The 72,089-nt window shown below is 33.5% G+C and overlaps 1 non-coding gene across 1 annotated transcript; it reads left to right on the top strand.

The window, feature by feature from the left end:
• The first annotated feature begins 41,321 nt into the window (after positions 1-41,321).
• Positions 41,322-41,428, top strand: LOC139873769 (small nucleolar RNA R71). Its single transcript, XR_011767491.1, has one exon. It is a non-coding gene; the product is annotated as a small nucleolar RNA R71 (small nucleolar RNA).
• The last annotated feature ends 30,661 nt before the right edge of the window (positions 41,429-72,089 follow it).

Genomic DNA, 72,089 nt, shown 5'->3' with positions numbered 1-72,089 from the left:
GAAGGTTTCATCGGATCCAGAATTACATGGATCCTTTGAATATATGGTATGGTCCTTGTATTTGTCCTTGATCTCCTTCATGTGTAGCTCAATCTGTTTTTTTCAATACTCAATTTTCTATCGAGCGTTCCTAACACTCCTTTCTTTATCATCAAACTTTTGGTCGTTTAGACCATCTATCATTTTTTTTGTTTCCTCTGCATTTAATGCTATGATATCTGAATCATCGGTTATTAATCCGAGGTGGTTTCAGAAAAATTGTGTTTTTAGATGATTAAACGCTGATGGTAATATGGTGGAATATGAAAGGTTCCCTGTAACAATAAAAGAGCACGCGTATATATCAACGTTATAATAAGGTTGTTTCGTACGAAAAGTCGAAGTTGTCTTGCTGGAGCTGTGACAAAACTGGCTATCTCGAACAGCAGATGCAAAGTTATTTTCGATAATAATAAGGCTAAATGAATTAGCACAGCTATGTGTTAAACATTTACTCAGGTTCCAAGTGTTTTCAGGTGCATAACTATATACATAATTCTTTCCTTCCGTAGATAAAATGCGGTTGGTTCATCCTCTCGATTGAGGTGTTTTCCAAGAATCATGAAAGGTTTGAACGCAGATTGTAATCGTCAAGATACAAATGAGGTTTAAAATGAGATCAAGTGGCAAACTTGAAGAATTGTTTAGTTTCATATGTTATAGTCAATATTTTAATTCATTTTAATTGTCCAATGTTGATAGTCCATAATTGATAGTCCACAGTTAGCAATTCAATAATTCATATATAGTTTAATATATAATATTCGAATTAATTAATACGTATCGTGACCCGTATTTGTCTCAGACTCGATCATTACTGCATATAGAGTGTCCATGGCGATTCCAAATAATATAGATAGATGCATCGATATGATATGTCAAAACCTTGTATACGTGTCCCGATATTTAAAGTGCGTAAAATAAATAACAAAAATAAATGACGATAATTAAAGTGCGTAAAGTAAATAAAAGAAATTAAATGACGTTAAATAAAATTGCGAGAATTAAAATTGCGATAAAATAAATTGCGATAAATAAAATGTAATATGGAATTAACAGTTAGCTAGGAACAGTTAGCTTGGATTTTGTTAGCGTAGTTTCTTAACAAAATTTCATATTGTTAATTAGTCTGTTTCTAATCAATTTTTATTGTGTCCATTATTTCTTCATTATGCCACTTGTTGGATTCTGATAGGTCAAAATTCAAATATAAAATTGAATGAAAATGGTTATTTGTGGTGAACGGATTCGTATAGCTGTGGTTGTAAGTAGGATAGTAAATAACAGTTGAATCAGATTTGTAGAATGTACAATTTAACTTATTAATGCGAAATCTAAATATTCCTCGGGTATTACCTACCCGTTAAAATATTTTCATCATTAACAGTTTGTACGAAGGAATTTTTAATTACAATCTTTATGAATATATATATATATATATATATATATATATATATATATATATATATATATATATATATATATATATATATATATATATACATATATTTCTTCAGATGTAATCATGGATCTAATGAGTCAATATGATATTAAACTCATTTGATTTACCGTTAGAACAAGAATATATAATCTCTAAAACATTAGAGATTACATAATCGCCATGTCGAACGAAGATAATTGATGTAGAACGATACATAGAATGATGATTATACTCGAGGCACAGAATGAGATGTTGAGGCATGGATTGTTGATAGTACTGGTGTTGTTACTGATGGTACTGTTTGTTGTCGGTGATGTTGTTGAAGCTGGTAAGTTTTGCACCATGTTCTCCAAATTGATTACTTGAGCGCGAAGTTCGTTGACTTCTTCGATTACTCCGGGGTGATTGTCGGTCTGAACGAGCGGATGAATAAGGTTTAGAATCTGAGTTATGATATAGTCGTGGTGAGATATTCGGGAAATGAGGTGAAATTGATGTTACGAACAGGTTCGCCGGTAAGTGCTTCAGGTTCTTCGCCAAAAGGTGAATTCGATTAGTGGAGGGGATCGCCTTCTGCGCGTCTCCATTGATTAAGTCGACTACGAATTCATCAGATGAATTGGGGATGGATGATTGGTTGATTCATTCTGGTGACGTTGCTTCTGGAGTTTAGATGACTATCCATTCGGAATAACTGTCGAGATAACTATCGGAATAGCTGTCGGAATCCGAGGGACTCGAATTGGTTGAGGGATTCATCTCGTACGATCAGATGAAGGATTTTTAATAAGAAATAGATTATAGGATGTAGATTAGTACCCTACAATACATACTTTACATATGCATATATAATACTAAAATCTCATAAGTTCGGAGGAATCTACGGAATATGTCAGGCAAAGTTACAGTAACAGATACGCTAAGATATGGATTAGTAGATACGATAAGATACGAATTTTATCTATACACTATTCATGCAATCATTACAATAAGATGTGTCTAGACTAAGAATGATAAGCAGGTAATTTCCTAAGGATGATAAGCAGATGATTTCCGACTAGAAATGATAAGCAAAACTTTTGACATGCAGACACGGTCGAAGTCCAGACTCACTAATGCCTCCTAACGACTTATCAGTTAGACACACTAATGCAGACCTGGTTCGCTAAGACCTCTGCTCTGATACCAACTGTCATACCCCATCCTAATCCCTCCGGACGAAGTCCATATCGATTATAAACGATTCACAACAGTTGATTACATCGCGAGGTACTTGACCTCTATATGGTACATTTTACAAACATTGCATTCGTTTTTGAAAAGACAATCTTTCATTACATCGAAAGTTGACGGCATGCAATTCATTTCATAATATAACTAACTATAATTGACTTAATAATAATCTTGATGAACGCAACGACTCGAATGCAACATCTTTTGAAATATGTCATGAATGACTCCAAGTAATATCTCTAAGATGAGCAAATGCACAGCGGAAGATTTCTTTCGTACCTGAGAATAAACATGCTTTCAAGTGTCAACCAAAAGGTTGGTGAGTTCATTAGTTTATCATAAATATTCATTTCATAATTTTAATAGACCACAAGATTTCATATTTCCATTTCTCATAAACATACATCCCATACATAGAGATAAAAATCATTCATATGGATTGAACACCTGGTAACCGACATTCACAATATGCATATAAGAATATCCCCATCATTCCGGGATCCTCCTTCGAACATGATATAAATTTCGAAGTACTAAAGCATCCGGTACTTTGGATGGGGCTTGTTGGGCCCGATAGATCTATCTTTAGAGTTCGCGTCAATTAGGGTGTCTATTCCCTAATTCTTAGATTACCAGACTTAATAAAAAGGGGCATATTCGATTTCGATCATTCAACCATATAATGTAGTTTCAATTACTTGTGTCTATTTCGTAAAACAGTTATAAAAACAGCGCATGTATTCTCAGTCCCAAATATATATATTGCAAAAAAATTAAAAAAGGGATTAATGAAACTCACAGTACTGTATTTTGTAGTAAAATTACATATGACGACATTGAACAATGTAGGGTTGGCCTCGGATTCATGAACCTATATCATTTATATATTTATTAAAATATGTACTTGTAATCGAACGAATTTATATATTTATTAGTGATATTATTTTTATATTAATAACTTATATGTTTCATTAATAAATTAATTAAATATATTCATTATATATATATAAACATATTATTATTGTTATGTTATATGTATTAAGTATAGTTTTATTTAACTAATTGTTATTTGATAAAATAATATTAATAATAATAAATAAAATGTTGTATTATTTAAAAATAATAATATTATAGTATTGATAATAATAATATTTTGTAATTCATTAAATTGTAATTTAATTTTATTTTCAATCATTTTCATTATAATATTTGAATCTAACATCTCTGTATTTGTAATCATAATAATAATAATGTTAATAATAATAATAATAATGATAATAAAAGCTATGTTGATGATAATAAAAATGATAAAATAGTAATAGTAATAATATTAAAGATAGTTTTGATAGTAATGATCTAATTAAGAGGATAATTTTAATAATAATGATAATAATAATAATAATGATATTAGTAATGATAATAATAATAATAATAATAATAATAATAATAATAATAATAATAATAATAATAATAATGATAGTTTTAATGATAATAATAATAATAATAATAATAATAATAATTGTAATAATTATAATATAGTAATAATAATAATACTAATTATAATGATATTACTAGTATGAATAATATTAATAATATAAAAAAAATAAAAATAAACATTATATAAACTTTATACCTTAATTTTAACAAATGTAAATTAGAAAGTCCATTAACATCTAGCCAGGAGTCCAAATTGCAATCCCATTTAGGTTCAATTGGCCCAAATTCGAATCCAGTACATAACCTAATCGATGTGTGTGAAAAAGTCATTCGGTTTAGATGAATGAAGTAGCAGCAACAAAATCGATCTAGGTCCTTGGTTTCTCAATCGATCGATCAGGACTAGAAGAAGGCAGATGCAACAAATTACGAACAGGGGAGCATCAGTATTTAACAAAGGGTGTTTGGTTTTGGTGTCTGTTCGAATCAAGAAGAAGAACTCGACAGAGATTGTATCAATTATCATCACCATCGATCTAATCATGAAGTCGGTTCATCAATTGATCAGGTAGATAATTAGTTCATTTATATTCTTAACTTCCTCATCCATTTATATACTCTGTATTTTCGAGCAGTAATATTTGGTGTTTTTGAAAGGTTTATTGATAACCGATTAAAGTTAATGAATTGCTTGTGGGTTCGGTTTGTTGGATCTTCGAACGGGAGTAGTAGTCAATCAACAGGAAGAGAGTAGCTGCAGCGAAAAAATGGGTTGTGTTTGTGATTGGAATAGAGAAATAGAAGTGAGCTGCAAAAAATATGGGTTCGGAGATGGTTCGCATCCAAGACAGAGTCAAATTTCAGCAGTAGACATTCGAAATTACCTGAAGATCATGATAGTATTATGGTGGTTTTGGTAATTCGAGTAACAGAAAGATCGATAGTAGCTGCAAGTGGGTGTTTAATTGGGTGACCAGAACCGTAACAGAAAACAGGAGAACATCAGAAGTCTATCGTACATCACTCTTGTTCGAGTTGCACAACTAAAAGGTATTCGAGTTTGGGCTATTTGGTACAGAAACAATAATATTTGCAGGTGCATAAATGGTGAAGTACATATTATATAATTTAAATAGTTGCAGGTGTTTTGTGGTGGTGTTGGTTTCATCGTGTAACAGAAGTAGAAACCGAAATCAAATAACAGCTATTGAAACAATTGAGCTTGATGATGATGAGCGAAGGTGGTGGGTTAGGGTTGTTTTGTTCGTTGCACAAAACATCAGAAAACGGAAAGCAACAAAGAGGGTTGTTCGGTTGTGATGATTTGTTCAAACAAAACTGAAACAGAAGAAAGTAACCAAATTATCAAACAGCATGAGAGTTTACCTTGTCTGGTCTTTAGTTCAAAACAAAAACAAAAGTAACCATGAGGTGTTCGATGTTTGTGATATTAGGTGATGAGTTATTGGTTCTTGGTTCTAATTTGAAAGTGAAACAGGAGGAGGGTTTGATACATGTGAGCATGGCGGTGATCAAGTTTTGGTGATCGAATTATGAGGGTGACGACTTGTAGTAATTGTTTCTTGTTTTCATAGCAGAATAGATGTAACAGGAACAATGATGAGTGTTGAGGTGGTGAGGTGGTGATGGTTCCCTAACATCACCGAAGGGAGAGATAGATGAGATAGAGAGATGTGATTCTAAGTTTAAGTGATGATATCGAGCAGGAGAAAGAAGTAGAAACATGGTGGTTAGCAGTAGTACACAAGTGAAGTGTTTGATGAATGAAGATGTGTTTCATATGAATATGTATTTGTTTATACGAATATCAAGTTGCATATTTTGATAAAGTATCAAACAAATGTAATAATACTAGTGGTGATTGGTTTTTGAGAAAATGAAGTGAAACTGAACCAACAGTGAAACAGTTAGACGACTTGAAGTTTCCTTCTCTATATCGAACTCGTATAAATATTATATCCTTAAATTAGATAGGTAAAGATACATATAAAATAGATAAAGAAGGTTAGATTATGATAGATATAGATAGGTGGGTAACAGAAAGGCAAAATAAGACAAGTGGGTTATTTGATTCAAACAAAAGTTAATCACAAGTATAACAGAGAGCATGGAAAAAGAATAGAATGGATAGTGACATATACAAAATTATGCGTAATTATTTGTCCTAAGAATCTTTATTTAATTAATATTAAAAATTAATAAACATATTAATAATAATAATTAAAATACTAATTTTATTAATAATTAAAATATTAACTATAATCATAATAATGTTAATCATAATAGTAGTAATAATAATAATAATAACATTAATCATTAATAATACTAATATTGATGTTAATATTAACTATAATGAAAGTAGTAATAATAATATTAGTGTTAATACAACTTTATTATCATGTATATTATTTTGCATATTTAATTCTAATGTTTCAATTATATTTTATTATTCCAAATTATAATATATACATATGATATTTATTTACACACAAATGTTCGTGAATCATCGAGCACAGTCAAAGGGTAATTTGATTTCATGAACACAGTTCAAAGTTTTTGAGACTCAATCTTACAGACTTTTCTTATCGTGTCGAAATTATATAAAGATTAAAGTTTAAATTTGGTTGGAAATTCCCGGGTCATCACAGTATACACGTCTCAGGCTAGATCACAACTCAAAGTATATATATTTTTGGAATCAACCTCAACCCTGTATAGCTAACTCCAATATTACTGCATATAGAGTGTCTATGGTTGTTTCAAATAATATATATACATGGTTCGATATGATATGTCAAAACATTTGCATACGTGTCTATGGTATTCCAAGATTACATAATATATTAGAATACATGTATAATACAATATAAGTTAGCTAGGATATGATTTGTATAGAATTGTTAATATTTCCTGTAGCTACAAAAATCAAAAAATATCCAATCTTGTTTTACCCATAACTTCTTCATTTTAAATCCGTTTTGAGTGAATAAAATTGCTATGGTTTCATATTGAACTCTATTTTATGAATCTAAACAGAAAAAGTATAGGTTTATAGTCGGAAATATAAGTTACAAGTCATTTTTGTAAGAGGTAGTCATTTCAGTCGAAAGAACGACGTCTTGATGACCATTTTGAAAAACATACTTCCACTTTGAGTTTAACCATGATTTTTGGATATAGTTTCATGTTCATAAGAAAAATCATTTTCTCAGAAGAACAACTTTTAAATCAAAGTTTATCATAGTTTTTAATTATCAAACCCAAAACAGCCCGCGGTGTTACTACGACGGCGTATGTCCTGTTTTACGGTGTTTTTCGTGTTTCCAGGTTTTAAATCATTAAGTTAGCATATCATATAGATATAGAACATGCGTTTAGTTGATTTTAAAAGTTAAATTAGAACGATTAACTTTTGTTTGCGAACAAGTTTAGAATTAATTAAACTATGTTCTAGTGATTTCAAGTTTAAACCTTCGAATAAGATAGCTTTATATGTATGAATCGAATGATGTTATGAACATCATTACTACCTCAAGTTTTGTGGATAAACCTACTGTAAAAGAGACAAATGGATCTAGCTTCAAAGAATCTTGGATGGCTTGAAAGTTCTTGAAGTAGAATCATGACACGAAAACAAGTTCAAGTAAGATTTTCACTCGAAATAAGATTGTTATAGTTATAGAAATTGAATCAAAGTTTGAATATGAGTATTACCTTATATTAGAAGGATATCTTACTGTAAATAAGAAATATTTCTTGAGGTTGGATGATCATTCTACAAGATTGGAAGTAAGCTAGCCAACTTGGAAGTATTCTTGATTTTATGAAACTAGAACTTGTAGAATTTATGAAGAACACTTAGAACTTGAAGATAGAACTTGAGAGAGATCAATTAGATGAAGAAAATTGAAGAATGAAAGTGTTTGTAGGTGTTTTTGGTCATTAGTGTATGGATTAGATATAAAGGATATGTAATTTTATTTTCATGTAAATAAGTCATGAATGATTACTCATATTTTTTGTAATTTTATGAGATATTTCATGCTAGTTGCCAAATGATGGTTCCCACATGTGTTAGGTGACTCACATGGGCTGCTAAGAGCTGATCATTGGAGTATATATATCAATAGTACATACATCTAAAAGCTGTGTATTGTACGAGTACGAATACGGGTGCATGCGAGTAGAATTGTTGATGAAACTGAACGAGGATGTAATTGTAAGCATTTTTGTTAAGTAGAAGTATTTTGATAAGTGTCTTGAAGTCTTTCAAAAGTGTATGAATACATATTAAAACACTACATGTATATATATTTTAACTGAGTCGTTAAGTCATCGTTAGTCGTTACATGTAAGTGTTGTTTTGAAACCTTTAGGTTAACGATCTTGTTAAATGTTGTTAACCCAATGATTATAATATCAAATGAGATTTTAAATTATTATATTATCATGGTAATATGATGTATGAATATCTCTTAATATGATATATATATATACATTAAATGTCGTTACAACGATAATCGTTACATATATGTCTCGTTTCAAAATCATTAAGTTAGTAGTCTTGCTTTTACATATGTAGTTCATTGTTAATATACTTAATGATATGTTTACTTATCATAATATCATGTTAACTATATATATATCCATATATATATCATCATATAGTTTTTACAAGTTTTAACGTTCGTGAATCACCGGTCAACTTGGGTGATCAATTGTCTATATGAAACCTATTTCAATTAATCAAGTCTTAACAAGCTTGATTACTTAACATGTTGGAAACACCTAATTATGTAAATAACAATTTCATTTGATATATATATATATATATATATATATATATATATATATATATATATATATATATATATAAACATGGAAAAGTTCGGGTCACTACAGTCGAAGTCAATTTGTTAAAAGAATCATCCTTGATCGATTTTGTAGATTGATCTTCAAAAAAGTATACTTTTCTATTGTTCCAATATAAGCTATATACCCAAAAAAAATACTAATGTAGGTCGCATACTTTCAAAAATTGTATCGGTGTAAACAAAAGGTAACATGTTACCGGCTAAACAGGTTACCTTTTGTTTACATCGATACACTTTTTGAAAGTATGTGACCTACATTAGTATTTTTTGGTACATAGCCTACATCGAGACAAAAAAAAGGTATGTGAACCTTTAGTAGCTTTAACCCCTTTTAAAAAAAAAAAGAAAAAAAAAAGAAATAGAAATATTTCACCTATATCTAAAAATAACCATTTTCTGATATTTTTATAACATATAGGGAAATAAAAATAAAAATGAATCCCATGTAAATACATTTAAGTTGTTGGCCTATTTTACCTTCAATAGTTTTGGATCCACATGAAAAAATCTTTCAATGTTTGGTCATCTTCAAAAAGTGCATTATCATAGGTGCATCCCCACGAAAACAACAATCATGTAATCATGATTTATTCTTCTAAAAAAGGTACACAAGAAATTATAGCATGTCTTCCTTTTTTAAGAACGAACTGCAGACGAAGAACACAACCAAAAGGCATTAGTATATCTCTCATTCCTAATGGTGCAATTGATATTCTCATTTGTAGTAAGTTTTATACCAATAAAATAGAAGATGTTGCTTAAAAGTTTGTATATTAAATAGTGAGGACTGTTTGTTTTTATGTCTGCAAAATAATTTAATTTTATTTGCAACACTAAAAAGCATATATCTAAGTTTAAGAAAATTGCATACGGAATAAGACATTATTTTATTGTATTTCTGTATAAAAGTAAATAGTCTGCTGTAAAAACGTTTGTGAGTATAAAAGAGATAGAATGATATGTAACCAATTTCGTTGTGTTTTTTATTTAGGGTAATGTACTTTAATATGTTTCGTATGTTTTATTAATATTCTTATTGTTATGCATGAAAGAATGAATAAAACAAAAACAAAAACAGCACGGTTTTCAATTAATTGTGTGCAAGAAGCACAAAGAGCAGGGCGAGGTGGTCAAAGGCGAGCCATCGCTACTAAGTGCCAACAGAGCCCTTGAGGGGGGTTGAGGGTGAGGGTTGTATCGTTGGGAATGATCTTGAAAAATATCTTTATACCTATATGCTAAAAGCCACCAAGGTTTTTGTAGTTTCAATTGTCTTTTATTGTAATTTTCAGTTTGCGTTCACACTGTATTCGGCCTCTCACCTTTGCCTCAATTTACACTACGGCCCCTCAAGTTTACATTTTCTCAAGGGTAAAAAGTGTAAATATATATATATATATATACCTATATACTAAAAGCCACCAAAATTTTTGTAGTTTCACTTATCTTTTATTGTAGTTTTCAGTTTGCGTTCACACTGCATTCGGCCCCTCACCTTTGCCTCAAATTAAAGCCACCAAAATTTTTGTAGTTTCACTTATCTTTTATTGTAGTTTTCAGTTTGCGTTCACACTGCATTCGGCCCCTCACCTTTGCCTCAAATTACACAACGACCCATCAAGTTTACATTTTCTCAGGGGTAAAAAGTATAAATATACAATTTTATTAAAATAAAAGAAACTAATTCCACCCGAATTTTTAGCGGGCTCTATCTTCTCGCTCGGTGCGAGTTAAATTTTTCCGAGCCCACCGTTCAACTCAGAAAAATCTTACGAACACAACGGGGCTAACTATAAGCGAAACGTGCACTTCAAAAAATAAAAAAGCTCAATACCTCGGACTATATTCAATGCATATATACACCTATAATACGCTCCGTTCACTATGAATATGCAACCCAAAGGCCCCGCGGCATCGCGCGGGCTCCTTTTTCTAGTTTATACTATATGAAAATCATCACTTACTTATAGATAATTACGTGTATAGAAAATGCAAAAAGATATATAAACTCACAGACATTGAAACCTTTTTAAAAAAAACCAAAAAACACGATTCTCTATTTGACATATGTCCTCTCAATGACCCTACTGCCACCCCCTAAGGATTCCTTGACTACCTCTCTAATGGTGAACGTCATACACATATAATCCGCGTAACATTATATACCAATACCAGTTCAACATCCACTCTTTCAACAATCGAAGGTTAAGTCTCTGCCTTCTCTCCGTTCAGCTTCTTCCATAGGATTCTAGGTTCGACAAGCCTTACTCTCTTTGTAACCCCTCTTTGGAGAATCAAATCCACGACCAACAATTTATGTTGGGAGGACAAGTCGAGGCTGTCAAAATCTTACAGTCTTCATGTGTCCTAAAGTCTACGAAGTATCAGGGTATGACTATTAAAGAATGCTATCTGAGCATCATTTAATTTTATAGAATTATTATATTCACGATTTCATTTTTTTGAATTCATAATTAATAATTAATAATATTAATAATAATAAACAATAATAAAATAAACCTAAAACCTCGAAAGTAAAACAATCTTTAAAGATTTAATCAAACAAAGAAAAATACCCAACCAACCTACAATTTCAATATTAAAAAAGATGTCTTGATATGTCAAAGCATGAATTATTGAAGAACAAAAACCGGGTGTCACTACACAATCAAAAGGGATATAAGACTATAACATTCTCCTCATTTCCTCAAGTTTCTTAAGTTCTCTGTTTTTGAGATACTCCTTCCTTGAAACTTTTCGTAACGCTGCAATGGCATCATCCTGTTCCAAAAAAAACAAAAACAAGGTTCACAAAAAAAAAAAATCTTGAAAGCCTAAATATAAGTAAACGTGTTCAAAAATGATTTTCTACAAAATCTTCATTGAAAATCAAAAGCCCAATTTTCTATTTTACAACTACAAACTACATATTTTAAAAAAGAAAATATCAATAACACTTAGTACTATAGTTTTCAACTGTTTTCCTTTCTATAGATACAAACTCAGTCTGTTTTCTAAACTAGAAAATAAGAACATTTAAACAGATTTTAAGATAATTTACTAGTTTTTTAAACATATATTCATATATAACTCTGTATTACCTGTTATATCTAAATTATGTTCCCAATTTCTAGGTCGGTAGGACCTTATCGGTCCTAAAAGATCAAAACGAAGAACGCTACCAAGTTTTTTGTAGATTGATAATAAACTATGTTTCTAAACAACAACAATTATATTTATACTCACCTTCAACTTCCTAGCCATCAGATTCAAAAATTTAGAAAAACCAATGGTTCCATTATGATCAGCATCAACTTCATTGATCATAACTTGTAGTTCAGGTTCAGTAGGATCCTGATCCACAAAAACATAACTTTGCCCAACTCTTTAGTAGTGATACAGCCTACAAATTTAATATTTGACAAGCAGCTAAACATTAACACTGAGATAAACTATATATCTTTAGAAAAATAACTGAGGGTGTCAATTAAAAACTTTAAGACACCGCCGACCCATAAGTAAAAATAAACATAAAACTATGATAAAATAACTGAGGGTTGCAACTATAAACTAAAATATATTGTCGCTGAACTTAATAAGCAGTCACAAAAAGGTGCATACTGCATCGCATATAAATTTATATATAGAAACATGCACGCGGAATCTACAAATTCAGCCTACTGGAGGGATCGGATAGGGTCCACTTAACAAGAGATATGTATAAGGCGGGTCCAATTCAGCCTATTCCTAATCCTGATTATGTAACGACGTTAGGGATCCATATGTAAATACAAGTTGCATCTTTGGGAAGTTGAAAATGGTTTAGTACCTCATTAAAATTCACTAATAACTAATCAATGAACAAAAGTAAACACTTTGAATAGCTAAAATACATAAAACAACGCTCACAACGAAATATCATAACTGTGTCATCATCAAAGAATAAACATTGCGTAACAAAATGTTTGGGGCAAATAAACAAAACTTAGACAAAAAAAGAGAAATGAAGCAGCGGAGGTAATGGATGTTTCTGACCCGTTCCCTTGCTTATGATTTTCACATTTGCCCCCAATTTTAACAACCCTTTTTTCTTTACATACATATTCGGAGTATATATCTATTCTATTTCTATATCTAAATACATGCATATGTATGCAATTAGATCAGCTACTTTACAGGTAAATACGATCACCCCAACAACCATCACCAACACCACACAGGGATGAAGATTTTCGGTCCTTATTTGAAGAATAATGACCTTTTTGATTCTATATGTAATTGTTCCTTTTTTGAATCAGATATAAAAGCAAATGTAATTTATCTAGAACCACTAAACGGTTTCGTAATCCCTTGTAATTGTTGGTTTTACCTCTTCTAACGTCTTGCTAGTTTAAGGTTTTTAATTATATTGGCCGTTCGGAAAAAAAAAAAAAATGGCACAAAATAAATATGCCACATATTATATTCAGTTTAACATACTTTAGTAGTTTAGTGCCACAAATACAGTTAGCCATTAATCACCATTACAAGCAAAGGATAAAATAAAATCATATACTCCGTATATAATTATATAAACAGCATTATGCCATAAACACATCGATTAAAACTAACTATTGTGTTTCTATACGCAATAAACCCTAAATCAACAAACTATCGCAAATCTTGTGAAAATACCCGAACATGAACACACGCAATATATATAATGAAGAAGAATGTGTAAGTGTAGATCTCCGTACACAATTCAAGGAAAATGATTAGATATTTGTGATATAGAATGAAGTGAAATCACCATAACTGTACAGATATATATAAATACAGAGTGAGATAGATAAAGTAATATAGATATACCATCTCTGTCTTTGTCGATAAGGCTGAAAGCTTGTTTGAACTTTGCAATTTGTTCTTCAGTTGTTCCGCCATTGTTACGATGAAATCAGCGAGAGCGAGGAAAATGGTGATTTAGAGGGTTTTGGGGGTTAAAATGAGCAAGGGAATAGGAAATGTGCAAGGAATTTTACTTTTACACAAACATATACGGCAATGGTCAAATATATAATTTGACCAGGGCAAAAGGTTAAAAGACGGACTAAACTACCTAAAATAAATGATTTTTTATTTAGTTTTTTTTTTTAACAAAAAAACAAGTAATTGTAATCACTGATAGAGTGATAGGGATCGAACATGCTCACCCGATTAGTTTCCAGGCACACACGCCTTTTTGGGAGGAAACTCAAACCGCTTTAGACTGACTTGATTCTTAAATCATCTCGAAAAACAGTCAGAGTGGCCGAATTTCTGAAATACGGGTCGGTAAAACCTTTTATTTGAATTTGAGAATTTGAATTGAACGAATATTTAAATTTGAAACTAAATTAAATGAAATGCAAATATTTTATTTGAAATTTGAATTTGAAAGACAAACTAAATCAGATGCTTTTTTATTTATTTGAAATTTGAATTTGAGAATTTGAATTGAATGGATTTTTGAGTTTGATTGAATATTTGAATTTAATTTAATTAATTTTTTTTTATTAAAATGCAAATATTTTGTATATAAGTAATTTGTAAAAACTAAGAAGCTAGACAATACACGAACACACTCAATAAGAGCGACCTAATAAAACAACAAAACAACCTACACGCCATGACTCTAACACCAACATCACGACAAATTAACCAGAAGCAATAACACATCTTTATCGAAGAACTAAGCATTTATTTGCTTTATTTAGTAGATCAATGAAGAGGATGCAAGAAGAATCGAACAAATCGGACTAAAAACGAAGAATCTAGAGCGAAAACGGTGAAAGACAAGTTATGACCTCGAACAATAAAATCCCCGACCTACTAGCTTCCTTCTCTTTATTATTATTATTATTATTATTATTATTATTATTATTATTATTATTATTATTATTATTATTATTATTATCATCATCATCTGCAAATCTATCCAATATCATTGTTCCTACAGCACCAAAAACCCACATTAATACCTTTATAATTATTATATTACATAAAAAAGATAAAAGGATTGAAATTCACCATCTTTCTGCCTACCTTATTTGAGAAGCTTTTGATACTCATTGAAAATGTAATTACTAATTTCATTTTCTCTCTGGGTTCTTGAGTAATAACGATTATGTTCAAGATGCAGATCATGAACTATAAACCTCCATCTGATCCAAGGCAAAGGTCCTTTATGATCTTGAATTCTCCGTGATTGATAGGACCTGATCACATCATTAACATACAAAATGAAGGAGTTTGTGTAATGAAGAACTGATGCGTTCGTGTGATATACATCTTTTACCCTCTAAATTTATATTTGATTCAAACACTACAATCAAGCACACACAACTAACGAGCACTTAGAACCCGGTTATTATAGCACTTTAATGTAAGTATTCTTATCAAGTTTGTCCCAAGGGAAGCGGTGTAAGTCGGATATTTGAAACTATCAATTGTCCTAGGGTTTGTTTGATTGGAGGGTTTCGATTGATATCAACTAACATCTAAAACTTGCGCAATTAAACAAACCTAAATTCATCAATTAAACTAGTAGCAAGAAACAAGTAGTGAAGTATTAAGACTTAAAACAAATTAACTAAGACGTGTTCACTTATCTAATCCACTCTATGCTTGGCTTACCCCGTTTTGCCTATTTTGCTATCTCGTTAGTAGTTGAACTATTAAATATTTAGTATCACTACTAAACCTCAAATCAAATGATACTCCACGAATTCACATAAGCTTTATATCCTAAGATCGAGTTAAGCATGATTTGGTCGTTGAGATTGAGCTTGGGTTGAAATCACTTAAAACCCCCAACTATCGAAATCACTTAAGATAATCGGCATTACTATGTTGACTAGAGGCCAATTGAAAATCAACCTAGATCAAGAACACAATCACTTGCAATTCCTAAGCTAGTTGTCTAGATCACCTAAGGTGTTAAAGCACATATTGATTCACTTCTCAAATCACTAAGAGAGCTACACAACATATGTAATTAAAGTCAAGCCTAAAACAAACTCATAGCAATGGATCTTTAGCTAACTCAACAACACATGATCATGTAATTCATTCAAACAACAATAATCAATTGATTTGGGGCAAACACTAGCATTAGAGATTCATATATAAGCAAACACAAGAGATTTAGCCAATCATAGCTAAAATTAAACTAATAATAAGCATAGAAATGTAAATCATCATCATCTTCAAGTTATTACAAGTATCAATGCAAAATATGAAAAGTAAAGTGAAGATTACAACCCAAAATGTAAAGAAGATGAAGATCTAAGCTACACATTGATGAATCTTGAGCTAGCTTCCTTGAATCCACCCTTAAACACCAATGGATGATGAAATTAGGGTTTTGTATGTGAAATTCGGACCTTAGGCAGCTGCTCCCTAAGATGCATATGAAAAATGACCTAATCTCGTTCCTTTTATAGTGCTGAAAATCTGGGCTGAAACTGCGACAGGAGCGCCGCTTTGGGTCAAGAGCGGCGCTTTTGGCTTTAAGGAGGAGCGGCGCTTTTGGCTTTAAGGAGGAGCGACGCTTTTGATCAGGAACGCCGCTTTTACCTCTAAACAGGAACGACGCTTTTGTTGAGGAGCGACGCTTTTGGCTAAATAGGAGCGACGCATTTCACTGTAGGAACGACGCTTTTGCTCACCGGAGGAAAATGGAGCTGAAATGTGCATGAGAACGTCGCTTTTTCAGTTGGTGCGGCGCTTTTGGCTCACAGGAGTGGCGCTCTTGAATGAGGAGCGGCGCTTTTGATGCTGATTCTGCACTTTCCATTTCCTTGGCCAATTTTGCCCAAGATTTGATCAATTTTACACCAAATCAACTCCTTAGCCCTTAATTTACCATTTAGCTCATTAGTACACAAAATAGGCTCCAAGATAGTCATAAACCGAGCAAAGTGAGGTAGATATTGCGAAATAAAACATATATAAATGGAGCGATATCAAACCCCCTACATTTGAATCTTTGCTTGTGCTCAAGCAAACAATCGACGAAACAAACTTTGAAGATAGAGAACAAATAAGTGAACAATGCCAAAGCACAAGAAGGTTAAGCTCAAAATGATACCTTTCATGAATATGCACTAGATGGCTATAGTGTTCTCCAAAAACTTGCACTTGCTAAGACCAAGCACAATCATCCTCTTCTTCTACTAACACAAGCTTAGCTCAAGCTTCAAATAATATCTTCAATAGCATAACTCCAAATAAGCTTCAAATCTTCAATCCTCAAACACTAACATAAACATAATTCAAGCCTAAGTCTACCCGAACCAATCATGCCCCCGGTCAAAGTCAACTTCATCTATGAGAAGGTCATCAATACCAATCACAAAGTATCAAATCATTACAAACTCGAACTTGACCTCCTTGACCTTGACCAAATATGTAGGATTCACGGGATAGCCATAAACTCATCAAACAAATCGATCATATCAAATATAAGCCTACTCAAACAAACTCAAAGTGTACCCAAAATATGTAAAATGCACCTCGAAATGAATAAGGTGCAACATCCAGCATTTTTCCGTTAAATTATTTTAACGCCCGTCTTTTTATTTTAATAATATCCTCAGTATCTCGATTCGTATCCTCCATTAGCTAACACTCTTAAAATATTTTCGTTATTGGATTATAACATCTCTCGTACTCTCGTGTAATTCAAAATAATTCGTTTGGTTAATTCACGCACCCGCACCCGAACTAGAGGGACTAAACTTGCAAAGGGGCCAAAGATTTGACTAGGTCAACTAATCAAACCTTCAACCTCCTCCTCTCATTTTCTCTCTTTCTCTCTTTTCATACTTCCATTTTCCTCTTAAGAACTCAAACAAGATTCATCATCTAATTTCGGATTTGGAGGCTAACATCAAAACAAATTACATATTTGGAATCCTCTCTTCATCCTCTTCAACTTGATACCAATTTCATCTCATTTGGGTAACTTTCTAAAATCACTAGATTTTGTGATCTTGATGTTTTTGAATTATAAAAGTGTTAATTAGTGTCTATGGCTCGTGTATAACATGAATATATGTTTTGTTTGTTCGATTTGTTGTTTTGAGTAACTAGTTTGAACACTTGAAAATGGGTTTGCTTAATCTTTGATTTTGGAAGATTAAATGTTGTTAAATTGTTAAAGTTCATGTTTTAATTGTGTTACTAGTATCACTAGCTTCATTTTGATGTGTAGGTTGATTTGTAAAACTTCAAAAACATGATTAATGATTTTGTGATTCTTGATTAGGGTTTGATCGTTCTTGAGATGAACTTTTTGATGCTTGAATGCCATGAAATGTTAATTGTTAGTATTTAGTTGTAATGCATGTTTCATTACCTTCAAAACGGCATATCATATGTGTGAATTGGATTCCCGAAACTTAAAATGCATTTTGTGAACTTGAAACTTGAAAATGGACTTTAAATGATCACATGACGAGAAATCGGTTATTGGAAATGATGTTTTTGTTTGATGAAACATGTTTAGTTATGTTCTTTGTCAAAATAGCTTTCCAACGATATAAGGTGCGAGTTCTAAATGTTTACGGTTTGCATTTTGTGCTAAAACGAATTTTGGATCAAGACTTGAACATTTGAAACTGGCCAGGTACCAGCTCCCGTGTATTGTCGCGGCGCGACAATTGTGGGCCGTGGCGCGGCATAAGCCGTGTCCAGGCTCTGACCTCCTTGGTCAAAATAAGAAAAATGTTTGGCACGCTATGGACCTCCGATTCACATGAGACTTGTTCTAACATGCTTATATGTGAATAAAAACCTCAGAAAAATAGTTCGAGACCCGACCCGAATGCGTTGACTTTTTCGTTGACTTTGACCCCGACCAAAGTTTGACTTTTGTCAAACTTAACCAAATGATTATGCAATCTTTCTAACATGATTCTATACTTGTATCTTGCATGAAACTTGACAATTTGATTCACATGCTTTATAATCGAGTCGTAGCGAGCCATAGGACTAATTGAACATCTTTGACCTATCGTGTTTACCGTTATTGATACAACCTATATGTTTAGGTCAAGACTAGCTTTGTCTTTGCACGCGATTACTTATTGAAGTACTTTATTACTCTTGCACTCAAGGTGAGATCATAGTCCCACTTTTACTCTTTTGAACTTATATATGGGATGAGAAAACATAAACGTTTCTTTTTAACTAAGTGAACACAAGTACATGAAAACAAACATTCTACATACGAGTTTAGAACGAAATCCTCAATTCGATTATCATTAGTTACACTTGCAGGGTGTAAGTGTAGGCGTGAACTTATGTTGTATGGTCATATGGGTTTGACAAACCCTCATCTCGGACGGTTCGCTACCGTCTATGGATGAAATATATTTTCGAGAAACGGTGTTGTTCTAGCACTATTAATGGGGTTCAACGGACGGAATGTTAAGCCTTGATAATTGGGTGCTCGTGAATATTAACTTTTAGAATGTATTACTATTTATCAATGTTGCAAATCTTGTGGTTCGACTTACTTTTACTCATTTACTTACTTAAACCTATGATTTCACCAACGTTTTCGTTGACAGATTTCTATGTTTTTCTCAGGTCTTTGAACGCTATGTGAAACATGCTTCCGCTCATTATTTGATACTTGCATTGGATGTCGAGTATACATGCATTTCATGGAGCGTCTTTTGACTTTCTTTAAAATTGTGTCGCATAGGTTTCACATGTAACTATAACTTTGTAACGTAACTTTCAGATGAAAAATTCTTGTAAACTTAGAAACAATCTTTATTTTTGAAAGGAATGCGACATATCTTTGGTCAAACGTCACGTTAAAGACCTATGACCACGCAACGGGACCTAAGTAGTCGACGCCGTCAATTGACAATTTTTCGGGGTCGCTATAAGTGGTATCAGAGCCTTGGTTGTAGAGATTTAGAGTTCATTGGTGTCAACCCCGAGTCATAGGGTACATTAGTGAATCTAGACTACAACCGGCATATAGACTTGAAGTAGGAATTACTTGACTATTTGTGCATTTATACTCGAACATTTCAACTCATAACTAACTCTCGCTTCATCTAAATCTTTCGTTGTTTAATTTGATTGACGCGCCACCTTGACTTTATAGAATAATGTCGAATGCACATATGAATCAGGGTAATATAATTGCCGGGATTATATTACGGTGACTCATATGAACGTTCCGACATTACGACATAAAGAATTTAAGGCGAGTCAAGGAAAATTTTCTTTTCATCATTATTCCATATCACGATTAGTATTGTTAAGAATACTAATCAACGATATTCTTGTGTCATGAAGGAACAATGGCTCACCAAGGTCAACACAATACCCTTCCCGAAACTTTAGAACAAGCCCTTCAACAAATGATAGCCACCGCCGTGGGTGAGGCCGTGGCCGATCACTTCTCCAACCACAACAACAATCATGGAGCCAGTAATTCAAATGAGGGGTGCTCCTACAAATACTTCATGGGGTACAAACCTCCCACTTTCGATGGAACCGGGGGACCGATTGCTCTCACCCGATGGTTCGAACAAACGGAATTCGTTTTTAACATAAGCGGTTGTCAGGACCAAGATAAGGTCAAGTTTTCCACCCTCACTTTCACCGGTGTTGCTCTCTCATGGTGGAACACGTATGTACAATCAGTGGGTATCGATGAGGCCCTTACACTCTCTTGGACCAAATTAAGAGAAAGAATGATCACCGAATACTTCCCGTGCGACTAGACTCGAAGGCTCAAACAGGGTCTAAGGAATTTAAAAACGGTCGGGAATGACCTCGAAGCTTATAATCAACGGTTTACCGAACTAGTCTTAATGTGTCTAAATCTCATGACTCCCGAATCCCTAAGAGTCGAACTTTACATGGATGGCCTCCCGAAGAGCGTTCAACACGGGGTAATGTCATCCAAACCCGCCAACCTACAAGAGGCTTTAACGATGGCCCGCCAATCTATAAAAACAGTGAATGAAATTGAAGCGCCGACACCAACGGCTGAGGACCAACCGGGTAACAACAAAAGAAAATGGGAAGCCTCTTCATCGAGCAACTACAACAACAACTTCACCAAGAAGTCCTTCACCTCCGACGGCAAGAAAGGGTATGCCGAAAACCTGCCCTACTGTAACGAATGTCGCAAACATCATTTGGGTGAATGTGGCAAACCATTTTGCATCAGGTGTCAAAGAAGTGGCCATGTGGCCCTTATTTGTAAAAGTACCGTTACCGTCGCTCAAAAGACGCCCAATGCGCCAAGGGCGGTTGTTTGTTTTGAATGTGGCCAACCGGGTCATTATAGGAATGCGTGCCCAAAGAAGAAAGCCAACCCCAACGACCGCCGTTGAACTTTCAACATCGACACCTAGGATGCCCAAGACAACGATGGACTAGTCACGAGTACGTTTCTTCACAACAACCCGCATATTTCATACTTATTCGATTCGGTTACCGTTAGACGTTTTATAACCAAGACTTTGACTCGTACTCTTTGCACTCCACCACTCCCCCTAGATATTACTTAGGCAATTCAAGTGACCTACAGAAAACTATTGTGTGCCACTAAATTTATATCAGAGGATGTACGTTAAACTTATTGGGTGGATAATTTGAATTTTGACTTGACACCTATAGAGCTGAGGAGCTCAAAACCTATTCATTAAGAAGAAATGTTTCCCTATCATTTTGTATAGATTATTGTGAACTAAATAATTTTCAGTTAAGAACCGATATTCTTTTTCCCCGTATCAATGACCTCTTGATCAAGTACGAGGATCTCGTGTGTATATCAAATCGATCTCCATCCTTGTTATCATCAATTGCGGGTTGAGGGAGACGATGTCTCCTAAACCATTTTCCGAACTCGCTACGATAGTTGTAAATCTCTCTTAGTACCGTTCAGTAAATCTAAGGCTCTGTCTGTATTCATAAACCTCCGGAGCCGCGTGTGCAAACTTATATAGACAAAATCGTTATCGTACTTATATTTGATGTTCTAAACCTATTCAAATGAAGAAGAAAATGAACAACGTCTCCGACTTACGCTCGAACACTTGAGAAAAGAGCAACTCTATACCGAATTCTCCAAGTGAGAATTTTGGTTAAACGAAGTTCAATTTTTAGACCATGTTGTTAGTGGTCAAAGTATCTCAATACATCTCGCAATCGGAACCACACGTAATCGGGAAACCCTCACGACTCAGACTTGTATTCGTAAAATCTTAGATCTCGCCGGTTATCACTGAAGATTCATTTCCGATTTTTCTCATGTTGCACAACCTTTAAACTCGTTAACTCACTGAGGGAAAAATTTAAACCTCTCCGTGTCCGAACTTTGAACATGATCTTTCACACAAACCTTACTAGCTAAATTAGTTTAGCACACTGGAACTCAAATATGGAAATATTTCTACTTGAACGCCCGAAAGGCATACTCTCTCGACTCGAAATCAAGGAAACTGAAATTCGTTAATTTGCTCGAAAAATTTGAATACTTAATCATGGACCCGATCAACCTTCTCATCAACACGTGCCACGTTACATAGCTCTGTTATTTCACCATTTTCCGCCTGATATTACTGGAACTTAAGATAACACCCAATCCAAGGATACTTCACTCTTCTTTGACTTATCATACAACTACGTGTACTATCTCGTTATCCCACCAAGCCTCAACATTCGACCACTAAGTGCCCGATATGGCTACCTCAAGGTGTGAACTCATCCTATTCTAAGTTCTCATTTCACTCCTGTCTTATCGCTCGCACTTCCGTGTAAGGAAACTTTTTATAAAACTTCTCAATGGAGAGAGAAATTCTTTACATTATATTAGTATTCGCCACGATGGTGAATAGTCCTAACAACCATTTTCGGGAACCGATGGATCTTCTGCGGTGCGGACCTCTTGAGAAACGAAACCTGTTCAAACGTGTATTAAAGAAAAATTCTAGCTCGAAACGGCGTACCATCTCCATTAAAATTTCAGATCGGGATACTCGTCTCACTTCTAAATTCGGGATGCCTTACAAGGAACCTTAGGGACACGTTTAAACATGAGTGCCGTGTATCATCCACAACCAACGGACCAAACAAACGTACGTTTCACATCTTGGAAAGACATGTTACAAACTTGTATTGTTGCCTTTAGTTGTCTCCTCTCACACAGCAGTTACCATTCGCGTATTAACGCCGCACTTCCGAAACCCTATATGATCGCAAATGTCATACCCCTATTCGTTGGACCAAAGCATGTGGCAAGCAAATCACAGAATCCGAACTCATTCAAGAAATAACAGTTGAGATCGTCCAAGTCCGAGAAGGACTCAAGACGACCCGTAGTCGCCAAAAGGGCTATACCGATATTCGACGTAAACCTCTCGAATCCCAAGTCAGTAACCGTGTAATATTGAGAACTCGCACCTTGGGAAGGTGTAATCCATTTCGGGAATCAGGGAAATTTAAAACCGCGATATATTAATCCTTTTGAAACCTTGGGGCGTATTGGAACCGCTCCTACCGTTTAGAACTTCTGACTCAATTAAGTTTCCGTTTACCCTACGTTCCATGCAACAAACTTAGAGACGTGTCCTACGAAACATGAACATGCTACTCTCCTAGATAAACTTACTATTGATGGCAAACTCCCCTTCATGGGAAACTGGTTGAAATTTTGGATCGTAAAAACCAAGTCTTAATACAAACTGAAATCTCGACTGTCAAAATTTGTGGGAATGCCCAAGGACGTATCTTCACTTATTCATAGCATTGATAACGTAAGGTCTCGAGTAAGAAGCAACGACTATTGTTTCCAACTAAATTTCGGGACGAAATTTCTTTTAAGGTGTGGGTAATGTAACATCCCGCATTTTTTCGTTAAATTATTTTAACGCCCATCTTTTTATTTTAATAATATCCTCAGTATCTCGATTCGTATCCTCCATTAGCTAACACTCTTAAAATATTTTCGTTATTGGATTATAACATCTCTCGTACTCTCGTGTAATTCAAAATAATTCGTTTGGTTAATTCACGCACCCGCACCCGAACTAGAGGGACTAAACTTGCAAAGAGGCTAAAGATTTGACTAGGTTAACTAGTCAAACCTTCAACCTCCTCCTCTCATTTTCTCTCTTTCTCTCTTTTCATACTTCCATTTTTCTTTCAAGAACTCAAACAAGATTCATCATCTAATTTCGGATTTGGAGGCTAACATCAAAACAAATTACATATTTGGAATCCTCTCTTCATCCTCTTCGACTTGATACCAATTACATCTCATTTGGGTAACTTTCTAAAATCACTAGATTTTGTGTTCTTGATGTTTTTGAATTATAAAAGTGTTAATTAGTGTCTATGGCTCGTGTATAACATGAATATATGTTTTGTTTGTTCGATTTGTTGTTTTGAGTAACTAGTTTAAACACTTGAAAATGGGTTTGCTTAATCTTTGATTTTAGAAGATTAAATGTTGTTAAATTATTAAAGTTCATGTTTTAATTGTGTTACTAGAATCACTAGCTTCATTTTGATGTGTAGGTTGATTTGTAAAACTTCAAAAACATGATTAATGATTTTGTGATTCTTGCTTAGGGTTTGATCATTCTTGAGATGAACTTTTTGATGCTTGAATGCCATGAAATGTTAATTGTTAGTGTTTAGTTGTAATGCATATTTCATTACCTTCAAAACGGCATATCATATGTGTGAATTGGATTCCCGAAACTTAAAATGCATTTTGTGAACTTGAAACTTGAAAATGGACTTTAAATGATCACATGACGAGAAATCGGTTATTGGAAATGATGTTTTTGTTTGATGAAACATGCTTAGTTATGTTCCTTGTCAAAAGAGCTTTCCAACGATATAAGGTGCGAGTTCTAAATGTTTACGGTTTGCATTTTGTGCTAAAACGAATTTTGGATCAAGACTTGAACATTTGAAACTGGCCAGGTACCAGCTCCCGTGTATTGTCGCGGCGCGACAATTGTGGGCCGCGGCTTGGCATAAGCCGTGTCCAGGCTCTGACCTCCTTGGTCAAAATAAGAAAAATGTTTTGCACGCTATGGACCTCCGATTCACATGAGACTTGTTCTAACATGCTTATATGTGAATAAAAACCTCAGAAAAATAGTTCGAGACCCGACCCGAACGCGTTGACTTTTTCGTTGACTTTGACCCCGACCAAAGTTTGACTTTTGTCAAACTTAACCAAATGATTATGCAATCTTTCTAACATGATTCTATACTTGTATCTTGCATGAAACTTGACAATTTGATTCACATGCTTTATAATCGAGTCGTAGCGAGCCATAGGACTAATTGAACATCTTTGACCTATCGTGTTTACCGTTATTGATACAACCTATATGTTTAGGTCAAGACTAGCTTTGTCTTTGCATGCGATTAATTGTTGAAGTACTTTATTACTCTTGCACTCAAGGTGAGATCATAGTCCCACTTTTACTCTTTTGAACTTATTTTTGGGATGAGAAAACATAAACGTTTCTTTTTAACTAAGTGAACACAAGTACAGGAAAACAAATATTCTACATACAAGTTTAGAACGAAATCCTCAATTCGATTATCATTAGTTACACTTGCAGGGTGTAAGTGTAGGCGTGAACTTATGTTGTATGGCCATATGGGTTTGACAAACCCTCATCTCGGACGGTTCGCTACCGTCTATGGATGAAATATATTTTCGAGAAACAGTGTTGTTCTAGCACTATTAATGGGGTTCAACGGACGGAATGTTAAGCCTTGATAATTGGGTGCTCGTGAATATTAACTTTTAGAATGTATTACTATTTATCAATGTTGCAAATCTTGTGGTTCGACTTACTTTTACTCATTTACTTACTTAAACCTATGATTTCACCAACGTTTTCGTTGACAGATTTCTATGTTTTTCTCAGGTCTTTAAATGCTATGTGAAACATGTTTCCGCTCATTATTTGATACTTGCATTGGATGTCGAGTATACATGCATTTCATGGAGCGTCTTTTGACTTTCTTTAAAACTGTGTCGCATAGGTTTCACATGTAACTATAACTTTGTAACGTAACTTTTGGATGAACAATTCTTGTAAACTTTGAAACAATCTTTATTTTTGAAAGGAATGCAACATATCTTTGGTCAAACGTCATGTTAAAGACCTATGACTACGCAACGGGACCTAAGTAGTCGACGCCGTCAATTGACGATTTGTCGGGGTCGCTACATAAGGGACATGAAAATCGTACACATCACCACTAATCATGAAATGCATCGTGTAAAGAATACGCTTCCAAAAAGAATGCTCACCTCATCAACCCGCAATGGCTATCCCTCTTCCACCTCCATGCCCCCAAAACACCTATTTTCATCAATTCATATAATGATCGTCAATTCCAAATATATGCCGTCAATTCCAATTGATAATCGTCAATTCCGAGAATAGGGTTAAGGTGGGTGTGCAAAAGGTAAGGGACTGGGTACCCCACCTTTATTTGGTTACCCGGGCATGGGGTAACCGAAACGCATCAAGCTTTCAATCACAACTCTATAGTTTCTCTCATAGTAGGGCGAAAGCATTGACAGAGGTTCGTGGAATTAGGGCCCCACGTGGCTAAATAAGAGAATCCGCCAATTCTAAATTTTTGAAGCACTAGGAAGACTTTAACTTCCTTTCAGATAATCGAGCTTGACTTGGAAGACTTTACTCCCAAGCTTGGAACAAACATAACTTGAAAGACTTTACTTCCAAGTTTGGAAGACTTTACTTCCAAAATGAGATGATGCTTATCTACTTCCCACATAACAAGATTTTATGCTTATTTTAAGAAAAGATAAAAAGTAGTTACTACATTTCTGTTAATTACATGTGCAAGGGTGCCATAGCTTTTGACTATGGGTTGTGTTGTCTAGCAACACTAGCACGAAGCCATTGCTCCTAAAAAGGATATCACTTTGTGAAGCTCAAGGCTCCTCTTCCCACGGCACTTAGCATAGCTAAATGTAAAATGGTGTATATTAGGAAGTCTCCTACACCAAATGAATTAACCATTCAAGTTTATTTGAAACATAAGAGGGTGGACTTTAACCACCAAACTTTTTGAAACCGGGAAGACTTTACTTCCTTAAGTTTGAAAAACTTGGAAAAGGCTTTACTTTTCCCCCAATAATTTTGAATTTTTTTTTTACAAGTTTTAACCATTCTAGGTGTTTATGATATGAATTAGTGTAATGGTTAAAAACTTGTTCCAAAAATTATTCGACATCGCGAGCTTTGAACTTTATATCGCATGTGATACGTTTACATGAATAGTTTCCTCCTTCATACCCAAAGGAGTTTTAGTCACTAGAATACTAATCTTGGTTAATCATGCCTAACGACAAACTAATGATGATTAAACCTTGATTAAGGAATAACACATAAGTGTTATAGGAAAAACATATACATCTAATATGTATTTAGACATACTTAGGATGGTCATCAAGTCCCAACCAAGAATTGTTGCTTCCTTGTACATGTGTTGAATATTAATGTATACTTATACATTAATCTTGCAAATTCCACTTTGCAAGTAAAAATTACATATCCTTAGTTCAGTGCTATGTTATCACTGTATGTTTAATCCTAGATTAATTAGTTATCTCTTGCTAGTCATTACATGAATATTACTTAATTAGTTGCTATTAATACATGTGTATTATTTGACTATGTGCTAAATGCTAAATGCAAAGTACTTACTTAATATGTATATGAATGAACCTTATCTTGTTATGTGTTACAAGTTGGAATTCCATCAACTTGTATTTGAACTATTTTAATATATGCTTATGCTACTTGGATAATGCTTAACATGTCATAATCTAGTAATCTTAAAAGATAATGAATCATTAACACACATATGTTCGCTTAAGTCTAAAATCTAGTTTATGAATGGTTTAGACTTGATTTACTTGATGTCTTATAACATGCTTAATTAATATTACTTGCTTAAATTGTTAAGACATCATGAACACACTTAATTAATTCACAAACAAGTTTAAATTTGAATACTAGCATGCTTTGTGATTAAAGTGGGTTGTTGTCATCAATGACATGTTGACCAACCAATAGGGATTTAGCAAATGTGTTAATTACAAACAAAATATTATGACAAAAATGAGATTGTCTCAAATGATTATCATGACTTGTATCCAAGAATGTTAGAATTTCCACTTTAAGCATGACAAGTCACTATCAAGGCAATGTATCCTAGGTAAATGAACATTTAATGCAGATAGTACTTGTATAGGTTGTTGGGTATCTTTTGCAGGTGTTAAATAAAGTAAAGAGTCCAAAGATTAAAGTTCAAAACTGATTCAAACGGCTATACAACTGATAAAAGTTTTAGACTGGACCGCGTGCGGTCAACCCATGGTCGACCGTGGTCCCAGCCACAGCAACGACTACTTTTTTATCTCTTCATATAAATAGCAAGACTTGGAGAACTTTAAACACTTGTGATGTTATGCGAGGTGTATACAAAATAGTTTATATTTTACTAGGAAATACTATTAAATACGATACAATTTTACACAAGTTATTTATTTATTTATAGAGTGGATATACCTAAACCTTGCTACAACACTTATAGGCAGTGTACCTAATCGTACAGTAGTGTAGTTTTTAGTAAGTCCGGTTCATCCACAGGGAACTTGCCAATTTTAACGCTATATTTTTAAAAACTATAGTTGTAAAAATATAAATATATATATATAAGTAGTATTATTATTATAAAAGGGGGTTTTTACCGTTTAATGACCGGTTTGTCGATTTTAAAAGTTAAGTCGCAGTTAAAACCTAATGTAAAATATTAAAAATAAATATAACTTAATTTTAAGCTTAAAGTAAATAACGATAATGAAATTGCGATAAATAAAAATGCGATAAATAAAATGATGATAAATAAAATTGCGATAATTAAAAAGTACGATAATTAAAAGTGCATTTAAATAAAATGACAGTAAATAAAAGTGCGATAATTAAAAGTGCAATTAAATATGAAATAAAGGAATTATGCTTATTTAAACTTTCGTAATCATGATGTTTGACGTGTTGATTTTAGTTTATTACCATGGGTTAATTGTCCTTTGTCCTGGATTATTCAATATGTCCGTCTGGTTTTTGTCCATAACAGTCCATCAGTCATAAATATAAAGTGCGAGTGTCCTCGTCAAATTATCCTTATATTCGAAGTCAAATATTCCCACTAATTGGGGACTTAAACTATAATTACACCAAGTGTCTTTGTATATAATTCACCCCTGTTTTAATAAGTCCATTAACTATTAATCCATTTCCGTATCCGGTTAAATGAACGATTATTAGTACTTATAAATATCCAGCTCATCGTGTCCGATCGAGTGTATATGGTTATTTATAGGTACGTCCAATTGTAAATCTTTATATTAAATTAACAAACTATTATTTAATTAAACAAATATAAAGCCCATTAATAGCCCATAGTCTAATTTCCACAAGTGTCGTTCTTTTGTCCAAACCCCAATTATGGTACAAAGCCCAATTACCCAGTTTTAATATTTAGCCCAACATCATGATTACTTCGGCTTAAATAAGCATAATAATAACTTAGCTACGAGACATTAATTTAAAAAGGTTGAACATAACTTACAATGATTAAAAATAGCGTAGCGTTACACGGACAGAATTTCGACTTACACCCTTACAATATTCGCTAACATACCCTTATTATTAAAATTAAAATTAAAATTATAAAATATATATATATATATATATATATATATATATATATATATATATATATATATATATATATATATATATATATATATCGTTGAGTGATAGAGAGAAAAAGGTGTGTTAAAAAATGACCAGAACACGCGAAATTTATAGGATGTCTGCTGCTATAGGACACCATGCGATCGCATGGCCTACTTTTTCAGCTCACATGTCTTTATTTTCTTCTTTGCCGACGATTTATATATATAATATAATATATATATATATAATTCTTATTTATATATTATATTATATTTATGTGCATAGTTGACTTGTAATTTTTAGTCCGTTACATCGAGCGTTGAGAGTTGACTTTGGTCTCGGTTCCGGATTTTCGAACGTCCTTGCGTACAATTTAATATCTTGTATTTTGCGGCTCGTACTCTTGTAATTTTGAGAAGTTTCTCATCAATAATTTGAACCGCTTTGATTGTACTTTGTACTTTTGAGCTTTTTGGTCGTTTGCGTCTTCAATTCGTCGAATCTGTCTTTTGTCTTCACTTTTTATTATACAAACGAATATCACTTGTAAATAGAACAATTGCAACTAAAAGCTTGTCTTTCTTGAGGGATAATGCTATGAAATATATGTTCGTTTTTAGCATTATCAAATATTCTCACACTTGAGCGTTGCTTGTCCTCAAGCAATATAGTCTTGAAATAAAAATACTAGAATCACTTTTTTATTCTTCACACTTTGTACATCAGTGATTTCTATACGGCGGTATGAACAATGGTAGTAACGATGTGGTTTACAGTCCCACATGACTATGAAAATTTAGATTCTTTAGGAAATTGGATCTTTATGAAAACATTTGATCTTTTGAAAATTCAATCTAGCTTTTACCCTAGATAAGTTTTCCGGAATAACCCTTCACCGGTGTTTGCAAAATTGTTTTTTTGGGTTTTGTGGGTTTCATATTTGAAAATTTTGGCTCAAAACTTATGGTTTTGTGTCACACACTTGCTAACCTTGTATTGGGAAAGCAACACGTCCGGTATACTTGCTCCGTATATTACCTTTCGGTAAACTACCGTCCGGTTGTAAAGGAAAGCGTTGAACAAGCAACTGTTAAGGCAATGTCCCGTGACATGCTTTTAATTATGGTCTATATCGTGTCGGATGCAATTACTATCCTTTGTAGGAGCAATAGTAAAGCTCACCCTATAATTTTTCGGTCTGGCACAAGGTCCTGTCTTCGACCATGCTATGTAACCACCATTCTTACGGTTGACACCCGATTTGGTTCAGGTGACCTAATGAATTCCAGGTGAATTCCTAGGATTTTACGTTCAATGGTAATGAACGCATTAAAAATGGGTTTTCAGAAAATAAATCGGTTTGTAATTTTGATCAAAATATTTTCTCGTTCAAGCTCGAGTTTAGATATCATCAAATTCCATGAGTTTGTAATTCTCAATCTTTAAAATTCAATCTCAAGGATTGAGTAATATCAGTCTTAAAAGCTGATTTTTGATCTTTTAAGGAGATTATCCTTTCTGGGGGTCTGATTCATTAGTCTTATCAAGCTAATTTGCACGGCGCCCTCCCCATTTTACGAGATAGATCCTCTCATGGTTAGGATAAGTCTGACCACTTGGTGACCCTGTTTGATGCTGAGGTCCGTGGATTTCCAGCTGATTTTTGAGAAAACTTTTCAAGGTTTTTCGTAGACTCTACAACTGGTCTGGACGACAACTTCCTGACCTAAATCAAGAAGCGCGTGTCTTTTTCGGAAGACTTTACTTCCTTTTAATGATGGAATTGATTCATCGTGTAGATCCATCTTTCTTTCAAATATATTACAATTTATCGGGTAAAACGGTTAATTTTGTCCAAAACAAAAGTATCTTCAATTATTTGTACAAAAATATGTGATATATGTTTTAAATAACTTGATAAATTTTTCCCACACTTGGCTTTTATCTTCCTTTCTTTGCATTTTTATTGTCCTCTATTCTATTTTAAATGAATTCTAACATTTTGGGTTGTTTCTCAATTTATGTCCTTTCTGAGGTAACAATAATTTCAGTGTTAACACCTAATTTTATTGCTCATAAATATGTATAAACATGATTTTGAGTTCATTTAATTGAAAATTTTGAAAATTTTTACTAGAATTGGGTAGTCAGTATATAAGACTAGGGCTGTTCTTTATTATCAGAGAGCACTAGATTCTAATACAACTACTGTGTTACTAGTATTTTTAATGGTAACCAAGTGTTTAAGTCAAAAAATTTTAAAAATCCGAAAGAATTTAACGCTTTCCCACACTTAAGATCTTGCAATGCCCTCATTTGCAAGAAATCAGTAACAATTTAAATTATTGAGGGTGATTAGCGTAGAAAAATGATTAAATTTTACCAAAGTTTCCAAACATATTGGCGTTTGTTTGTTGAATGATAAATGGTGCACATCATTTGTTCATTCCGTCTTGTTGTTACATCACATTTGTTTTTCGTTTTGTCGTCAAAATTAGTAGCTTTTGCTGAACTTAATGCCAATCTTTGAAAATGCGCTGTTTTACCCTGTTGTGTATATGAAATAAAATACATACAATACAAATATAAATATGCATGGTAATTTGAAATGGGACTTAAAATCCCACTTTCAAATCAAATATGAAATATTAGTACAACATAATAAAAATATTAAACTAACATAAAAGTATCAATATTTTTATGTTTAAACATAAATAAATAGAAATAATAAAAAGATAAAAATCATAGATATCACCAACGGGAACTATATCAATCTGGATAGGGGTTACAGTTCATGTCGTCGGTCGGGTTCCATGGTTGGTGATAGGTGTACTGGTAGGCCTGGTTAGGGTCATATAGAGTAAATGGTGGTCTCATCTCGGGCTGGTGTGGAGGATAGTAAGCAGGTCGGGTCGGTACGTAGTGATCCTGGGGTGATAGCCGACTCATGATCTGACGCTGATGATAGTTCCATCTATCATGCTGTCGTTGCCTGGAATGCTCGTACTCATTTCAGGCTTGCCACTTCTCTAACCGACTAAATCTATCCTCGTTTGTCATTTCTACCTCATCTATACGCTGGTAGACGTCAGTCATAGCCTCCCTAATGACATCCCTAATGTCATCTGCTTCATCCATTTCCTCATCCGAACCTCTCTCTACCTGTGGACGACGACCAATATATGGTACTGCCTGATTACGTCTACTCTTCAATACCTTAGCACCCTGATAGACCTTTAATCCTAAGGTATCATCCTGTTCCCTACATACCATAAGAGGACCCCCTTGATCCCTATCTACACCCAAATACTCTCCAATGAGAGTAACAAAAATATCTCCTCCTATTATTCCCTCTTCCCGTATTCCTTCCACTATCTTAGACAAATAAAAACCAACACAGTAGGGAATATTAACAAAGCCTCTTGGGTCTCGAATACACTTAAGGTAAAATAAATCATGTAAGGTCATTTTCTCCTTGTTGTGACCTCTCTGTGTAATCGAGTTAGCCAGAAATCTATGAATTATACGAAGCTCGGCTCTGTGAATATGTAAGTAGGAGTGTGTTCCTGCCCGCCCAAAAACATTATAATCTGACATACACCTCCAGACGGCGTTAGCATCAAAATTCCTATCTACCCTTTCACCATGATAAATCAAATTCATACAATCGGGTAGTAGTAATTCAGCGGGTGTATATATCTGTAAAGCCCTAGCCATGTCCAGCATGGACATCCTGTACATCCTACGGCCAAGTATAAATCTAAGAAAACTTCTATCATCTAATCTAACTACATTCGCATTAAGTGAAATAGTACTCATAAGCTCAACGCACCATTCCTTATATACAGGCCTACGAATGGTGAATAAACGTTCCTAATCGGGAAAAGAAGAGCTGCCATACCTTTGGATCAAATGCTGTCTAACTGAGTTAGCTAGTTGGACCCTTTCCAAAGGCTCCCAATCGATTACCCTCGGTACTTCTACATTTTTCATTACCAATTTGAATTTGTTACTTTGATATGTCGGGTAATCTCTCCAACTCCGATCAAATCTCAAATTGGGATGCAACTGTTATTCATGAATCATTGGGTGTTGTACTATCGGATGCATCAGAAATACTACGTAGGCATCAATATATTCTTGTTGCGGATCATAATAAGGTACGTGTTGATCAGGTTGTTGTTGTTGTTCCTGTTGTTGCTCCGGTTCATATTGCATTTCCGGTTCAGGTTCTGGAGCAGGTTGTCTAAATGATGATGATGCACCATCAGTATTAGTAAATCTCTGCAAAACACATTAAACACAAATTTTGTGCATCCAAATATGCATTAGTGTTAGAACAATAATAACTTAACACAATTACAATAACATGTTCAATCAAAATTAAACTTATACACATTTTCACAATTTTTATAATTCTACACTTTTTCAAATAAGCATATATGAAAATGTTTACAAAGTTCATAAGCATTCAACTCAAATAACATGTTAAAATAACCATTACTAGCAATTAAACAAGTTTCAAATGGCATTTACATCAATTTAATCAAGTTCATGAATTTTATACCTAAAAAGTCCACTTTAATTCTCAAAAATCATGTTTAGGATCAAAGTTTGGATCATTTAGCTACCTAAACATGTTACGCTACTTAATTTAGCAATAATTCATGACAAAAATCGGCGATAACCTGTTTATATCAAAAAGCCCCAAATTGCTCAAGAACACAAACCCTAGATTCCTAAAAATTTTAAAGTTTTTGGCTTCAAATCATGTTAAATAGCATCAATCTAGGTTATACATGCATAATATACTAACAATTTAACTTTAATTAGACTAGAAATTAACAAAATCAAATTAGGAAAATTATAGCTCAAGAACACTAAAAATCAAATTTAAAGAGGTTTAGGGGTGTAATTGTTACCCTTCTTGATAAACTTCTTATCAAATTCATGATTAGAGCGGATTATAGCAAGAAATTTGGTGAATTTTGGTGAAAAATTGATGAAATTTGAGAGGGTTTATGTGTGTGTTCGTATGTGTTTGTGTGTGTGAAGTGTGGTTACAGAACAGCTCACTGGAAGTTTATGATCTGCCCAGTTTTTTGGCACCATGCGACCGCATGGTGTTTGTGAAGGAACCCCATGCGATCGCATGGGGGTTTTTTTTTTTAATATATAAACCATTACTAATAAAACATATAATTAATTAAAAATTAAAATTTTGTTTCTTTTTAGGATGAGGCCGTTTCGGATCGTTGTCCTAGTCCGTCCCACGACAAATTTTAAAAATTTGTCACGTTTTAAGCGCGGTTTTAAAAGTAAAGATTTTTGAGTTTTTTTTAATGTTTTTGGCATACTTTAATTCAATAAGGTTTAAAAATAATGATAATAAAAATTCTCGTCCCTCCCTTGGGTAAAGCAATTTCGGTTCAATGACCTAGTTTTCAACTCACGACGAATTTTTAAAAATCAAATTTTTAACTTAGTGAAATAAAGTAAATTTTTGTTTTTAAATTCACACCAATCTTAAACTTAAAATGCATAAAATTAAAAATTCATATTTTTAAAATAAAAAATTCACCAAATTTATATTATATTTTTGTTTTTATACATACAAACTTATATTAAAAATATCAATTTTTCAAATATTTACAAACTTAAATATATTGATTTAAAAAGTTTACAATATTAATTTAATATTTATATTTTAATTTTAAAAACATGGTAAAAATTAAAATTAAAAATCTTTTTGGTCTTTTATCCCACTTTAATCAATCAAATATTATCTAAAATATACGCCCCTATTTTCGGTAAAGTAATTTCGGTTCAACGACCTAGTTTTACTCCTGACGAATTTTTGAAATATTTTGGGTTGATTGATTAAAGATATTTATACCTTAAGAATAAACGGTAAATTTCGCAGTGATGTAATAAATTTTTATATGATATCAATAATTTCGGTTACGCATACCTAATTTTATTGAATACCAATTTAATACTTTATAGCGAACGATTCAGCGTTTATTATCAAAAGGTTAAAAGCAATAAAAATAAAAATAAAAATTGTACATACTTACCTGTGAGAAAGAATTCTCAGAGACCTGCTTTAGCTGACTCATAGGAGAGTCGTGTGATTTGGTTTTCCGTAGCTACGTAAGCATAACCTCGAATCTTTAATATCTTTTCTTCTAAACATATAAACGGTCCTTCTCTGCATAGAGTAACAAATTCGGTATTTGAATATGTTTGATTGTTTGAACATTTACCTTCGTGTGACTATTTTCCGCATTTGTAACATCTTTCAAGGTGTAGTGCTCTTCTTTTTGTTGCGGATTTTGATTTTCCTTTACCAAAATGTATCTGATGATGATCTTTTCTGAGTTCTTTTCTTACTCCGTCCATTTTGGCTCTTATGAATGATACCAGTTCACTTGGAAGTGTGTCATTATTACGTTTAGTAATCATAGCGTGTAGCATTAGACCATGGTTCAGATCAAAGAAATTCTTCATCTCGTAAAACCTAAAAAAAAAATAAAAATTCAGAATGACGGGAGAAGACTTGTTCTTTATGGTCTGCTAGGGAAAGACCATTCGGATTCCATTCTCGAGAACTATACAAAACAGAATATCTAACTCTAACAGATATATATATATATATTACCCTAAAAGATTCGAACCTTCCCACACTTAGTTAGCTGTGGTGTCGAAATTGTGATTGACTTCATCTTCAACTTCCATTGGATTATCTATGTAATGTTTAACTCTGTGACCATTAACCTTAAATTCAATCCCATTTGAATTTATTAATTCTACTGTTCCGTACGGGAAAACTCTTTTGACTATAATTGGTCCAGACCATCTTGATTTCAATTTTCCAGGAAATAGCTTGAATCGTGAATTGAAAAGAAGAACTCTGTCTTCTTCTTTAAATTTTTTTAAACTTCTGATTCTTTTATCATGCCATTTCTTCGTTCTTTCCTTATAGATTAACGAATTTTCGTATGCTTCATGTCTTAATTCTTCTAATTCGTTTAGTTGGCTTAACCGTAGACGTCCAGCTTCATGTAAATCAAGATTACATGTCTTCAAAGCCCAAAATGCTTTGTGTTCAATTTCTACTGGAAGATGACATGCTTTTCCATAAACGAGTCTAAAAGGTGTGGTTCCAATTGGAGTTTTGTAGGCTGTTCTAAAAGCCCAGAGTGCATCCTCCAATTTCATGGACCATTCCTTCGGATTTGATCCTACGATTTCCTCTAGAATACGTTTTAATGCTCGGTTGGTATTTTCAACTTGTCCACTTATTTGTGGATGATAAGCAGTTGAGATTTTATGAGTTACTCCATATCTTTTGAGAACTTTCTCAAGTTGATTATTACAAAAATGAGTACCCCGATCACTTATTAAAGCTTTCGGTGTTCCAAACCTTGCAAAAAGACGTTTTAAAAGGTTGACTACAACTCATGCATCGTTAGTCGGGAGAGCTTGTGCTTTCGCCCATTTAGATACATAATCAATGGCAACGAGAATGTAGAGATTATTATGAGATTTTGGAAATGGACCCATAAAGTCAGTACCCCAAATGTCAAATATTTCACATACTTGAATGACATTTTGTGGCATTTCATCACGTTGACTTATTTTTCTGGCCCTTTGACATGCATCACAGGATTTGCAAAGAAGGTGTGCGTCTTTGAATATTGTAGGCTAATAGAATCCAGCATCGTAAACTTTTCTTGCTGTGAGTTGAGGCCCATAATGCCCTCCTGTTGGTCATGTATGACAATGGTTTAAGATTTGACTAGCTTCATCTCCGAATACACATCGGTGTATTATTCCATCGGGACAACTTTTAAAAAAATGTGGATCTTCCCAGAAATAGTGTTTTACATCACTAAAGAATTTCTTTTTTTTTTGGTACGACAATCCTTTTTCAAGGTATCCACATACTAAGTAGTTTGCATAGTCTGCAAACCATGGAATTTCATTATAATCTATCTTTAATAGATATTCATCAGGAAAGTTGTCTTGTATGGCCGATTCATTTAGAACTTCTAATTCGGGATTTTCAAGACGAGAAAGATGATCAGCGGCGAGATTTTCTGCTCCCTTTTTATCTCGGATTTCAATATCGAACTCTTGTAAGAGTAAGATCCAACGGATTAATCTTGGTTTGGCATCTTGTTTTGAAAATAGGTATCTAAGAGCATAATGGTCGGTATAGACCACCGTTTTAGCTAGAACGAGATATGAACGAAATTTGTCAAAAGCAAAGACAATAGCAAGGAGTTCTTTTTCAGTAGTTGTGTAATTTGTTTGTGCTCCTTGTAATTTCTTACTAGCGTAATAAATAGGTTGAAATCGTTTTTCAATCCTTTGTCCTAAAACGGCTCCCATTGCAAAATCACTTGCATCGCACATTAGTTCAAATGGTAGATTCCAATTTGGAGTTATCATGATCGGTGCATTAGTGAGTTTTTCTTTAAGAATATTAAAAGATTTGATGCATTCATCTGAAAAGATGAATGGAGCATCTTTTCTAGGAGTTTATTCATAGGAGTGGCAATTTTAGAAAAATCTTTTATGAAACGTCGGTAAAAACCGGCATGCCCTAGAAAACTCCTAATTCCTCTAACATTGGTGGGATGTGGATGTTTAGCAATTACATCTACTTTAGCTCTATCCACTTCAATTCCTTCCTTTAAAATTTTATGACCAAGAACGACGCCTCCTTTAACCATGAAATGGCATTTCTCCCAATTAAGTACTAGATTTGATTATTCGCATCTAATAAGCATTCGTTCAAGATTAACTAAACATGATTCAAATGTATCACCGAAGACTAAAAAGTCATCCATGAAAACTTCTATGCATTCTTCTATCATGTCGTGAAAAATCGCCATCATGCACCTTTGAAAGGTTGCAGGGGCGTTGCAAAGTCCAAATGGCATGCGTTTATAAGCAAAAGTACCATAAGGGCACGTGAACATGGTTTTCTCTTGGTCCTCGGGTGCTATTGGAATTTGAAAGTATCCGAAAAAACCATCAAGAAAATAATAGTAACTATTTTCTGCTAATCTTTCCAACATTTGATCAATGAAAGGTAAGGGAAAGTGATCTTTTCTGGTGGCGTCATTTAATTTTCTATAATCAATACAAACACGCCATTCTATTACAGTCCTAGTAGGAATAAGCTCATTTTTTTCATTTGTGATGACAGTCATGCCACCTTTCTTAGGTACACATTGAACTGGGCTTACCCATGGACTATCAGAGATTGGATAAATTAAACCTGCATCAAGTAGTTTAATAATTTCTTTCTTAACAACATCTTGCATATTAGAATTTAGTCTTCGTTGGCGTTGCACATACGTTTTATGATCTTCTTCCATAAGGATTTTATGTGTGCAATACGAAAGACTTATGCCTTTAATATCATGAATTTTCCATGCAATAGCTGGTTTATGAGCTTTTAGCACAGAAATGAGTTGAGATTTTTCATTTTCCGTAAGAGAAGACGATATTATTACAGGTAATTCAGATTCACCATGTAAATAAGTATATTCCAAATGGTTTGGAAGTGGCTTTAACTCTAATGTCGGTGGTTCTTCTATCGATGATTTGTATCGATATCTGTCTTCCACTTTTAGCATTTGAATTTCTTCTGTTGTTGGTTCATATCCATTAGCCATAAGTGTAGCTAACATTTCAGTTTCATTAATTGGTTCAGTTCCTTCTCCTAACGAACATTCTCCGGTTCCTTGTAATTTTGGAAATTCTTCTAACAATTCTGCATGTGAATCTATAGTTTGAATATAATAACATGTATCATCTGCATATTGCAGTTGTTGCATGGCTCTATCAACAGAAAAGGTAACACTCTCGTCCTCTATACTTAGGGTCAGTTTCTTACCAAACACGTCTATTATTGCTTTAGCCGTGTTTAAGAATGGTCTTCCTAATATGAGAGGAACTCGAGAATCTTCTTCCATGTCCAGAATAACAAAATATACTGGAAATACTAAAGTACCAACTTTAACTAGCATGTTCTCCATTATCCCTCTAGGATATTTTACTGATCGATCGGCTAGTTGTATGCTTATTCGTGTTGGTTTCAATTCTCCAAGGTCTAGTTTAGCGTATAGTGAATACGGCATTAGATTTATACTAGCACCTAAGTCTGCCAATACTTCTATTGAACTAAGACTACCCAGAAAACATGGAATTGTGAAACTTGCTGGATCTGATAATTTTTCTGGTATCTTATTCAATAGCACTGCAGAACAATTAGCATTCATAGTAACAACCGAGAGTTCTTCCATTTTCTTTCTATTTGTGATTAGATCTTTCAGAAATTTAGCATATCTAGGCATTCCTGAAATCACATCAATGAAAGGAAGATTAACATTTATTTGTTTAAACATATCCAAGAATTTGGATTGCTCGGCTTCAGGCCTTTCTTTTCTCATTTTACTTGGGTAAGGAAGTGGTGATTGGTATGGTTTAACATAAGGTTTAGTCTTAACTGTGTTATCTTTATTAACCTTTTCAACTACCGGTTCTGTTTCCTTATCTTGCTCAGGTTGTGGTTCTTGTGGAGTAGGAATAGAGTCATCAAAAATTACAGGTATTTTAGGTGGTTTAAGTGTAATACCACTTCTTGTGGTGATGGCTTTAACTGTTTCATTCCGGGGGTTAGCATTTGTATCACTAGGTAGTCTTCCCGATTTTCTTTCACCTATTAACCTTGCTAGGTTGCTCACTTCTTGTTTCAGATTTTGAATAGAAGCTTGTTGATTTCTAAATGCTTGATCATTTTGTCCATTGGTTTGTTTCTGAGATGTGAAAAACTGCGTTTGAGATTCAACTAGCTTTGACATCATATCTTCTAAATTTGGCTTTTTATCATCAGTTTGTGGTGGTTTATTTTGAAAAATAGGTCTTTGTTGATTGTAAGTATTATTAGATACTTGTTGATTGCTAGGACCTTGTTGGTTGTTGTATGGAACATTTCGGTTATAATTCTAATTTTGATTGTAGATTGGTCTTGGCGGTTGATAATTATTCTGATAATTATTTCCAGGCCTTTGGATCATGTATGAAACATTCTCTCTTTGTTCCATTGTTTGTTCAATACTGAGACAATCTTTTGTTAAATGTGGTCCTCCACACTGCTCACAACTAATTCGTATTGAGTTTATCTTTTCCATTCGTCTCTTGACAGCATCTATCTTTGCTGAAATGGAATCCAAGTCATGGCTAAAATCAGCTCTAGCCGCTTTAGATGATCTAACGATATCTTTTTCTTGGTGCCACTCATGTGAGTGGGAAGCAGAGTTATCAATAATTTTGTAAGTGTTAGTTGCGGTTTTCTTCATAATGGAACCACCAGCTGCTATAACGATGTCTTTTCGTGTAGTGATGTCACATCCTTGGTAGAATATTTGTACTATTTGATAAGTGTCTAAACCATGTTGCGGACATCCTCTCAATAATTTTTCAAATCTTGTCCATGCCTCATATAGAGTTTCATTTGGCTTTTGCGTGAACGTAACAATTTCTCCTTGAAGTCTTACGGCTTTAGATGCAGGAAAGAATTGTTTAAGAAATTTTTCAACTAAAACATCCCATGTATCAATCGCCCCTTCAGGTAACGATTCTAACTAATCTTTGGCTTCTCCCTTTAAAGTCCAGGGAAATAACATGAGATATATCTGTTAATCCTCTACTTCTCCTATTTTGAATAAAGTACAAATCCTATTAAAGGTACGAAGATGTTCATTTGGATCTTCCTTCGGCGCACCACTAAATTGGCATTGATTAGTTACCATGTGTAAGATTTGTCCTTTGATTTCATAATCTGGCGCATTAATGTCAGGTTGAGTAATTGCGTGACCTTGGCCAGTGCCTTTAGCTCGCATTCGGTCTTCCATACTTAGAAGTTCCAGATTTTCCATGATTAAATTTGTTGAATCTGAATCACTAGAGGATTCTGATTTAATGGGTTGTTCCTCGACAATCTCTGTTTGAATGATTGGTGGTTCCGGAGGAAAGATTAATGGTTCTGGATCTCTGAATTGACCCTGAATATCCTCCGGATTCTCAATTGTGAGGTCGAGTTCAAAAAATGGATTATCGGAAATTTGAATTGGAGTACTTGGTCGACTAGATGACGATTCTAAAGAAAAATCAACGGCGACAATATTGGCTAGATGTCTTGATCGAGTTACAGGTGGTGAACGTACGAAAGGTGTTGAACGTTTTGCTCGGTGCATTCACTGAATATCCTATTAGTTATAAAAGATAAAAATTATATTAGTTATCAAATTAATAGACTTTTCTGATTTTGAACACGTTTCGAATAGCCAATATATGCAGCAGGTAGCCAGGACCCTTTAAATCGGAAGCCTACAACTCGCCACTAACAAATCCAACTATTACTACGAACCAGAAAATTTTGGATGTCTATCAATTTAACCGCTTAAAATAATTTTTCGTTGAAGTTTAAAGAAATTTTAGAGAAGAAATAGAAAATATTCTAAGTCCTAAAAACTAGAGCGTCGATGAAAAAGAAAAAGTGCGTCGAAAAACGTCGAAAAATAAAAGGTCAAAAAATAATAAAAAGAACGTAGCGCGTTGAAACTTAAAAGTCTAAAAACTAAGAATTAAAAGTTGCGTCTAAAGGTATTAAAGCTTAAAAGGAATACTATATCTAAAACGGTAATAACTTAAAAAGTACTAAAATTTAAAAACGGCGTCGCAAAATTCTAAAGCACCTAAATCTTAATCTTAAAGAAAAAGCACTTAAGGGATTTTACGGCAAAGCTTAAAAATCTAGAAATAAAAATAAATATGGCAAAAACTATGACTTAAAACTAAATACGAACGAAAAATACAAATATTACGCTAAAACAAATAAAAAGACATAAATATAAAAAAAAACTTAAAGTTGTAAAAAGTACAATTTTTATAAAAATATTATTTTTATATTATTTTTATATTATTTATTATATAAAAGTATCAATTTTATATTTAATAAAACTAATTAAAACTTAAATTACAAATTAAAACTAAAAACTAAATTAATTAATTAAATAAATAACCCTAATTAGGGTTTATAATAATAATAATAATTAATATTCCGTAATTAATGCTGAAATAGGTCAAACTGTGGCGTGTCAGATCAGGCCATGAGATCGCATGGTCTTTGCTTTATAAATCCATGCGGTCGCATGGAGTAGGGTTTCGGGCCAGGTGTTTGAAATGTCCCGTTCATATTGATTATAAACGTTCCATATTAATTGATTTCGTTGCGAGATTTTGACCTCTATATGAGACGTTTTTCAAATACTGCATTCATTTTTAAAATAACCATAACCTTTATTTTATCAATAAAGGTTTCAAAAGCATTATGTAGATTATCAAATAATGATAATCTAAAATATACTGTTTACACACGACCATTACATAATGGTTTACAATAGAAATATATTACATCGACATATGTTTCTTAAATGCAGTTTTTACACAATATCATACAAACATGGACTCCAAATCTTGTCTTTATTTTAGTATGAAACAGCGGAAGCTCTTAGTATTCACCTGAGAATAAACATGCTTTAAACGTCAACAAAAATGTTGGTGAGTTATAGGTTTAACCTATATATATATATCAAATCGTAACAATAGACCACAAGATTTCATATTTCAATACGCATCCCATACATAGAGATAAAAATCATTCATATGGTGAACACCTGGTAACCGACATTAACAAGATGCATATATAAGAATATCCCCATCATTCCGGGACACCCTTCGGATATGATATAAATTTCGAAGTACTAAAGCATCCTGTACTTTGGATGGGGTTTGTTAGGCCCAATAGATCTATCTTTAGGATTCGCGTCAATTAGGGTGTCTGTTCTCTAATTCTTAGATTACCGGAATTAATAAAAAGGGGCATATTCGATTTCAATAATTCAACCATAGAATGTAGTTTCACGTACTTGTGTCTATTTTGTAAATCATTTATAAAACCTGCATGTATTCTCATCTCAAAAATATTAGATTTTAAAAGTGGGACTATAACTCACTTTCACAGATTTTTACTTCGTCGGGAAGTAAGACTTGGCCACTGGTCGATTCACGAACCTATAACAAATATGTACATATATATCAAAGTATATTCAAAATATAATTACAACACTTTTAATACATTTTGATGTTTTAAGTTTATTAAGTCAGCTGTCCTCGTTAGTAACCTACAACTAGTTGTCCAACGTTAGATGTACAGAAAAAAATTGATATATATTATCTTGAATCAATCCACGACCCAGTGTATACACGTCTCAGACTAGATCACAACTCAAAGTATATATATTTTTGGAATCAACCTCAACCCTGTATAGCTAACTCCCACATTACTGCATATAGAGTGTCTATGGTTGTTCCAAATAATATATACACATGGGTCGATATGATATGTCAAAACATTTGCATACGTGTCTATGGTATCCCAAGATTACATAATATATTAGAATACATGTATAATACAATATAAGTTAGCTAGGATATGATTAATATAGATTTGTTACCAATTTTCACGTTACTACAACAACAAAAATTATTCAATCTTGTATTACCCATAACTTCTTCATTTTAAATCCGTTTTGAGTGAATCAAATTGCTATGGTTTCATATTGAACTCTATTTTATGAATCTAAACAAAAAAAGTATAGGTTTATAGTCAGAAATATAAGTTACAAGTCATTTTTGTAAAGGTAGTCATTTCAGTCGAAAGAACGACGTCTAGATGACCATTTTAGAAAACATACTTCCACTTTGAGTTTAATCATGATTTTTGGATATAGTTTCATGTTCATACCAAAAATCATTTTCCCAGAAGAACAACTTTTAAATCAAAGTTTATCATAGTTTTTAATTAACTAACCCAAAACAGCCCGCGGTGTTACTACGACGGCGTATGTCCGGTTTTACAGTGTTATTCGTGTTTCCAGGTTTTAAATCATTAAGTTAGCATATCATATAGATATAGAACATGTGTTTAGTTGATTTTAAAAGTCAAGTTAGAAGGATTAACTTTTGTTTGCGAACAAGTTTAGAATTAACTAAACTATGTTCTAGTGATTACAAGTTTAAACCTTCGAATAAGATAGCTTTATATGTATGAATCGAATGATGTTATGAACATCATTACTACCTCAAGTTTTCTGGATAAAGCTACTGGAAATGAGAAAAATGGATCTAGCTTCAAAGGATCCTTGGATGGCTTGAAAGTTCTTGAAGCAGAATCATGACACGAAAACAAGTTCAAGTAAGATTTCCACTCGAAATAAGATTGTTATAGTTATAGAAATTGAATCAAAGTTTGAATATGAGTATTACCTTGTATTAGAAAGATATCTTACTGTAAATAATAAAGATTTCTTGAGGTTGGATGATCACTCTACAAGATTGGAAGTAAGCTAGCTAACTTGGAAGTATTCTTGATTTTATGAAACTAGAACTTGTAGAATTTATGAAGAACACTTAGAACTTGAAGATAGAACTTGAGAGAGATCAATTAGATGAAGAAAATTGAAGAATTAAAGTGTTTGTAGGTGTTTTTGGTCGTTGGTGTATGGATTAGATATAAAGGATATGTAATTTTGTTTTCATGTAAATAAGTCATGAATGATTACTCATATTTTTGTAATTTTATGAGATATTTCATGCTAGTTGCCAAATGATGGTTTATACATGTGTTAGGTGACTCACATGGGCTGCTAAGAGCTGATCATTGAAGTGTATATACCAATAGTACATACATATAAAAGCTGTGTATTGTACGAGTACGAATACAGGTGCATACGAGTAGAATTGTTGATGAAACTGAACGAGGATGTAATTGTAAGCATTTTTGTTAAGTAGAAGTATTTTGATAAGTGTCTTAAAGTCTTTCAAAAGTGTATGAATACATATTAAAACACTACATGTATATACATTTTAACTGAGTCGTTAAGTCATCGTTAGTCGTTACATGTAAGTGTTGTTTTGAAACCTTTAGGTTAACGATCTTGTTAAATGTTGTTAACCCATTGTTTATTAAATAAAATGAGATGTTAAATTATTACATTATCATGATATCATGATATATTAATATATCTTAATATGATATATATACACTAAATGTCGTTACAACGATAATCGTTACATATATGTCTCGTTTCAAAATCATTAAGTTAGTAGTCTTGTTTTTACATATGTAGTTCATTGTTAATATACTTAATGATATGTTTACTTATCATAATATCATGTTAACTATATATATATATATATATATATATATATATATATATATATATATATATATATATATATATATATATATATATATATATATATATATATCCATATATATATGTCATCATATAGTTTTTACAAGTTTTAACGTTCGTGAATCGCCGGTCAACTTGGGTGGTCAATTGTCTATATGAAACCTATTTCAATTAATCAAGTCTTAATAAGTTTGATTGCTTAACATGTTGGAAACACTTAATCATGTAAATAACAATTTCATTTAATATATATATAAACATGGAAAAGTTCGGGTCACTACGGTACCTACCCGTTAAATAAATTTCGTCCTGAAATTTTAAGCAGTTGGAGGTGTTGACGTATCTTCTGGAAATAAATGCGGGTATTTCTTCTTCATCTGATCTTCTCGTTCCCAGGTGAACTCGGGTCCTCTACGAGCATTCCATCGAACCTTAACAATTGGTATCTTGTTTTGCTTAAGTCTTTTAACCTCACGATCCATTATTTCGACAGGTTCTTCGATGAATTGAAGTTTTTCGTTGATTTGGATTTCATCTAACGGAATAGTGAGATCTTCTTTAGCAAAACATTTCTTCAAATTCGAGACGTGGAAAGTGTTATGTACAGCCGCGAGTTGTTGAGGTAACTCAAGTCGGTAAGCTGGTCCGACACGATCAATGATCTTGAATGGTCCAATATACCTTGGATTTAATTTCCCTAGTTTACCAAATCGAACAAAACCTTTCCAAGGTGCAAACTTAAGCATGACCATCTCTCCAATTTCAAATTCTATATCTTTTCTTTTAATGTCGGCGTAGCTCTTTTGTCGACTTTGGGCGATTTTCAACCGTTGTTGAATTTGGATGATCTTCTCGGTAGTTTCTTGTATTATCTCTGAACCCGTAATCTGTCTATCCCCCACTTCACTCCAACAAATCGGAGACCTGCACTTTCTACCATAAAGTGCTTTAAACGGCGCCATCTCAATGCTTGAATGATAGCTGTTGTTGTAGGAAAATTCTGCTAACGGTAGATGTCGATCCCAACTGTTTCCGAAATCAATAACACATACTCGTAGCATGTCTTCAAGCGTTTGTATCATCCTTTCGCTCTGCCCATCAGTTTGTGGATGATAGGCAGTACTCATGTCTAGACGAGTTCCTAATGCTTGCTGTAATGTCTGCCAGAATCTTGAAATAAATCTGCCATCCCTATCAGAGATAATAGAGATTGGTATTCCATGTCTAGAGACGACTTCCTTCAAATACAGTCGTGCTAACTTCTCCATCTTGTCATCTTCTCTTATTGGCAGGAAGTGTGCTGATTTGGTGAGACGATCAACTATTACCCAAATAGTATCAAAACCACTTGCAGTCTTTAGCAATTTAGTGATGAAATCCATGGTAATGTTTTCCCATTTCCATTCCGGGATTTCAGGTTGTTGTAGTAGACCTGATGGTTTCTGATGTTCAGCTTTGACCTTAGAACACGTCAAACATTCTCCTACATATTTAGCAATATCGGCTTTCATACCTGGCCACCAAAAATGTTTCTTAAGATCCTTGTACATCTTCCCCGTTCCAGGATGTATTGAGTATCTGGTTTTATAAGCTTCTCTAAGTACCATTTCTCTCATATCTCCAAATTTTGGTACCCAAATTCTTTCAGCCCTATACCGGGTTCCGTCTTCCCGAATATTAAGATGCTTCTCCGATCCTTTGGGTATTTCATCCTTTAAATTTCCCTCTTTTAAAACTCCTTGTTGCGCCTCCTTTATTTGAGTAGTAAGGTTAGTGTGAATCATTATATTCATAGATTTTACTCGAATGGGTTCTCTGTCCTTTCTGCTCAAGGTGTCGGCTACCACATTTGCCTTCCCCGGGTGGTAACGAATCTCAAAGTCGTAATCATTCAACAATTCAATCCACCTACACTGCCTCATATTCAGTTGTTTCTGATTAAATATGTGTTGAAGACTTTTGTGGTCGGTATATATAATACTTTTGACCCCATATAAGTAGTGCCTCCAAGTCTTTAATGCAAAAACAACCGTACCTAATTCCAAATCATGCATCGTATAATTTTGTTCGTGAATCTTTAATTGTCTAGACGCATAAGCAATCACCTTCGTTCGTTGCATTAATACACAACCGAGACCTTGCTTTGATGCGTCACAATAAATCACAAAATCATCATTCCCTTCAGGCAATGACAATATAGGTGCCGTAGTTAGCTTTTTCTTCAATAATTGAAACGCCTTCTCTTGTTCATCCTTCCATTCAAATTTCTTCCCTTTATGCATTAATGCAGTCAAGGGTTTTGCTATTTTGGAGAAATCTTGGATGAATCTTCTGTAGTAACCAGCCGATCCTAAAAATTGACGTATATGCTTCAGAGTTTTTGGGGTTTCCCACTTTTCAACGGTTTCGATCTTTGCCGGGTCCACCTGGATACCTTCTTTGTTCACTATGTGATCGAGGAATTGAACTTCTTCTAACCAAAATGCACACTTTGAAAACTTAGCGTACAATTTTTCTTTCCTCAATACTTCTAGCACTTTTCTCAAATGTTCTTCGTGCTCTTGATTATTCTTTGAGTAAATAAGTATGTCATTGATGAAAACAATGACAAACTTGTCAAGATATGGCCCACACACTCAGTTCATAAGGTCCATGAACACAGCTGGTGCGTTAGTCAATTCAAACGGCATAACCATAAACTCGTAATGATCATAACGCGTCCTAAAACCAGTTTTTGGAATATCATCCTCCTTTACTCGCATTTGATGATATCCAGAACGTAAATCAATCTTTGAATAAACCGACGAGCCTTGTAGTTGATCAAATAAGTCGTCAATTCTCGGCAGTGGATAACGGTTTTTGATGGTAAGTTTGTTCAACTCTCTGTAGTCAATACACAACCTAAATGTACCATCCTTCTTCTTGGCAAACAAAACAGGGGCTCCCCATGGTGATGTGCTTGGTCGAATGAAACCACGTTCTAATAGTTCTTGCAGTTGGCTTTGCAGTTCTTTCATCTCACGGGGTGCGAGTCTATAAGGAGCACGAGCTATTGGTGCAGCTCCTGGTACAAGATCTATTTGAAATTCAACAGATCGATGTAGAGGTAGTCCCGGTAATTCTTTTGGAAATACATCGGGAAATTCTTTTGCGACGGGAACATCATTGATGCTCTTTTCTTCAGTTTGTACTTTCTCGACGTGTGCTAGAATAGCATAGCAACCTTTTCTTATCAGTTTTTGTGCCTTCAAATTACTAATAAGATGTAGCTTCGTGTTGCCCTTTTCTTCGTACACCATTAAGGGTTCTCCTTCTTCTCGTACAATGAGAATTGCATTTTTATAACATACGATCTCTGCTTTCACCTTCTTCAGCCAGTCCATGCCAACTATTACATCAAAACTCCCTAACTCTACTGGTATCAAATCAATCTTAAATATTTTGCTAGTTTAATTTCTCGATTCCGGCATATATAATCTGCTGAAATTAATTTACCGTTTGCTAATTCGAGTAAAAATTTACTATCCAACGGCGTCAATGGACAACTTAATTTAACACAAAAATCTCTACTCCTATAGCTTCTATCCGCACCCGAATCAAATAAAACGTAAGAAGATTTATTGTCAATAAGAAACGTACCCGTAACAAGCTCCGGGTCTTCCTGTGCCTCTGCCGCATTAATATTGAAAACTCTTCTGTGGCCTTGTCCATTCGTGTTCTCCTGGTTCGGGCAATTTCTAATAATGTGGCCCGGTTTTCCACATTTATAACAAACTACATTAGCATAACTTGCTCCGACACTACTTGCTCTGCCATTACTCGTTCCGACACCATTTGTTACTTTCGTTCTGTTAACCCCTGGTCGGTAGACCTCACACTTCGCTGCGCTATGACCATTTCTTTTACACTTGTTGCAAAATTTGGTGCAGAACCCCGAGTGATACTTTTCACACCTTTGGCATAGCTACTTCTGATTGTTGTTGTTGTTGCGGTTGTTATTGTTGTTGGGATGATTGTTGTAGTTGTTGTTGTTGTTGTTGTTGTTGGGCCATTTGTTGTAGTTGCGATTGATGTTGCGATTGTTGGGATAGTTGTTGCGATTATTGTTGTAATTGCTGTTGTTGTTGTATTGGTGATTCTTATCACCTTTTTCCTCCCACTTTCTTTTGACTTGCTTCACATTGGCCTCTTCAGCCGCCTGTTCTTTAATTCTTTCCTCAATCTGGTTCACTAGTTTGTGAACCATTCTACATGCCTGTTGTATGGAGGCGGGCTCGTGTGAACTTATATCTTCTTGGATTCTTTCCGGTAATCCTTTCACAAACGCGTCGATCTTCTCTTCCTCATCTTCGAACGCTCTCGGACACAATAGGCACAATTCTGTGAATCGTCTTTCGTACGTGGTAATATCAAATCCTTGGGTTCGTAACCCTCTAAGTTTTGTCTTGAGCTTATTGACCTCGGTTCTGGGACGGTACTTCTCATTCATCAAGTGCTTGAATGCTGACCACGGTAGTGCGTAAGCATCATCTTTTCCCACTTGCTCTAGATAGGTATTCCACCATGTTAACGCAGTACCTGTGAAGGTATGCGTAGCGTACTTCACTTTGTCCTCTTCAGTACACTTACTTATGGCAAACACCGATTCGACCTTCTCGGTCCACCGTTTCAATCCGATCGGTCCTTCGGTTCCATCAAATTCCAAAGGTTTGCAGGTAGTGAATTCTTTGTAGGTGCATCCTACACGATTTCTTGCGCCGTTAGCTGCATTGCTAGATTCGGAGTTATTGTTGGTATGTAGCGCAGCCTGTACTGCGGCTATGTTTGTAGCAAGAAAGGTACGAAATTCCTCTTCGCTCATATTCATGGTTTGTCGAGTAGTCGGTGCCATTTCCTTCAAATAGTCAAATGAAACAAGTTAATCATACAGAATATTAAGAGTAGTCAATAGTATCTCGTAGCATAATATGAACTCATTTATAAAAGCTTTTTCTTCATATTAGCGTTTTATAAGTTTAAATTCGGGTAGTACCTACCCGTTAAGTTCATACTTAGTAGCTAATATACAATTCAACTACTACAATTCTATATGAAAAACCGATTATAATAATATTTCGCGTTCAAACTTTTACACAATATTTTACAAACTTACAATACCGCTTATTTTACATATATCATGAAATATAGCACACAATAACTTTGATACAAGATAGTTGCGAAGATAATTCTAGCTAGTACACAAGTCGTTCAGCAAAGGCAATAAAGACACGTAATTCATACGTCCCGAAACAAGTCATGCATTTTGGTTTTACTAGGACTACTTCCCATCCTTGGTCTTGTGGAACATAACCGTTATGGTCGTTGATAAGACAGCATGTTGTAACGTCGTCAAAGGGACGAGGGTTACGTAATGTCCAACAGTCCCGTAACAATCTAAAAACCTTATTTCTTACCCTAATTACCGACTCCGTCACTTGTGGGAACGTTTTGTTTAATAGTTGTAGCCCGATATTCTTGTTCTCACTTTAGTGAGAAGCGAACATTACTAACCCGTAAGCATAACATGCTTCTTTATGTTGCATGTTAGCCGCTTTTTCTAAATCACGAAGTCCTATATTCGGATATATTGAGTCAAAATAATTTCTTAACCCGTTGCGTAAAATAGCATTTGGGTTCCCCGCAATATATGCGTCAAAGTAAACACATCGTAACTTATGGATTTCCCAATGTGATATCCCCCATCTTTCGAACAAAAGCCTTTTATAAACTAAGGCATTCTTGGAACGTTCTTCGAATGTCTTACAAACTGAGCTCGCCTTAAATAGTTGTGCCGAGGAATTCTGACCGACTCTAGACAAGATTTCATCAATCATGTCTCCGGGTAGGTCTCTTAAAATATTGGGTTGTCTATCCATTTTGTGTTTTTATACTGTAAAATAGACAAGAGTTAGATTCATAAAAAAATACTTATTAATACAAGAAATTTTTACATATATCATAAAGCATAAGCACACTATATTACATATATTACACCACACGAATACAACTATCTTATTCCGACTCGCTCATTTCTTCTTCTTCGGTTTTGGTTCGTTTTGCCAAGTTTCTAGGGATATATGATGTTCCCCTAATACGAGCCGTCGTTTTCCACATTGGTTTAGAAAAACCTGGTGGTTTAGAGGTTCCCGGGTTATTGTCACAACTTAAGAAATACGGGTGTTGACGATACATATAAAGTTCATCGGGTTTGGAATCAAATTTCACTATTTTTATGCCCTTTCCCTTATTGTTCTCTTTTGCCTTATTAAATTATGTTGGGGTAATTTCTATAACATCATCAGAATCCTTGTCGGGATCCGATTCATCGGAGAATTGGTAATCCTCCCAATACTTTGCTTCCTTGGCGGAAACACCATTGACCATAATTAACTTTGGTCGGTTGGTTGAGGATTTTCTTCTACTTAACCATTTTATTATTTCCCCCACTGGTTCTATTTCTTCTTCCGGTTCCTATTCTTCTTCCGGTTCTGACTCTTCTTCCGGTTCCTCTTCGGGAACTTGTGAATCAGTCCACGAATCATTCGAATTTACATTTGACTCTTCATTATTATTAGGTGAGTCAATGGGACTTTTTCTAGAGGTAGACATCTATCACATAATATCAAACACGTTAAGTGATTAATATATCACATAATATTCACATGTTAAAAATATATAGTTTCCAACAAAATTTGTTAAGCAATCATTTTTAAAGAAAACACGATCGAAGTCCAGACTCACTAATGCATCCTAACAAACTTGATAAGACACATTAATGCAAAATTCTGGTTCTCTAAGACTAACGCTCTGATACCAACTGAAATGTCCCGTTCATATTGATTATAAACGTTCCATATTAATTGATTTCGTTGCGAGGTTTTGACCTCTATATGAGACGTTTTTCAAAGACTGCATTCATTTTTAAAACAACCATAACCTTTATTTTATCAATAAAGGTTTCAAAAGCATTACGTAGATTATCAAATAATGATAATCTAAAATATACTGTTTACACACGACCATTACATAATGGTTTACAATAGAAATATATTACATCGACATATGTTTCTTAAATACAGTTTTTACACAATATCATACAAACATGGACTCCAAATCTTGTCCTTATTTTAGTATGCAACAGTGGAAGCTCTTAGTATTCACCTGAGAATAAACATGCTTTAAACGTCAACAAAAATGTTGGTGAGTTATAGGTTTAACCTATATATATATATATCAAATCGTAACAATAGACCACAAGATTTCATATTTCAATACGCATCCCATACATAGAGATAAAAATCATTCATATGGTGAACACCTGGTAACCGACATTAACAAGATGCATATATAAGAATATCCCCATCATTCCGGGACACCCTTCGGATATGATATAAATTTCGAAGTACTAAAGCATCCTGTACTTTGGATGGGGTTTGTTAGGCCCAATAGATCTATCTTTAGGATTCGCGTCAATTAGGGTGTCTGTTCCCAAATTCTTAGATTACCAGACTTAATAAAAAGGGGCATATTCGATTTCAATAATTCAACCATAGAATGTAGTTTCACGTACTTGTGTCTATTTTGTAAATCATTTATAAAACCTGCATGTATTCTCATCCCAAAAATATTAGATTTTAAAAGTGGGACTATAACTATAACGACCCTCATTTTTCCATTCTATATTTTTTCAATATTAAAAGCCCAAACAATATAATTAAAACTTAATGATTAAACTTTAATCAACAATTGTTAAGTGTTAAGAGTTAGAAAACATATTAATTAACTTTGTACAAAAATTGACAAGTTAATAAAAGATGAAAATAATAAACTTTTAGTCGACACTCACTGCTAATTAAAATTTATGCATTTATGTAATATTATAACTAATAACCTATAAGTAATAAATAAAAAGTGACATTTATATAAATAATAAAACAATTGGGAACTAAATATATACAAGTCATGAATTAGTAAAAAGAAAATAATACTTATCATGTAGTAAATGTAAAAATAATAATAATAATAATAATAGTAATAATAATGAGACTAAAAAAATCTTACATCCTTATGTTGACTAAAAATAAAGTGTAAACTAGTACATCCTTATGTTGACTAATTATAAACTAGTACCACCTATTGTTGACTAAAAATTATAAAACAAAATAAAATCATTAATTAGAACATCCTTATGTTGACTAACACTCTAATACTTGCACTATATAAACACCTAGTTTCTCATTCACAAATCACACCAAAATCCTCTCTCAAAAACAATCTCTCCCTCTCCCTCTCTTGTGGTATTCGGATCTTCAAGCTTGTTCTTCGTGTTCTTCAAGAATCTTCAAGGAGTTCTTCAAGATTTTTAAGGCTTTGATCTTCCATCTTCATCGTGTTCATCTTTTCTTTGTTAATTATCTTGAATCTTCAAAGGTATAACATAAACCCTAAACTATTTACATAAACTTTAATCTTTGTTAATTCATATTCATATTATAAACTTGTTATCCATAAACACACCTAGATTTATATATACATATATACATGTAAAAAAATATATATATATATTTTTATATATACATATACATATTAAAACCTTAAACCCTAATACTACTTATACTAGTACTTAACATGTATATACTATTACTATTACTAGCACCTATAACCTACTACTTATATTGTAGCACACAAACATTTTGGGATATGTATTAGAGATGTATAGATCTTCGAACTTTCTTGACGAATGGTTTCTACGAGATTCTAGGCAGAGGGTTTGGACTTCCGATTTAAAGGGTCCTATGGCTCAAGCCCCTAGATCTAAATTAGCCATTCGAAGGGAAAGGGGTGATTGGAAGCTTATCTAATACGGCAAGTATCCTAAAATGGAAACACTCATAAAAGTAGAAACTCTCTAGTCATAGAAACTTAGTAAAATAAGAAACTTTCTAAAAATAGAAACTTTATAAAAATAGTAACTTACTAGGAATAGAAACTTAGTAAAACAAACTATACTTAAACACATACTTAAACTTAAACATGGGCAAAACACTTAACTACTCTTAAATGTCAATAGGTTGACTTTCTTGCTCACTCGTTCAACTCTCTATTCTGAGGAATAACTCTCTCTACTTACTAAGGTGAATTCATAGCCCCACTCTTTATTGCTAGCAAACTTATTTAATTTATTTGGGGTGAGACACATGCTGCTTTTACTATTTACAATTTAGACACAAGTACCAACTGCTAAAACTATGCTATACCCGGCTATGTCCGACTAAGTCCCTACAGTGATATTTTTAAGTGCTGCGGCATGCTTATTTATTGGGGGTAGGCCTATCGGGAGTAACGTCCCCGATACATTTGACTCAGTCTTTGTATTACTTGATAATGAAATTTAAACCGACAAGGACAGACACAACTTGTCATGGGGCAAACTTGAACGTTTAGTCTAAATATCACGCACTGGCATAACTTTTGGATCTGCGAGATCTACTTTTTGATCCTGCGGGAGATCAACCTTACAAATTAAATCTTGTGGTCTAAAACAAACGGTCAAACTTATTTGTTAAACCTATGAACTTCACTCAACCTTTTGGTTGACACTTTAGCATGTTTTGTCTCAGGTGCTGTTTGATTCAAGCTCTTATACTTACTGCTTATGTGATGCTACTTGGACATAGGATCAAGAGATATCGCATTTATTACTTCTGCATGTGAACATTTCCATTATTGTTATTCCTATCATTGTAACTACGTTTCATTTTCCGCTGCGTGCTCAATAAAGTTTGTTTTATCATTTAGTATTGTTCTCGTATATTATAATATGTTGGTTGATTTGATATTAAGTCACATTTCACCCAGACCCTAACTGGGGGTGTGACAGATTGGTATCAGAGCATAACCAGGCTGTTATAGAGAACCAGGATTGCATTTTTATGTGTGCCTTACTTGCTAGCTAGGGTGCCTTAGCAATCTAGGAAACTATAACCTTTCCTGCCTTAGACTTAAAGCATTTAGAATTGCCTTATAATCTTAACAATCATGCTTTACCAAACTTGACTTAAAGATTCTAATCAAAGTCTCTTTCCTAATGTAGGACTACAACTTTCCTTGACCATAGTGCCTTTAATTGTTGCCTTTAACTGTTAAATGCTACACTATACTTTAGAAACTTTACTTATCTTAGAATGCCGAGCTAATCTAAGAACTCTGCTCACTTTCCTGAGTACTATCCAATTACACCACCGCATCTAAATGCGACACAATGATTTCAGAAATTCTTGACATTCATAAGTCATCTATCATGGTTATGTGTATTACATATGTATTACATGAAATATTATCCATGATTTTGAAATTCTTATAATTGTTACTACTCACACTCAAACGTATATAACTCTCTGTTATATCACGTACCTATATGCCTTATGCCTTTATGCATCGGTTTGTGAATTGAAAAATGTCATTGGGTTATCACAGTATACGAATTGAAAGTCTTTAATCAAAAGATTATTAGATTACATACTTATCACTTTATGATCTCGACACGTCATACTGCCATTATTAAAGTATAGACACATCATATCTTATTATATCTTATCGTATCTATCCCAATAGATTTTGTCTAACACTTTTCCTAAATTCCCTCCGTAAATTACGGAAATCTTTTTGCTATATACACGTATTCGAGGAGACGAATATATCATCCAGTATTCAACACTAATCTCATATCAAAAACCCTAATTCCAAACACATAATATGGATTCCTCGAACTCTTCGAGCTCCAATGGCAGCATAACCGGAATGAACCAACCAATCAGCCATCATCTATTTTGGATGAATTGGGGATGGGTTCGTAGTAAACTTAATCAATGGAGACAAGAAGAAGGTGATCCCTTCCACCAACCGAATTCACCTCTTGGTGAAGAACCTGAAGCACTTACCGGCAAACCCGTTCGGAACACTATTTTCACCCTCATTTCCAGGATATCCAGTCACGAATATATAATATCTAAAATTTTAGATCTTATTCATCCACTTGTCCGAACCGCCAATCATCCCGGAATAATAGAAGAAGTCAACGAGCTTCGCGCTCGAGTAGTGGCTCTGGAGAATATGGTGCGAAACCTACGAACACCAGCAGCAGCACCAGCAGCATAACCAGTACCACCAGTACCATCGGCATCACCACCAACATCACCACCAACATCACCAGCTTCACCAACGACAACATCCGCATTCCACGCCTCAACATCACACTCAGTACCTCAAACATCAACATCATACGCCCCATAGATACCAAGGAATATTAGTAATAATGAGTTAAGATGTATTGACTCATTCTTCCTGAAGAATTACATATGTATACTTTATATATATGGATTGGAACAATAATAAATCTTTTCGTACTAAGCTATTACGTGTGAATCTTAACTAGTATGTACTACATGGTTAATTCATATCACAATATGCTATGATGTACATCTTTTGTTAATAACTTAACAATCGTTAATCATTGCTTCAATACAATAAACTCCATTTCGTAATAAACCAAGTGTATTACTCAAATACATGATTGATTGTATACTTTAATTTTCGATGTACTCGAAACTTTCTAGAAAATATCATTAGTGCCTTATGAATTTCACAAGAATTCCAAGAGCACCAACATCATATACCGAAGTATATCAATAACAATGAACGATGAAGTATTAATTCATAACTTCATTAGCGAAATATTTCACGACAATTATGAAATCTCTAAGGTTTTGGAGATTATTTATTCTCGTTTCAACAACAAATCAAATGAGTTTAATATTATATTAGCTCATTAAAACCATGATTACATCTGAAGAATACATATATGAACGTATATCTTCTCTTTTGTACAAACTGTTAATTGTAAAAAAATATTTTAACGGGTAGGTAAAACCCGAGAGATATTCATATCTCATATAAATATGTTACATTGTACATTTTTCCATTCTGATTCAGCAGTTGTTAACTATACTACTTACATTCACATGATATATGTATATGTTCACCAAAGAAAAACCATTTTCATACAAATTCAGTTACATACTCTGATTTTGACATATCGGAACTTAAGTAAAGCTTTAGCAAGTGTTATCTTCCTAAAGATCACTACATTCATGAATTATATTCATTCGTATTCTATGATGAATTATCAAATCAAACCACCGAACATACCATTCCTTACTTTTGAAAATCACAACATTTCTTCGTCAACCGTTAGATCCATTGATGGATGCATCTTACGCTTAAACACTTCAAATTCAAAATTCTTGAAAACATCCTTTGAATCTTGACGATCGCAATCAGCGTTTAATCATCTAAAAATGAAATTTCTTGAAACCATTTCAGATTGATAACCGATGATTCAAATATGGCTGCATTAAATGTAGAGGAAACAGAAAAATTGTAGATGGTCTTAAGGGCCAACAGTTTGATAATAAAGAATGGTACGTTGGAAAAGCTCAAAAGAAAATTTGGAACTGAAAAACGGATTGAGCTAACCATGGAGGAGACCAAGGACAAACACAAGGGCCAAACCCTATATTCAAAGAATCCAGGTAATTTTGGATCCGGTGAAATCTTTAGAGAATATCTTGCTCCGAAGTCATGTTAAAAGCTTGCGGAAAGTTTTTCTTCATCAACTTTCAAACTTAGAAATTCCAAAATATCATCATAAATATCCTCTATATTTCGAAAGATATCTTCATAACGATTCATGTCTGCAATTAAGTATCTCTTTGCGATATCTTTATAAAGGAAACTGTTTTAGTTTCTATATTCTGTAAAATTCGAGTTTAAATTATAAATGCTTTGAAGAAGTGTTGGGAATTGAAGCATGAGTTAGTATAATATAATGACGTCAGGCCAACGTGATTATATTACAGTAAGTCATGCTAAGTTTTTAATGGAAGATGATGATTCATAGATTTTATAATCATCATTTTCCATATTACACGACTCTTACATTCTATTTAACCTCTAAACATATCAAGAAAATATTTTTCTTGATGATTCGGTCTTTTCCGGATATTCTGGTAATATGACAAATCAAATCGTGCTATTACCTTTCCTTTCTACTTTATATATTATGATCATTCGAAACTTCATACCTATGAATTCTGGACCATTACTCGCTTGACTTGAAGTCGGGAAGAAGAAACAAAAGCATAAAGCTCCGACATATAAGGGAAAATATAAAGCCCAATAACGACTCCGAAATTACAAACCGTGTATATCAATGCGTATAGCAATATAAAGACACGGGATAATTAAAAACACTATAACCCCAAGAGCATAGTAGAAGTAAACAGATTCCTCTGGCGGTAAAAGAAAAAGAAGAATGACTGCATAGATGGTCAATATAATAACCAGGACCAGAACTGGATTAAGTATTTTCTTAATCTTTTGGAAGTTTGAATTGAGAAAGAAAGTATAGAAGTGGTGAAGATAATGAAACGAAAGAAGCTAATTTATAGCAAAATTCCAAACACATCAATCGAGGCAAATCACCGCATTTAATCAAACAAATCTCAAAATTTCGTAAATACTGGAGAATCAAATCTTATAGATTACGAAGATTTCCTTTAATTCCTTGAATTCCGGAAATCAATCGTGACTACGTCAAAAGTTAAGGCGAACATTTAATTTTCTCATTTCACTCTTTTATGATAGCTTCATTTATACTCTTCCTATAAACGAATCGTTTTATCCATATTATTCAATAGTGATAAAACTTTATTATTCAACTTATATTCATCATTAAAATATTCTTGTTGTAAACAATGAAGATCTCTATCAAATTTCATGACTGTGATTTTCACGAACTCCTCTTTGTTTGTCTGGCCTAATATTGTGGCATAAAATGCTCAAGGTTTTAAATGAGCTCAATACTATTCATAACACATTTCATGTATCCAATTTACTGAAATGACTTGTATAACATCATCATTTTGAATGATCTTCGCATTAATGATAAAATGCACTTCGTTGAATAACCTATAGAAATCATGGAAGGAGAGGTCAAACAAACGCGTAAAAGCAATATACCTATCGTTAAAGTCCGTTGGAATTCGCGTAGAGGCCCCGAATATACCTGGGAACGCAAAGACCATATGAAACGGAAATATCCCCATCTCTCCTCAACTGCTGATGCAAACGAGGAAACTACCTAAAAACTTCGGGACGAAGTTTTCAATAACGGGGAGGTACTATAACGACCCTCATTTTTCCATTCTATATTTTTCCAATATTAAAAGCCCAAACAATATAATTAAAACTTAATGATTAAACTTTAATCAACAATTGTTAAGTGTTAAGAGTTAGAAAACATATTAATTAACTTTGTACAAAAATTGACAAGTTAATAAAAGATGAAAATAATAAACTTTTAGTCGACACTCACTGCTAATTAAAATTTATGCATTTATGTAATATTATAACTAATAACCTATAAGTAATAAATAAAAAGTGACATTTATATAAATAATAAAACAATTGGGAACTAAATATATACAAGTCATGAATTAGTAAAAAGAAAATAATACTTATCATGTAGTAAATGTAAAAATAATAATAATAATAATAATAGTAATAATAATGAGACTAAAAAAATCTTACATCCTTATGTTGACTAAAAATAAAGTGTAAACTAGTACATCCTTATGTTGACTAATTATAAACTAGTACCACCTATTGTTGACTAAAAATTATAAAACAAAATAAAATCATTAATTAGAACATCCTTATGTTGACTAACACTCTAATACTTGCACTATATAAACACCTAGTTTCTCATTCACAAATCACACCAAAATCCTCTCTCAAAAACAATCTCTCCCTCTCCCTCTCTTGTGGTATTCGGATCTTCAAGCTTGTTCTTCGTGTTCTTCAAGAATCTTCAAGGAGTTCTTCAAGATTTTTAAGGCTTTGATCTTCCATCTTCATCGTGTTCATCTTTTCTTTGTTAATTATCTTGAATCTTCAAAGGTATAACATAAACCCTAAACTATTTACATAAACTTTAATCTTTGTTAATTCATATTCATATTATAAACTTGTTATCCATAAACACACCTAGATTTATATATACATATATACATGTAAAAAAATATATATATATATTTTTATATATACATATACATATTAAAACCTTAAACCCTAATACTACTTATACTAGTACTTAACATGTATATACTATTACTATTACTAGCACCTATAACCTACTACTTATATTGTAGCACACAAACATTTTGGGATATGTATTAGAGATGTATAGATCTTCGAACTTTCTTGACGAATGGTTTCTACGAGATTCTAGGCAGAGGGTTTGGACTTCCGATTTAAAGGGTCCTATGGCTCAAGCCCCTAGATCTAAATTAGCCATTCGAAGGGAAAGGGGTGATTGGAAGCTTATCTAATACGGCAAGTATCCTAAAATGGAAACACTCATAAAAGTAGAAACTCTCTAGTCATAGAAACTTAGTAAAATAAGAAACTTTCTAAAAATAGAAACTTTATAAAAATAGTAACTTACTAGGAATAGAAACTTAGTAAAACAAACTATACTTAAACACATACTTAAACTTAAACATGGGCAAAACACTTAACTACTCTTAAATGTCAATAGGTTGACTTTCTTGCTCACTCGTTCAACTCTCTATTCTGAGGAATAACTCTCTCTACTTACTAAGGTGAATTCATAGCCCCACTCTTTATTGCTAGCAAACTTATTTAATTTATTTGGGGTGAGACACATGCTGCTTTTACTATTTACAATTTAGACACAAGTACCAACTGCTAAAACTATGCTATACCCGGCTATGTCCGACTAAGTCCCTACAGTGATATTTTTAAGTGCTGCGGCATGCTTATTTATTGGGGGTAGGCCTATCGGGAGTAACGTCCCCGATACATTTGACTCAGTCTTTGTATTACTTGATAATGAAATTTAAACCGACAAGGACAGACACAACTTGTCATGGGGCAAACTTGAACGTTTAGTCTAAATATCACGCACTGGCATAACTTTTGGATCTGCGAGATCTACTTTTTGATCCTGCGGGAGATCAACCTTACAAATTAAATCTTGTGGTCTAAAACAAACGGTCAAACTTATTTGTTAAACCTATGAACTTCACTCAACCTTTTGGTTGACACTTTAGCATGTTTTGTCTCAGGTGCTGTTTGATTCAAGCTCTTATACTTACTGCTTATGTGATGCTACTTGGACATAGGATCAAGAGATATCGCATTTATTACTTCTGCATGTGAACATTTCCATTATTGTTATTCCTATCATTGTAACTACGTTTCATTTTCCGCTGCGTGCTCAATAAAGTTTGTTTTATCATTTAGTATTGTTCTCGTATATTATAATATGTTGGTTGATTTGATATTAAGTCACATTTCACCCAGACCCTAACTGGGGGTGTGACAATAACTCACTTTCACAGATTTTTACTTCGTCGGGAAGTAAGACTTGGCCACTGGTCGATTCACGAACCTATAACAAATATGTACATATATATCAAAGTATATTCAAAATATAATTACAACACTTTTAATACATTTTGATGTTTTAAGTTTATTAAGTCAGCTGTCCTCGTTAGTAACCTACAACTAGTTGTCCAACGTTAGATGTACAGAAAAAAATTGATATATATTATCTTGAATCAATCCACGACCCAGTGTATACACGTCTCAGGCTAGATCACAACTCAAAGTATATATATTTTTGGAATCAACCTCAACCCTGTATAGCTAACTCCCACATTACTGCATATAGAGTGTCTATGGTTATTCCAAATAATATATACACATGGGTCGATATGATATGTCAAAACATTTGCATACGTGTCTATGGTATCCCAAGATTACATAATATATTAGAATACATGTATAATACAATATAAGTTAGCTAGGATATGATTAATATAGATTTGTTACCAATTTTCACGTTGCTACAACAAGAAAAATTATCCAATCTTGTTTTACCCATAACTTCTTCATTTTAAATCCGTTTTGAGTGAATCAAATTGCTATAGTTTCATATTAAATTCTATTTTATGAATCTAAACAGAAAAAGTATAGGTTTATAGTCAGAAATATAAGTTACAAGTCGTTTTTGTAAAGGTAGTCATTTCAGTCGAAAGAACGACGTCTAGATGACCATTTTAGAAAACATACTTCCACTTTGAGTTTAATCACGATTTTTGGATATAGTTTCATGTTCATACCAAAAATCATTTTCCCAGAAGAACAACTTTTAAATCAAAGTTTATCATAGTTTTTAATTAACTAACCCAAAACAGCCCGCGGTGTTACTACGACGGCGTATGTCCGGTTTTACAGTGTTATTCGTGTTTCCAGGTTTTAAATCATTAAGTTAGCATATCATATAGATATAGAATATGTGTTTAGTTGATTTTAAAAGTCAAGTTAGAAGGATTAACTTTTGTTTGCGAACAAGTTTAGAATTAACTAAACTATGTTCTAGTGATTACAAGTTTAAACCTTCGAATAAGATAGCTTTATATGTATGAATCGAATGATGTTATGAACATCATTACTACCTCAAGTTTTCTGGAAAAAGCTACTGGAAATGAGAAAAATGGATCTAGCTTCAAAGGATCCTTGGATGGCTTGAAAGTTCTTGAAGCAGAATCATGACACGAAAACAAGTTCAAGTAAGATTTTCACTCGAAATAAGATTGTTATATTTATAGAAATTGAATCAAAGTTTGAATATGAGTATTACCTTGTATTAGAAAGATATCTTACTATAAATAAGAAAGATTTCTTGAGATTGGATGATCACTCTACAAGATTGGAAGTAAGCTAACAAACTTGAAAGTATTCTTGATTTTATGAAACTAGAACTTGTAGAATTTATGAAGAACACTTAGAACTTGAAGATAGAACTTGAGAGAGATCAATTAGATGAAGAAAATTGAAGAATGAAAGTGTTTGTAGGTGTTTTTAGTCGTTGGTGTATGGATTAGATATAAAGGATATGTAATTTTGTTTTCATGTAAATAAGTCATGAATGATTACTCATATTTTTGTAATTTTATGAGATATTTCATGCTAGTTGCCAAATGATGGTTCCTACATGTGTTAGGTGACTCACATGGGCTGCTAAGAGCTGATCATTGGAGTGTATATACCAATAGCAAATACATCTAAAAGCTGTGTATTGTACGAGTACGAATACGGGTGCATACGAGTAGAATTGTTGATGAAACTGAACGAGGATGTAATTGTAAGAATTTTTGTTAAGTAGAAGTATTTTGATAAGTGTCTTGAAGTCTTTCAAAAGTGTATGAATACATATTAAAACACTACATGTATATACATTTTAACTGAGTCGTTAAGTCATCGTTAGTCGTTACATGTAAGTGTTGTTTTGAAACCTTTAGGTTAACGATCTTGTTAAATGTTGTTAACCCATTGTTTATTAAATCAAATGAGATGTTAAATTATTACATTATCATGATATCATGATGTATTAATATATCTTAATATGATATATATACACTAAATGTCGTTACAACGATAATCGTTACATATATGTCTCGTTTCAAAATCATTAAGTTAGTAGTCTTGTTTTTACATATATAGTTCATTGTTAATATACTTAATGATATGTTTACTTATCATAATATCATGTTATATATATATATATATATATATATATATATATATATATATATATATATATATATATATATATATATATATATATATATATATATATATATATATATATATATATATATATCCATATATATATATATATATATCCATATATATGTCATCATATAGTTTTTACAAGTTTTAACGTTCGTGAATCGTCGGTCAACTTGGGTGGTCAATTGTCTATATGAAACCTATTTCAATTAATCAAGTCTTAACAAGTTTGATTACTTAACATGTTGGAAATACTTAATCATGTAAATAACAATTTCATTTAATATATATATAAATATGGAAATGTTCGGGTCACTACAATGTTGGGCTGCTACAGTCCTCGGCCCGATTACTTTAAATATTTTTTTTCTGTTTTTCTGTTTTTAATATAAATATATATTTATATAAAATAATAAAATACTTATATTTAAAAACTAAAATAGAAATAAAAATACTTTTTAACTTTATATATTTTAAACAAATTCTTAAAAATAAATATATAGATATTTTTCTTTTTATATTTTTGTATTTTTTAATATTTAAACCGTATATTTTTATACAAAGAACTTAATAATTTTTTTTATATATATAGCATTTCGCTTCTAGCGGTTAAGCAGTTCCCCGGCAGTGGCGCCAAAAAAATACTTGATGTTATGCGAGGTGTGTACAAAATAGTTTATATTTTACTAGGAAATAATATTAAATACGATACAATTTTACACAAGTTATTTATTTATTTATAGAGTGGATATACCTAAACCTTGCTACAATACTTATAGGCAGTGTACCTAATCATACAGTAGTGTAGTTTTTAGTAAGTCAGGTTCGTCCACAGGGAACTTGCCAATTTTAACGCTATATTTTTAAAAACTATATTTGTAAAAATATAAATATATATATATAAGTAGTATTATTATTATAAAAAATGGGGGTTTTACTGTTTAATGACCGGTTTGTCGATTTTAAAGCTTAAGTCGCAGTTAAAACCTAATGTAAAATATTAAAAATAAATATAACTTAATTTTAAGCGTAAAGTAAATAACGATAATGAAATTACGATAAATAAAAATGCGATAAATAAAATAACGATAAATAAAATTGAGATAATTAAAAAGTACGATAATTAAAAGTGCATTTAAATAAAATGACAGTAAATAAAAGTGCGATAATTAAAAGTGCAATTAAATATGAAATAAAGGAATTATGCTTATTTAAACTTTTGTAATCATGATGTTTGACGTGTTGATTTTAGTTTATTACCATGGGTTAATTGTCCTTTGTCCTGGATTATTCAATATGTCTGTCTGGTTTTTGCCCATAACAGTCCATCAGTCATAAATATAAAGTGCGAGTGTCCTCGTCAAATTATCCTTATATCCGAAGTAAAATATTCTAACTAATTGGGGACTTAAACTATAATTACACCAAGTGTCCTTGTATATAATTCACCCCTATTTTAATAAGTCCATTAACTATTAATCCATTCCCGTGTCCGGTTAAATGAACGATTATTAGTACTTATAAATATCCCGCCCATCGTGTCCGATCGAGTGCATATGGTTATTTATAGGTACGTCCAATTGTAAATCTTTATATTAAATTAACAAACTATCATTTAATTAAACAAATATAAAGCCCATTAATAGCCCATAGTCTAATTTCCACAAGTGTCGTTTTTTTGTCCAAACCCCAATTATGGTACAAAGCCCAATTACCCAATTTTAATATTTAGCCCAACATCACGATTACTTCGGCTTAAATAAGCATAATAATAACTTAGCTACGAGACATTAATTTAAAAAGGTTGAACATAACTTACAATGATTAAAAATAGCGTAGCGTTACACGGACATAATTTTGACTTACACCCTTACAATATTCGCTAACATACCCTTATTATTAAAATTAAAATTATAAATATATATATATATATATATATATATATATATATATATATATATATATATATATATATATATATATATATATATATATATATATATATATATATATATATATATATCGTTGAGTGATAGAGAGAAAAAGGTGTGTTAAAAAATGGCCAGAACACGCAAAATTTATAGGATATCTGCTGCTACAGGACACCATGCGATCGCATGGTTTTTGGCCTCCCTGGCCATGTGATCGCATGGCCTACTTTTTCAGCTCACATGTCTTTGTTTTCTTCTTTGCCGACGATTTATATATATAATATATATATATATATATATATATATATATATATATATATATATATATATATATATATATATATATATATAATTTTAAGAATTATTTATATATTATATTATATTTATGTGCATAGTTGACTTGTAATTTTTAGTCCGTTGCGTCGAGCGTTGAGAGTTGACTTTGGTCCCGGTTCCGGATTTTCTAACGTCCTTGCGTACAATTTAATATCTTGTATTTTGCGTCTTGTGGCTCGTACTCTTGTAATTTTGAGACGTTTCTCATCAATAATTTGAACCACTTTGATTGTACTTTGTACTTTTGAGCTTTTTGGTCGTTTGCGTCTTCAATTCGTCGAATCTGTCTTTTGTCTTTACTTTTTATTATACAAACGAATATCACTTGTAAATAGAACAATTGTAACTAAAAGCTTGTCTTTCTTGAGGGATAATGCTATGAAATATATGTTCGTTTTTAGCATTATCAACTTGAACCTCTTGCATGCTACAACTTAAAATCATCAGAGAAATCACAAGAACATAACACTTATACATATGTTTGTGATTAGCAAGAGAAGTTCAATAATCTCATAGATTATAGAAGGGATTGTAAACTTACTTTCAAATTACTATCTTTATGAGTTTACATAGTATTGTATTAATCCTTAGAATTGTCTTAGGATTGTCATCACTAGAAACGTTGAGTCTTGTACTTTGTAATTAGAAGCATATGCTAGCTTAGCTATCATCTTCCATAAAGGGAACTAGGGAGGTGATTAATTCCATTGGGGGTTAATACTTGTCCAAGGTGAAGACAAGTTGATCTAAGTTGGAGGTAATCTTTCAAAGGGATAGAAGGATTGTGTTTATTGTCTAAGGAGAAGTACATGGCTTATAGATCGGATCTCTACCGGATTTGGAGAAAGGTGCTTAGTGAAGCTAAACTCCCGATTAGTGAATTAGGGAGTGGATTAAGGTGGATTAGTAACATCCACCCGAACCACTATAAATCCTTGTGTTTATGTTCTTTACTTTACATTCCGCATTACTACAAACATAAACACGTCACACATTAGTTTAAGCTGATTAAAGTGATCAAGGATTTATCAAATCTTGTTGATCATCGAAAAAGTTCTAATAATCGTATTAAGTAACTATTCACCCCCTGTAGTTACTTACAATTGGTATCAAAGCGGTTGCTTGACCATTTGCTCTAGAAATGTTTTTGATCGAGTCAAAAACCATTTTGTGCAAAACCCGAGTCAAACGTTCTTGGGATCAACTCAAATAATGACATACCTTGAAAGATTGGCTAATGAAGCACCAATCTTTGATAGAGATGATGTCTATGTGTGGAAGATAAGATTCGAGAATTATGTCAAATCAAAGGATTATGGTGTAACACCCCGTTTTCCCGTACGTATCGAAAGGTACATACTTAATCATTTATACGTTTGTAACTCGCTAGATTATGCGTAATTGTATAGCTATATGTGTGTGTGTATATATATATATATATATATATATATATATATATATATATATATATATACACTTGATAATGTGTGCGCCTACAAGTTTATATATGGGCTTTGATAGCGTTAAGTCTTATGAGACTATTGTTGAAGTTTAGGCGAATGTAGGAAGCGGGATTTAAGTGAACAAATTAAATAAAATCGAAAAGTGTTTAAGTTGGTCGAGCTGTCCAGTTCTAGCGTTAGGCCGCGTCGCGACATTTGGGTCCACGCCGCGGCATAACAAGCAAATTTAGATCAGAAGTTGGTATAAGAAGGGTTTAATTTCCCTTTATGTGTTGCGCCGCGACGAGTAAGGTCGCGTCGAGACAGTTCTGCTGAACTGTTGTCGGATTTAGCTCATTTTAAGGGTTTTTAAGGGGCAAAATGGTAATTTGACATGTGGATCTGATGGGAGCTTTAACTCTCCACCACATACTCATTTATTTCATTTCCTTTTCCTTTTTCTTTCCTATTTCCCTCCCAAAACATAAAACCTACTTAGTTTAATCTTGAGATTTGGAGTTGGAGAATTGTGAATCAAACCTAGGAGCGAGATTTAAAGTTGTTCCTTGTGTCTCTAGCTACGCGTGGATAGTCTTGGTAAGTTCTAACTCTAAGTTTTGAGTTTTAATTGGTTAATGACTAGGGTTTTGGGTACTAGAGATTTGTAAGACCCATTTGGTGGTAAAATGGGTGAGTTTGGGTTATGTTGTTGTAATGAAACCCTAATAGCCATAATCTAGGGTTTTGACCTTGTGATTTGAGGTTGTAAGTGTCAATTGGTGTTGTTAGTCACTAATGCACTTTAAGAATTATGAAAGAAGTGTTAATGGGTAAGTTTGACTTGGTTGTGAGTCTAAGTAATATAAAATGGGTCAAAATGTACTAATTGACCTAATTAGATGAAATGGGTATGGATTACCCTAAGTTTTGTGTTAATTGAAGTTAATAGACTTTAATTCACTAGTCTTAGTGATTAAAGTCGAGACTTGGCCATTTATGGGCGGTTGTGAATAGTTGAGTCATTTAATGCAATTTGGGTCATTAAATGCTCAAGTGGGAGTATTGTGGGTAATCCCACTAGTTGTGAAATTGAATGTGCACTTAATGATTTAGGTACATTGCGTTGAAGCTCGGAAGTGCTAAATCATCACCCTTGTGACAAGGTGAGTGGAATAATTATGCGTTCATGTATATGGCGTGTTTATTTGTGAATGTTATGGTATGAACCACGTGCCGGTAGTGCCATAACATGTGTGGGATGGGATGTGAACCACGAGCCGGTAGCATTAAGTGTGAACCACGAGCCGGTAGCACTATAAACTAAGATGTGAACCACGATCCGGTAGCATCGAGTGTGAACCACGAGCCGGTAGCACTATAAACTAAGATGTGAACCATGAGCCGGTAGCATCGAGTGTGAACCACGAGCCGGTAGCACTATAAACGAGTATGACTCAAATGCGTATGGTGTGAACCACGAGCCGGTAGCACCATAGCGTTATTGGTTAACCATATTGAGATTGTTGTTTGTTTAGCATATAAAATATATTGAGTTGAGTATATGCTAATGAAGTGGTGTGATAATGTATGACTTGTTAGTGTTACGGGTATGCTGACATGCTAATTGAGTTACAAGTTCGTATGAGGTATTTGGTATTGTGATTGCAAATGGATAGGTTATATATATGTATGTATAATTGTTGCACTCACTAAGCATTGCTTACCCTCTCGTTGTTTACCATTTTATAGGTTCCGTCTTGGACAAGGGTAAGGGCATACGGTTGGATTAGTTGTCTCCCGTTTGTGTTGACAGGGGATGCTTTTGGGATAGCTTTTGAAGTGGCCGAACGTTTTGGGTAGTTTAGCCCCAAACCATACTCGAGTGTCGTTTAGATTATAAACTATCATTTGTTGTTGGTCAAACTTGTATCACATTCGTTAATGGCCTTTGTGCCTTTTTGTAAACACTAAACTCGTAGTATGTTTTGACGAATCGTGTGGAATGGGTTACATATTTAATTGGCGCGTAAATGTGTATTATATTTAAAAAAAAAAAATTTATCGTACGGAGTACGGGTTGGGTTGTTTCAAGTGGTATCAGAGCATGGTCTAAGGGATTTAGGCGACTTGAGATAGGTACCTAGACTTGGGCTTTATTGTGTGAGCGCTTTATGCGGGACTTGTAGGACTTTGGGTCTAATCGGGAATTGTTAGTGCCTTGGTTTATGTGAACTAACCTTGTGCTAATTGTTTTGTATTGTGTTTAGCAATCATCAAGCAAGACGGACGTTGTACTAGCGAGTTAATGCGATGTGCTCACGTAGCAACGATTAGCTACCGTTGTTACGGGTGCAAATCGTGTCAAACGAGTAATGTACGACGATTGTTGAGCAAGATGGGGTAGTGTGGTGTATATGTATATACTTACGTGTTATGTCTTTTCGTTCTTTGTTTAATCTTTTCCGTTTTATAGAATGAAGACGAAAAACGGACACGATAATGATAACGGGGGTACGAGTGAGGATGTTGAACTCACGGCCAAGGTTGAGGCCATCTTTAAAAAGTTAAAGAAGGATTTTCTTGACGATGTCCGAAAGGTCTTCCAAGAGTCGGTCGATGGACAAGTGACCGAAATGATCAACGATCGAATGAAAGCCGCAATAGAGGAGGCTTTAGAGGCTAGAAACATTTATCCTCGAGGCGAAGGGGGTGAAGGTAATGGTGGGGGTGGAAGGCGGGACTTCCACTACAAAAATTTCAAAGATACTCAACCTCCGATGTTTAATGGGGTGAGGGATCCATTGAAAAGCACTTGTTGGATTTTTGATATCGAGGGAGCTTTCCGTACCGCGGAATGTCCTCCCAAGAAGAAGACGAGATATGGGTCTAGCATGCTAAGTGAAGAAGGCAAGTTGTGGTGGAACGATAAAATCAATTTATACAGTGAAGAGCAATGTATGAGCTTGACATGGAAGGAGTTTAAGAAGGAATTTTTTTAAGAATACCGAACTTCTTCTGACCTTGATAGAATCCGGGACGAGTTGCATCATTTGCAACAAGGTTCAATGGACTTGGTTACTCTCAAGTCTACCTTTTTGGCAAAGACTCGTTTTTGCCCGGAATATGTTGGTGACGATCACAAGCTAATGAAAGATTTCTACCGTACCTTGAATGATGAGTTAAAGGGTAAGATTAGTCGGGGAATGGCTAAGACTTTTGAAGAGCTATTCGAGTTGGCTCGGGGTTTTGAGCCGGAGGTTCCAAGGAAGAGTGATTTCACTTTTTCTAAAAGAAAGTTTGAAGGTTCGAGTCATTCGAACTTTTCCAATAAAAAGAACAAGAAAGGCTTCGAAAGCATTAATAGTGTGAAGAAGGGTGCTTCCGGAGGTTTCGGGCCCATGTGTTATAATTGTAATCAAAGAGGAC

Source organism: Rutidosis leptorrhynchoides, chromosome 10 (genome assembly GCF_046630445.1).
Source record: "Rutidosis leptorrhynchoides isolate AG116_Rl617_1_P2 chromosome 10, CSIRO_AGI_Rlap_v1, whole genome shotgun sequence".
Classification (NCBI taxonomy): Eukaryota; Viridiplantae; Streptophyta; class Magnoliopsida; order Asterales; family Asteraceae; genus Rutidosis; species Rutidosis leptorrhynchoides.
The sequence above is the reverse complement of the archived record's forward strand: the minus strand, read 5'-3'. Positions and strand labels throughout refer to the sequence as shown.